Raw genomic sequence first — 72,089 nt, forward strand, 5'->3', positions numbered from 1 at the left:
TTGAATGAGTCTACAAAATGAAACAAGATATCCTAGTTTAATATTCCAGACATTTCTAAACTAATCATCAAGAAATTTACGAGGAGGATATTTATCTACATGTACAATCACAAAAAAAATTGTTGTATCTTTAAGCATATTCTTTTCCATGTTAATTTCATTACACATTAACACATTGGGGGAAATGGAGATCGATTCCAGTGCACAGTTAGGGCCCTTACCTTCTCCACGGGGCCTACCATTACAACTACTCACAAACCTTGCACCTTCAGCGACAGGGAGAGAGGAATGATTAACTACATCTTTGAATGATTTCATCTTTAATGCATCTATTTCTTTTCCTCAATTAGGTTTTTTGGTGCCTCTAGATGAGCTTTTCATAGGGTCACATTAACTACTCGCACAAAGATGAGAGAGACCAATGACGGAGAAGGACATGGGGAAATAAAACCTGCATGAGAAATGAGTAAAGACATGCAACAAGAAACCATGTAAGCACTTACCTATATGGAGGAGGACCAGCGTACTCCCCCACGTTAGCGACTATGGCCCTGCAACCCCTGATGCCAAGCCCTAGTTGCAGGCAGAGTTGCAGAGTGACATTTCCTTCATATTCTCCAGCTTCATATACATATTGTTTTATTTTAAATACTAATATTTATTTGGTACTATAATATTTTATTTATTTTGTTATCTTTATATGGAACTAAATAAAATACCATTTTGATTTATGTAAAATAAAAAAAATTCTTTTTAAATTGATTATAAATAGAATTAGAAGAATAATATAACTGTAAATATTTTTTTGTTATCTTTTTTTGATTTTTCAATTGTTTTATTTTATAAAGCATATTTTTGATTAAAAAGAAAAATAAGAAATGTTATATAACAAGATATCATTAGTATTTTTATTATTATTATTTTAATGTTAGAAGATTTTTTTTTTTGGTTGGAAGAAATTTCTACAACAACACATTCACAAATTTAAAGTTGGAAAATTTTTCTGAAAAAGTAATGTATTCACAAATGTTAAAGGAAATTCTTAAGAAAAAGAAATTAAAATTTAATGTCAAAAGAAATTTCTACAAAGAGATATAATGACAAATTTATTCATGCACTTCATTTTTTTTGTTTTCCCGAGTTAATATTTTAAGTAACATTTAATATTTACCCAAGTAAATCTAACCTATTCTCTCCTGGTTTCTAAATGTATTTGTATTAAATAATCCTACTCAAAATACCCAAAATAAAATTTACATGCATTCAGATCTAACTCAACATGTAATGGATTCAAATAATCCCCTCAAAAATACCAAAGAAAACTACATGCACTCAAATAAAATTTACTTGCATTCAAATTTTATTGACACAAACAAACTGATTTATTTTAACAGTTTTAACCAAATGATAATATTGGCATTTGAAAATATACAAAAGAAAGAACCTAGATTTCCAAAAGACATCAAATCCTTATCTTTTGAACCATGCTTGTAGTACCCCTGCCCTAATCTGATTTTTAAAAAATTGGTTTGACCTTGGTTGACTTTTTAAGTGGCTTTCTTGAATGATTTATTTACCATGTGATGTTATAGTCAAGTATTATGCTTAATGTGTGCACCTGTAAATGTTGATTTCACATTGATTCTTATGTAAGATTATTTGTTTTTCTTATTTGTGTTATTAACCCCATGCTATCACTTTCATTAAATATATATGTATGCATGTAGGGTTCATGGTTGTGGGAAATTGTAGGTACAATACCCCATAGGTATGAGGTTTGTCTCCACCTAGATTCATAGGTTTGAATGTACCTTATTAATTCATTGGATTAGGTAGTCATAAGACCATATGTTTTACCCTAGTCATGCTAAAGTGAGCATCATCAGTCGTTTGTTAGTTTCCCCTTTGGTTGGGTATGTGGGTCGTGTATTTGTTTGGCTTTCTTAGGTTGCGTGTTGTGCATGTGGTAAAAAATGATTATTAAATCCTAAGTATTGAATTAGATGAATTATGGTTTTACAAATTCATAAATTAAAGGGACTAAATTAAATAGGACCACTTTGTGTGATTAATCAATAATTAGATTTCTAAATTCATATTTGTAGGAAGTTTGGTTAAATGATTATTTTTAAATAATGAATTAGTTAAGTTTATGCATTTTGAAAGGAAGGTTAATTAGAAATTGGAAAATAGAAATATATTACCCTCTTTGGCATTTTTAATAGAAAGGTTAGTTTTAATTTATTTGAGAGAATCAATTTTGGAAGGAAAACAAGTTTTACATATTAAATTGTTTTAAAATAATTTTTAACCTAAAAAAATGGATTTTTGGTCAAACATTTTCCTTTTAACCTAGGTTTTGGAAAATATTTGGGGAGAGTTATTTTTGGATGGAAAACTTTGGGGATTCTTGGTTGGAAGAAATTCTTGAGCTTGCAGGTTGGGCTCTTCATCAAATCACCTCTATGATTGCTCATGGAGGTAGGATTCTGGTTAATTTTCTTTGTTTTAAAGAAATTTACTGATTTGTTTTGGAAGAAATTTGTATGTGGTTTGGTTTGATAATATTTTAGATTTATGGAATGGAAAGAGTTTAGTTAAATTTAAGAATTAAAACCCTCTTTGCTTCCTTTTTCCCACTTCCAGATCAGACTCTTACTTGCTCAAATTGATTTCAAAATCAAAATTTGGGAGTTGGTTGTTCAAGATAAACTTTTGTTAAAATTCCAAATAAATGCATTCAAATTTAGGTTTTAAACTTAGAACTATGTTTGTGCTTGGTTAAATGGAAGTGGAGAATGCTTAAAATTTTGCCACTTTGAGTTTTGGGGCATACTAGTGTTTTCTTTTTTTTTAAAAATATATATGTAAATCATTATTTTTTTCTGGAAAATGTTCCCAAAAAGAGTTCTCAAAAAAATATCTGAGAATACTCAGAGATTGTGTATTTGTTTTATTTTATAAAATAAAAATAAAAAATTTAATATTAAATTTGGGTTGTCGGGGGCTGTTTGGGAACCATGGCCCTCAACCCCAGCTTAGGGATACTCATGGCTTCCCCATACCATGGGGAGAGGCCATGGTTGTGAGGCCATGTCATGGCCTCCACTCAGCTATGGCTAGGTGGAGACCACGACATGGTCTCCCCAGCCCTTCCCTTGGGGAAAGGGAGGCCCATGTGGGTGTCCACGTGGCTCTACCCTATTATAATTGCTTTTTTGATTTAACAAAAAAATAAATAAATTTAAAAATGATAAAAAATAAAGTTTTAATATTATTTAATTTAAAAAGTTTTTAGATGGTATTTTTTAATATTAAATTATGAATTAATGTAAATAATAAATATATATTAATTGATATTTGATTATTGATTTATTAATTAATGTATATATAAAGATATATATACTAATTAATATTTTAGTTTGTATATTTTTTTTAATATATGCAAGGAAATATTATTTTAATTGGGAAAATGATTATCTATTTTAGTTTCTTTTTAAATGTATATTTCCATATTTTGGAAAGTATATATTTGTTTTGCAAAAGATGAGAATAGTTTATTTATTTTGAAAAAGAATGGAAACGATGATCTTATTTTGAAAAATAAATATCAAATTTTAGTTAATTAATATATATATTTAATTATATCTTTGTATATAGACCATATAAATATAATTATATTAATGTGATTTTGGTTTGAAAATTCATTGTGAAGTATTTATATTATTTTATGATGTAAATTGAATTATAGTTAAATTAGTAAACCATGGGTAACATGTATCTTAACAAGGTAGACAAATTGTAATCAATCTAGATCTATTAGAAAACTGGATCAATTGTATTTTTTAGCATTTTGGAAAAATGATTGTCATTACAGATTTATGTCAATGCATGTTTAATTTTCTATATTCACATTTGACTAAAAATGGCAAGCCCTTGATTGTGAGTGTTGGATATTATCATATGGTTATTTTGTATCTAGTTATGTCCTTGATCTTGAGCATTGATTATTTTCAAGTGATTGTTTTGTATCTGGTCATGTCCTTATTGCAAGTGTTGGATGTTGTTATGTGGTTGACTATAACTGGTCATGCCTCTAATCAGATAATCATGATTTTGTGCACCTTGTGTGAGGACTCATTTGGCCAAGTGGGTATTTGTATCGTATTGAACTTTGTATGCTTGTCTTGGTTTATACCTCGGTTTTAGGAGTTTCGTTTGATTGTGGTTTAGTGTCATATGGGAGAGTGGCTTTCGAGTGGGGGCTACACCCAAGTGGTAGCAAGGTAACCCATCAAAAGTGTGTCTAAATAAGTGATAACCTAATAGCATATTAGAGAGTTTAGTAAATGAAAATACTAAGTAAGATAGTTGTGCCTTACACATGGGATGAGTGCTAGTATAGGCTCAAAATGCAGTGAGAAGGCCTGAAATGGCAAACTAACAACCTTGTCTTCATGAAAGGATGTGTTGGGTCCACATGAGACTTCGATGGGCTAGAGGTTTGGGAAAGGTTTCCAGGGTAACCCAGTAGATGGGGATGGAATCTATGGAGGCCTACCATTGGAACCATACCAAGCTATGTGATGACACTCATCCCTTATGTTCACTAGTGTCCAGTTTGTGTTGTCTTTGCTAGGAGTACTATTGTGGAGTCATATCTGGTTGTTTATGTCCTTGTGAGTACCTAATATTCATTTTAGACCATGGGTTTCTTATGAAGGGTTGTGAGGACTTAGTTTCATGAGTGCTCAAGTTGTTCTTTTGTAATTGCTTCTTATCATATTTTAGATGGATGCTTTTCCTTCTTCTGGGATCATTTGTGTATCATTTGACCAGTGTGGTCATATGTATTATTTGTTATGTATGCCTTTTTGGCACCTTTTTGGCAGGTTGTAATGGATGTGAACCTTATGTATTCTTCACCCTATTATTTATTAGAGGGGTCTTGCAGTTTACCAGACTCAGAGATGTAGCCCATTAGAGGTGAACTCCAATATCAATTTGGTGTTATGCGGTGTTTGTGTTCATTTGGTTCCATTTTATTTGCATGTATGGATGAAATTATTCTTAAAATGTTTAACGTGGATTAGATGATATTAATTTTAAATGTATGCATGAAGTTATTAAATGTTGTAATATGGATCATGAAGCATGTAGGTTAGCATAATTCAAAGTATTCATTAGCTTTTGATGCAATTAAAGTTTGTATAGAAATTAGATGAAATTAATCATGTTATCTATATTTTTAACCTACCAAATGAATTTATCCTTTGTTTAAGTATTATCATGTCATTAAGTTAATCAACTTCATTGGATTAATTAGTATGAGTTGAGTTAAGTGTTGAACCAAGTAATCACGTTGGGAAACTCTTTATGTGTTAGTTTAGTCTTCCATTGTGTAATATGACCTTAACGTTAACTCAATGTATCATTGTTTCTATTTTAACTTAAAAAATATATATTTGCACTATATTCTTGTGTTTTAGCTTTATCTCTTTGGGGTTTCTTGGTGGCGCATTATATTTTCTATCAGAGCCAAAGTTGCAAAGACTAGGATCTCTGGTGCCGCTTGCGCCCTTAGTTGGTGTGAGGTGTATAGACCTTATGTTGTATGTTTGTCCTCCTATTGTATGCTTGTGATTGAGGCATAGGATCTTGAAGATCTTAAGGTCTTGTGCTCTATTCTTTTTTCATATTCTTTCAAGCAAATCCTAATTGTGTGTAACATGTGTGTTCACACCTTCCTTTCACCTTCTTGATACTGGTGCTTTTGAGTGATTATATGTGATTTGTTTTCTTATTAGATTTCTTGGTCTATGATTACTGATATTACAAAGAGAGTTGTATGTATCTCCCTTATTTATTGTTGTACTCTTTAGACTTGTAATGCCCCGCCAGGAAACCCCGAAGGGATAAGCCATAATTACGAGAATAGAGTGCATTTTTTTTTTTTTTTTAAGTTACAACACAAAAGATGCAACACGATAACAAAGATTCAGATTACATAGCGGAAGACTTCAACTAACTCCTAAAGAGTTTCCCAACGAGATTACTTAAATATCACAATTCACTTAACTCACACAATTAATCCAATAAGCTAATTACCTTAATAACGAGATAATGCATGATCAGGATAATTTCTTTCAAAGGACGGAAATATAAATCACAACAAAGATTCATCCATTAAGATCCATTCATCAACCTCATTCAAGATTTTCATTTAAAATTACCAACCATATACCTAACATTCTAATACACCAGGAATTTGTCATAACATAAAAGATCTTTCCAAGCATATTAAATTTCCTTAACAACAACTGAGTATAATTCATTACTCTAAGATACATTATTCCATATTCCAACTTATTGCATTTAAAGAGACGGATACATACATGCATTTACGATAAATCGCATCCCAACCAATTATGCATTCGAACAACATGGCATTCAAGATAGAACTGAGTATAAGCATTAACAGTTAATTCCATTTATCCACTTAACCATTTTACATAAGCTAAACATACATGATAAAACTGAATAAAGGGAACATAAGATAACGCATCACATAACACCATAATGATCTCGGAGTTCACCCCTAAAGGGCTACATCTCCGGGTCTGCTCAACTGCAAGACCCCCTCTAATAAATAATAAGGTTAAGAGTACAAGATGTTACACTATACAATCCAGCCATCAAGGTGATACATAAACAATATACAAACAACCACACCGGTCAATAAATACATAAACGATCCTTACAAGGAACAGGATCCAGCTGAACATAATCAAAGCTAATATCATAAGAGTCCATGAGAGCATCCATAAAACTGAACCATCACCACCCAAGGTTCTAACATGAAACCGATACTCACAAGGGCAACGACAAAGGACGACTCACAAAGGTACTCAAAACAGGACAAGACGACAACACACTAGCGAACGTAGGGACAAGTGTCATCACACAACCTGGTATGGATACCATGGCAAGTCTTCATAGGTCCCAACCCATACACTGGTAACCCTGGCAACCTAATCCAAACTTCCGGCCCATCCAAGCCTCATGTGGACCCACACATCCTCTCGTGAAGACAAGGAAGGTAGTTTGCCATTTCAGGCCTTCTCACGGCATGTCGAATCTATGATAGCACTCGTCTCATGTGTGAGGCACAATTATCTTATTTAGAGATTATTTTCTAATCTACTTAGGTTATCACTTATTAGACTCACTTTCGACGGGTTACCCAGCAGCCACTTTGGGCACGGCCCCCAATCGAAAGCCACTTTCCCATACGACACTAGACTAACTCAGACGAACTCAAACCAAGGAATACACATGGTCAGACGAACGGAGTTCAAGAAGAGAGATACAATCATCTGGTCAAACATGACTCAAGGGTAATCACTTACTGACGGTACTCTAAACTAGAGACCTGACAACTAAGGTTAACCACGAGTCATTATTCGACTCACACCACGAGGATATGACCAACTATGACAACATCACAATTCAACAATCAACTCAGAAATCGAGGACTAAAACAGGAACACCAAAACATCCATACGACAGGGTCCTACTAAACAAGGCAAAACATGCCATTTCATAATTAAAGCGAATACAGTAATTAAACTCGCACGACAATAATCAGAAAGGACAATATTCCTCAAATTGATTTAAACGTTACAAGTCGATCAAGTTTTCTACATGATCTAAAAACAGGTTACAGTTATCTACCTCATCAAGGGATAGTTGTTCTTGGTTTTTTCTAACTCCTAAGGTCCGAAGCATCGAACAGGCAAATTAAGCCATAAAGAGTCTTAACCAACTCATATTAATCAAATACAGACAACCATTAAACAATTAAAATAAGATATTTAATTTCCATTCCAAAACGTCATTAACATACTGGTCTAAATTCATTCTCTACAGATTCATAATTTCAATTCCAGTTACATAATAAGGATTACGAAAATAAAAATGCAGAAAGAGAATCTAAATGGAGATAGTCATTCCCAATGCATAATATTCTATTCCGCTTTTAAACAATACTAACTCACTTAGCCAACTTCCTTAATCAGCTAGGAGGTAAGATCTAGATTCGTTAATCCAAGATCAATAGGAAAATAGACAACAATGTTCCATTGCGAAAATTCACATTTGAAGAACTCAATTTAGAAAGAAGGCGTAAATCACCAAATGAAGTTGAAACCAATTACCCTATAACTCCATTATAAAGTTAATCGCTGCCAACTAACATTTGTCAAGTTTAATGCCTCCTTAACCACAATTAAGAACTAACTAATCACTAACATTACAATAATATTCAATATATTATAAACCCCCTTTTTTTTTTGAACTAAAAACACTTTCATTAAAACGCACTTAAAACCACGTTAAAAACAAACTACGTATTTTTTTTTTAAAAACTACGTTGAAAGTTAGAAATGCATTTAAATAACACCATGCTCTTTAATTAAAAGGAAATGCTTTTTTTTTTTTTTAAATGGCGAGCGAGCTGGGAAGGGCCGTGCCCTAACCCTAGCTCAGCGCCTGCTCAACCCGGCCAGACGGCGGCGCCCTGCGGTGCCCGCAGGTCCGCGGCGCCCTGCGGCCACCGCAGTGTGCCGCGGCCTGGTCTCAATGCCAGCAAAGGGGGACGGGGGAGGCATAAGGTAGCGTGTGGGGAATGGAAGGGGGGGGGAGGAGGAGGAGTGGGGGAGCTCCGCTCCCCGCCTCCAACCCCAAAACACAGTTAAAACAATAAAAACGCACAGTCCGAGGGAGGGTTTGAACAAAAAGCCCAGCCCGATAAATTAATGCGAAACGCCCAGCTCGGCGTGAAACAACAAAAAAAAAAAACGTTTAAAATTTTAGATCAGAACACACAGTTCGGCCCTTTTTATATTATTTTGCTAATTAAAAACACACAGTCCGGTTACATTCCCAGAATGAAGTTTAATAAAAAAAACAAATTTGATAAAAACGCCCAGTCCGAAAACTAAAACAAACGCCCATCACCCAATTTGATAAGCAAATCTGATTCAATAGAAATTCGGTTTAAAAGGGACTGGTTCGGTTCAAGTTCTTGGTGATTTTCCTCCTTCCCAATAACAAAGGGATTCAAACCCCCAAATAGCAATGATGAGAACATATCTCACAATAAAATCTCCAGCCAAATTCAAATGGACATCCAAATTGATTTTCAATAACCAGTTCAGAATCCTACCTCGATTCGCAATCCTGGTATGGCTGAGGGAGAGCCCACCTGCCAGATCCAACAGCCGTTTCTTCCTCCCCAATCCTCCAATTTTGTCTCCAAAATCTTTTCCAACCAAAATTCCTCCAAAAATCTCCATTTTTCCATTTTTCCCCAAATTTGGGTTATATGGAAGAGTTGACCCAAGAGTTTCATTTTTGGAATAAAAATTTTATTTACAAAATAATTCTCCAAATTTAATACTTTTTCAACTATAACAACAATTTAGCTTGCTCTTTAATTCAAAAATCGATTTCTTCAATCAATTAAATTTAACCTTTCGAAATTCAGAAGCCACAGAATACAATTAATCCATTGCGATAAAATACAAAGCTTTCCTTTTTCAACAGCATATATAAATGCATTAATATTCAAAAACAGACATTAAAATCGAATCTACTCCCAAATTAAAACAGGCAATTCATTAACAACGAAAATCGCATAACGAATTCTCAATCAATTTTATCCATTAATCTTCAATGCACAAACGCATATTTAATCAAGAAATTACTAAGGACTAATTCATCAATTAACCAAACACACCAGGCACGCAAACCGAGAAGGTCAACCAAACAGATGACTCGCAAACCCAAGCAAGAAGGGATTACCGACGACGACTGGCGATGCTGTCTAGAGCATGACGAAGGTCAACTAGGGTCTCACGACCACCTAATCCGACTCTAGGGATTAACAAGGGTATGCTCATACCTGTAAAACTAGGTGACGACAAACCTCACACTCATGCGACTTCGTACCTGAAATCTCCTGCAACCAACGATCATACATGCATACATATATAATAACTTAATGAATGCGTTAGCTCGATGAATACCACGAAATAAGAACACTAACAACTAGCATACAACTAGTGAGAAACCACATCAATAGCTATGCGTTAATTCAAACATCTGACTATAACATAATATTATGATAAACTAATCAAGATCAAACCAAGGTTAGAAATCGATTACGATAGGGGTACTACAAGACTAACCAATTGGTTTGGTCAGTGCTTGTCTTCAATCTAAAAGTATGAAATGTACTTGTATTGTGATTATGATCTATCTTAGTGTTGTGAACTTTAAGGACTTGTATGGTATATGTTGAGTGCCTATGATGTAGTGAATTGAATGTATATCATCCTTCCTCCTCTTTCTCTATAGAATTAAAATATTTGTTATATGTGTATTTATCACTTGTGTAAGTTTTTTAATTGCAAGAGAAAAGTAGTGATTTCCTTAACCCTTGTGTGAGCCTAATGATTCTTCTATGCATCTTGATAATAAGAGGGCTATGGGTTTAAAGAATCATGACGGTTATTGGGAGGAAATTGTATGTTTTCATAATGGAATTCACCATGTGTTTTGTAGGAGTAACATAATGTAATTTCTATCTTTCGTAATGTGTGATTTTGTACGAACAACTGATATGTGAAACTACCTTGTTTGTAATAAGTTGTGTGAAAGGGAACATGTTATAGTGGCTAGGAGTGTTTTGATGTGTTCCATGAAAGATTTCATTATGTTTCATAATACCGACTCAATTGACAATCTATTTGAACAATGCTATATTGAACTTGCTTTTGTACATATATAACTGACTTAGTATGAATAGAAAGTGAAAATGAAAAGAATGTTTGATGTGCATGTATAATTATGTATTATTTAGTTGATAGCTCCTGTTTCACCTTCTTATCGTACCTTTCTTTTTGATGAAAGGTTACAAATTATGATATATGTCGTATTAATTAAGAGTAGTAAGTGTTCTCAAGAGGTCTTGCATTAAAGAAAAGATTCTTTGCCTTGATCTCCCTTTTTTTTGGAAAATTAGGACATTCAGTTGCAACCATAGTATTTGGAAGTGTCATGTTAGGCCTATTGGCATTCTTCTAAAATGGTAGTGAAATGAAAACCATACAATTAAGATGATAGGCATATAGTGATAAATTTAAACATGTCACATGATCTTGTTGATTTTGTGCATATGTATGATATGGGTTGACTATCAAACTCTCTTCCCCTTATCCCTACCTAGTTATAAGATTGTTAGAAATGCTACTAAACAATGCTTTGATTTGAATAGAATGTATATAAAGCATATGAAATTGTATTTTTTACATTTTGGCTTCATATTGAAAGATGGAAATCTTATGCTTTGGAAAGAAAATTTGCATGGTTAGTAATGTGAATTTGAATACTTAGTTGAATTAGTGAGAGATATATGATTGACGTTACTTCCTTGTGTAATTTTGAATTGTAAAGAATTTCAGTACTTGTATCTTGAATAATTTTTATCTACTTATTCATGTGGGAAGCATAATTAAGACCTTCCTTGAGTAGATGATAGTGTTACTTAAAAGTACTCCCCATAAATGTGAATAAACCATACTGATAATTTCATTGTGTATTGTGAGAAACCAGTGCTTTCTATATGTGCCTGTGGGATGGTGACGTAATCAACCATGGAGGGTATGCTTACTTATGAGTATGGGGAAACCTCACTAGTTATGTGATATTGCTTATTTGTTACCCTACTAAGTGCCAACCCACACATTGTTGGTAATTTAGTATGTAAAGGGGCAGTATTAGGAGTCACCATTCCTTGAATAGTATTGTTTTGTGTACAAGTAATGGAAGCGCAAAGCAACTTTATCTTCTCTATTTTGAGGAGAAATAAAGCTATATAATGAAACTATATTAAAGGTGTACTCAATACTTTCCCTTTTGATGAATCAATTTTTAAGGTTAATGTGTCCCAGCATATTCCCCTCTTTTATTTGAGCATATTGATGACATTTCTTGAGAATAGTGATGGTGTATCTGGGAGGATATTTTGTCTTGTCTTCATGAAAGGTATGTTATTTCCATATGAGCTACCAGTTAGCAGGTGTTGGTAGACATATGGGTGGACCCTAGCCATGTATACCTCTATCTTATGATGAGTATCTTGAGAGGTACATCGCTATGCAGGGTGTAACCTACACATGCCTTATTCAATAAGGTACACTACCATGCAGAATATGTCCATTGCGTGCCTTCTCCACTTGGAGTATTGCCAAGTCATGCTGAGACACGATGTGGGATGTAGTATGCGTTACCATGTGGCCTATGAGCTTGTTTAGGGTAGAGCCATGCCATGTGATGACATGATGCAGGGTGATGTCAAGGTGCACACTACCATGCCATGTGGATGTGTGAGTAGGTCACACCACATGATGAGCTACTGCGATAGCTAGATTATTGTTCTCTCCTTCCTTGTTTGTGGCAAGATTCTAGTCACATAGTGATATTATGTGCAATTATGATATTCTTATTTATTTCTTATGTGGACAAGAAATTTATTCTATTTTGACTTTGAAGGTTTAGCCACAATCTTGTGATCTTTTTCTTACTTGATTTGATGTTGCAATTCTAGACTTTTCTTTCCTTACTATTGTAATTGATGATTCATTATCTTTATTCATCTATATTTTGGTGGCTAAACTGGTTTATCCTTATTGTTTTCATATGCTCCTCTTGTGTTGAAATGTGAATTCCTCTCCAAGGATGTATGAGATGGTCTTGGTTGAGTGTATCTGAGCAAGTAGATGTAAAGAAGGCATCACAGCTATGTGTGTGCCCTAGCACCATCAATCCCTTGAGTGAGACATTGGATATTTATGATCATGTTATTTTGTTCTAAGATCAGGCATAGACATGTTGATCATGCATATTATCTATGACCGAGCATTAGACATGCTCACATGTGGCCTTATGAGTTGTACATTCCAGTTATGTAGATGATTATTTATGTGTTAAAAATGGAGTTAAATATGTTATTTTGTCACTATGTTATGGGACATAGTCATTAGAAAGGTTTTTTTTATATGTCTGGAAAGTGTAAGCAATTGTGTTATATATGTTTCTCTTATTTCATGAAATTTAACTTGGTTGTAGAATTTGAAATTTGAATCTATTTCTGTGTGATAAAATTTTATGAAGAGGATGGAATGGTAGAAGAAAATGATCATGATGGCATGTTTTCTTGTCATATTCGGTAGATGAGTGTTATAATTTTTGTTTACCTCAATTAATGCATTAATTTGGTGTGATGAAAGGAAACAAATTGTTGTTTCACTGCTATAATTATAGATAGTTCCTAGAATGTTATAAAATGTATGAATTTGGATGTATTTTACCAATGGATAATGGCATTCATTAAGAATTTAACAGTAATGTTTCATTTATCTATGAAAAGACTCATGTGCAATTTGATATTTGTTAAATAAGTTTCAGGGCTAATGAGTACTGCATGTTTTCCTTCTATTCTTATGACTTCCAGGAGTAAGTCAGGACCTAGGGGGAGGGTGTAGTACCCCTACCCTAATCAAATTTTTAAAAAATTGGTTTGACCTTGGTTGACTTTTTAACTGGCTTTCTTGAATGATTGATTTGCCATGTGATGTTATAGTCATTTGTTATGCTTAACGTGTGTACCTATAAATGTTGATTTTGCATTGATTATTATGAAAGATTAGTTGTTCTTCTTATTCATGTTATTAATGTCGGGCTAACACTTTCATTCAATATATATGTATGCATGTGTGGTTCATGGTTGTGGGATATTGCAGGTACAGTACCACATAGGTATGAGGTTCGTCTCCACCTAGATTCATAGGTTTGAGTATACCTTATTGGTCCAAATGAATTGAATTAGGTAGTCATAAGACCCTATGTTTTACCCTAGTCATGCTTAAGTGAGCATTGTTAGTCATCCATCAGTTTCCCCTTTGGTTGGGTATGCGGGTCATGTATTTGTTTGGCTTTCTTGGATTGTGTGTTGTGTGTGCTAAAAATTGCTTATTAAATCCTATGTATTTAATTAGATTAATTATGTTTTTCTGCACTCCTAAATTAAAGGGACTAAATTAAATAGGACCACTTTATGTGCTTAATTAATAATCACATTGCTAAATTCATATTTGTACTAAGTTTGGTTAAATGGTTATTTTTAAATAATACATTAATTAAGTTTATGCATTTTGAAAGGAAGGTTAATTAGAAATTGGAGAATAGAAATATATTACCCTCTTTTGCTTTTTGAAATAGAAATGTTAGTTTTAATTTATTTGAAAAAATCAATTTTGGAAGAAAAATAATTTTTACATATTAAATTGTTTGAAAATAATTTTATTTTCTCAAAAATAATTTTTAACCTAAAAAATGGATTTTTGGTCAAACATTTTCCTTTTAACCTAGGTTTTGGAAAATACTTGGGGAGAGTTATTTTTGGATCTAAAACTTTGGGGATTCTTGGTTGGAACAAATTCTTGAGCTTGCAGGTCAGGCTCTTCATAATATCACTTCCAGGATTGCTCATGGAGGTAGGATTCTGGTCAATTTTCTTTGTTTTAAAGAAATTTACTGATTTGTTTTGGAAGAAATTTGTATGTGGTTTGGTTTGATAATCTTTTAGATTTATGGAATGGCAAGAGTTTAGTTAAATTTAAGAATTAAAACCTTCTTTGCTTCCTTTTTCCCACTTCCAGATTAGACTCTTGCTTTCTCAAATTGATGTCAAAATCAAAATTTGGGGGTTGGTTGTTCACGATAAAATTTTGTCAAATTCCAAATAAATGAATTCAAATTTAGGTTTTAAACTGAGAACTATGTTTTTGCTTGGTTTAAGGGAAGTGGAGAATGCTTAAAATTTTGTCATACTGATGTTTTGGGGCATACTGGTGTTTTCTTTTCTTTTTTTTAAATATATATGTAAATCATTATTTTATTTCATGAAAATATTCCTAGAAATTGTTCTCAAAAAATATCTAAGAATTCTTAGAGATTGGGTATTTGTTTTATTTTATAAAATAAAAATAGAAATAAAACAAAAAAAATTATATTAAATTTGGGCTCTCGGGGACTGTTTGGGAACCATGGCTATCGACCCATGGTTGAGAAGAGATGTGGGTTCCCCATATCATGGGGAGAGGCCATGGCTATGGAGCGATGCCCTGGCCTCCACTCAGTCATGGCTAGGTGGAGACCACAACGTGGTCTCCCCAACCCTTCCCTTAAGGAAAGGGAGGCCCACGTGGGTGTCCACGTGGGTCTACCCTATTATAATTGCTTTTTTGTTTTAACAAAAAAATATATTTAAAAAAAATAAAAAATAAAGTCTCAATATTATTTAATTTAAAAGGTTTTTAGAAGGTATTTTTTTATTATTAAATTATTAATTAATTTATATTAATAAATATATATTAATCGACATTTAATTATTGATTTATTAATTAATCTATATATATAAGGATATATATACTAATTAATATTTTAGTTTATATATTTTTTTAAATATATGCAAGGAAATATTATTTTAATTGGGAAAATGATTATCTATTTTAGTTTCTTTTTAAATTTATATTTTCATATTTTGGAAAGTATATATTTGTTTTGCAAAAGATGAGAATAGTTTATTTATTTCAAAAAAAATAGAAACGATGATTTTATTTTGAAAATAAATCTAAAATTATATTTAATTAATATATATATTTAATTATATCTTTGTATGTAGATCATATAAATATAATTATATTAATGTGATTTTGGTTTGAAAATTAATTGTGAAGTATTTATACTATTTTATGATGTAAATTGAATTATAGTTGAATTAGTAAACCATTGGCGATATGTATCTTAACAAGATAGACAAATTGTAATCAATCTAGATCTATTAGAAAACTAGATCGACTCTATTTTTAACTGTTATGGAAAAATGATTGTCATTACAGATTTATGTCAATGCATGTTTAATTTTCTATATCCATATTTGATTAAAAAATGGTAAGCCCTTGATTGGGAGTGTTGGATATTGTCATATGGTTATTTTGTATATGTTTAAGTCCTTGATCTCGAGTATTGACTATTTTCATGTGACTATTTTGTATCTACTCATGTCCTTATTGCTAGTGTTGGATGTTGTTATGTCATTGACTATAACTAGTCATGTCTCTAGTCAGAGAATCAAAAGTCGGTGCACCTAGTGTGAGGGCTCATTTGGCCAAGTGGGTATTCCTACCCTATTGAACTCTGTATGTTTGTCTTGGTATATACCTTGGTTTTAGGAGTTTCATTTGATTGTGGTTTAGTGACATATGGGAGAGTGGCTTTTGAGTGGGGGGTCGTGCCCAGAGTGGTAGTAGGGTAACCCATTGAAAGTGTGTCTAAATAAGTGATAACCTAATAGCATATTAGAGAGTTTAGTAAATGAAAATGCTAAGTAAGATAAGGTAGCCTGAAATGGAAAACCAATAACCTTGTCTTCATGAAGAGATGTGTTGGGTCCACATGAGACTTAGATGGGCTAGAGGTTTGACAAATGTTTCTTGGGTAACCCAATAGATGGGTCTGGACCTATGTACACCTCCCAGGGGAACCATACCAAGTTATGTGATGACACTCATCTCTTTTGTTCACTAGTGTGAAATTTGTGTTGTCTTTGCTAGGAGTACCATTGTGGAGTCATATATGATCATTTATGTCCTTGTGAGTACCTGATATTCATATTAGACTATGGGATTCTTATGATCAGTTGTGAGGACTTACTTTCACGGGTGCTCCAATTGTTCTTTTGTAATTGCTTCTTATCATGTTTCAGATGGATTCTTTTCCTTCTTCTGGGATCATTCATCTATCATTTGACTGGTGTAGTCATATGTATTATTTGTTATGTACACCTTTTTGGCAGGTTTTAATGGATGTGAACCTTATGTATTATTCACCCTATTATTTATTAGAGGGGTCTTGCAGTTGAGTAGACCTAGAGATGTATCCCATTAGGGGTGAATAGTGATATCAATTTGGTGTTATGTGGTGTTTGTGTTCATCTGGTTACTTTTTATTTTGCATGTATGGATGGCATTATGGTTAAAATGTATAACGTGGATTAGATGATATTAATCTTAAACGTATGCATGAAGTTATTAAAATGCTATAATATGGATCATGAAGCATGTAGGTTAGCATAATTGAAAGTATTCATTAGCTTTTAATTCAATTAAAGTAAGATTAAAGTAATATCGATCATGAAGTATGTATGGAAATTAGATGCATGACATATGTTTTAAGGTAAGATTGGATGTAATGTATGGTTAAATTCTAATGGATGAACTTAATCATGTTATCTATATTTTCAACCTACTGAACAAATTTATCCTTTGTTTAAGTATTATCATTTCCTTAAGTTAATCAACTTAATTGGATTAATTAGCATGAGTTGAGTTAAGTGTTGAACCAAGTAATCACATTGGGAAACTCTTTAGGTGTTAGTTATGTCTTCCATTATGTAATCTGATCTTAATGTTTACTCAATGTATTAGTATTTCTATTTTAACTTTAAAAATATATATTTTCATTCTATTATTGTGTTTTAGCTTTATCCCTTTAGGGTTTCCTAGTGGGGCATTACAATGCTCCTACTTCCAACTCTCTTTCATCAAATTTATTCTTGCAACAATTCTGATCACAATCTCCCCCCCCCCCCCCTCAAAAGTATCACCTATATTCTTTATAAATTTCATCAAAGAATCTACTTCCAATATTCAACCCATATTCCATGCTCACAAAAATTCCTCTAAACTATACCTATTCATAAAAATGAAACTCAATAACATCTCTCAAAAAGGATTTTGTAAAAAATACCCAACATCCTCCTAGTTTATAGATTTTATATATGTAAATAGATTTTACCATATGTAAAAATAATTTTCAAAATAGGGAGATTTTTCAATTAATATTTGTAAGAGAATATGCAAGAAATAAAATTGTAAGTCCCTTGTTATCAATTTATTTATTTCTTCCATTTTATCAAGAATTATTTTGTAACTCTCTTATAATAAAAATGCCACAAATAGAGATATTCTTATCATAGAATTAATTCGTATCTCCCATGTCATAGGATATGCTAAAATAAAATTCATTTCTTCCAAAATAAAAAATAATTATATTCTCCACTTGTCATAAAATATACTAATAATAAATTTCCTCTTCTAGCATGCCATGTGTCATGGCCTTGCTCTTTTCTCCTACGCCATGTTCTTAAGTAAAAATATATGCATTAAAATAAGCATAAGTATTTATCTATTATTTTAAATTTTAAATTTAATTACTTGCATCTAGTTAATATTATAATGAAAGTATTATCATTGGAAATTGGTCGGTTGGAACTAATGCTATGGTCATTGGACTTTGAAGTGGTGGTGCTAGTGGATCTTTTAGGATCCTTTTAGTTTATGTTGTTGTCTTGGTGGGCCTAAGGCCTACTCTTTGTATTTCTATGATTTTTGAATAAACTTTACCCTTTTTTTTGAAAACAATTAGTTTGTCTATTCAAAGATGATGCAATTACTTTCATGCAGAAATTAGGCAACTGGACAATTAGATAAAAAAAAGTTTAAAACCAGAATATAAAGTTTTTAGATAGTCATTACATTTTTGACAGTCCTATTTCTAATCACATTGCTTTATTAAGTCTTTTAAAAGAATTTTTTTTTGAGTTGCAGGAAATGAATAAACCACATTCAAATTGAGTTTTTTTTTCTTATAGTTTTTCTATTAAAGTCATATTTTTTTTCTATTTCTTTTAATTTATTAGTGGATATTTCATAAATAGAACTCTTCAAGCCAATAATTCATCAACTAAGTTTCTTTACTAGAACCACATAAATATTAATTATCAATTTTAATATTTTCATAACTAATTAAATTATTAAATTTACTAATTTATTAAAAAATCAATTTAATTAATACTAACTATTTGCATGTTCAACTGTATACGGTATGTTTTAATTAAATTCTCAACTTAGAAAAAATCAACTCATTTCTTTCTTTCATCTAAATACTTCTATATATATCAAATAATATTAAATACTTGAATTATAAATATTTCTATTTAATAATGTTAATAATTAAATATTAATAATAAAGCTATATTTAATATAGAAAAATAATATTAATAACTAAATATTAATAATAAAGCTATATTTAATATAGAAAATAATTAAATAGAAATATTTATAATTCGAGTATTTAATATTATTTGATATATATGGCAGTATTTAGATGAACGAAAAAAAAATGGTTGATTTTTTTTATGTTGAGAATTTAATTAAAATAGATTGTTTAAAATTGAACATGTAAATAACCAGTATTAATTGAATTGACTTTTTAATAAATAACTAAATTTAACAATTTAATTAGTAATGAAAATATTATATATGATAATTAATATTTATGTGGTTCTAGTAAAGAAACTTAGTTGATGAATTATTGGTTCGAAGAGTTCTATTTATGAAATACCCACTGATAAATTAAAAGAAATAGAAAGTAAATCTCATTTTAAGAGAAAATCTATAAGATAAAAAAAAATCAATTTGAATTAGAAACTTTATATATTGGTTTTTAAACATTTTTTTTATCTAATTGTTCAGTTGCTTGATTTTTGCATGAAAGTAATTACACCATCTTTGAACGGACAAATTAATTTTTTTCAAAAAAGGGGTAATATTTATTCAGAAACCACAGAAATACAAAGAATAGGCCTTAGGCCCACCAAGACAACAACAAAAAATAAAAGGATCCTAAAAGAACCACTAGCACCACCACTACAAAGTTAACTGACCATAGCATTAGACTCGACCGTCTGATTTCCAATGATAATACCATTCCATTATAATATTAACTTGATACAAGTAATTAATTTTAAAATTTAAAATAATAGATAAATACTTTTACTTATTTTAATGCATATATTTTTATTTAAGAACATGGTGTAGGAGAAAAGAGCAAGGCCAAGACACATGGCATGCTAGAAGAAAAAAATTTATTATTAGCATATTGTATGACAAGTGGAGAATATATAATATTTATTTATTTTGGAGGGAATAAATTTTATTTTAGAAAATACTATGACATGGGAGATACAATTTAATTATATAAAAATAATATCTCTATTCATATTGATAAAATGGAACAAATAAATAAACTTATATCAAGGGAGTTACAATTTTATATCTTGCATATTCTCTTACAAATATTATTTGAAGAATCTCCCTATTTTGAAAATTATTTTTATAGATGGTGAAAGTTATTTACATCCTCAAAATCTATGAATTAGGAGGATGTTGGGTGTATTTTATAGACTTCTTTTTGAGAGATATTATTGAGTTTCTTTTTTATGAATAGTTATAGTTTAGAAGAAGTTTTGTGAGCATAGAATATGCATTGAATATTCAAAGTAGGATCTTTGATGAAATTTATATAGAATATAGGTGCTACTTTTGAGGGGGGGGGAGATTCCTATCAAAATTAATGTAAAAATAAATCTATACAATGGGAGCTGGAAGTAGGAGGATGGTTCAATAGATAAGGATTTGATCTCTTTTGGAAATCCAGGTTCTTTCTTTTGTATATTTTCAAATGCCAGTATTATTATTTTGTTAAAAGTGTTAAAATAAATGTATGTGTTTGTTTGAATAAAATCTGAATACAAATTCTCTCTACGGGTGATTCCACCTCTGGACTCATCTCATGAACCTCCGGATGAGAGATCTAGTTCTTGGTTTTTGGACAACTAACAAAGTTCTTTTTTGTAGCTAGTGGAATGGTGTTTTGCAAGCTGGAAGGTTATCCGATTTCATTTTTGCTTAGTTGATTAGTTTTGGACCTGATAGGGAATTGTATCCCATTTATTTGCTTGGCAGTTCTTCATGTTCATCTTCTTGTGTTAGGGATACTCTGGTTTTTGGAACTATTCTATAAGGACTCTTATAAAAATTGTAGAAATAGGAGGGTGGGGGGGTATGGCTGGACAATATATATGTTGTAAGGGAAGTATCTACTTTGTATCTTTTTTAAAAGGCTACAACCGGAAGTTTTCTTGCGGGTTCTTTCCTACCGGTATGCCTTGTTTTGAACCCGATGTAAACTCTTTATTATTAATATATAAGTTTAGTGGATATTCCACTTTTATCAAAAAAAAAATATCTGAATACAAGTAAATTTTATTTGAATGCATGTAGTTTCCTTTGGCATTTTTGAGGGGATTATTTGAATCCATTACATGTTGAGTTAGATCTGAATGCATGTAAAATTTATTTTGTGTATTTTCAGTAGGATTATTTAATGCAAATACATTTAGAAACAAGGAGAGAATAGTTTAGATTTACTTGGGTAAATATTAAATGTTACTAGAAATATTAACTTGGGAAAAATGAAAAAGAATGAAGTGCTTGAATAACTCTATAAGTATATTTCTTTGTAGAAATTCCTTTCGACATTAAATTTCAATATGTTTATGTGTAATTGTTTCCTTTAACATTTATGAAGACAATTTTTTTTAGAAATTTCTTCCAAATTTAAATTTGTGAATGTGTTGCTGTAGAAATTTCTTCCAACAAAAAAAAAATCTTCTAACATTAAACTAATAATAAAAAAAATACTAATGATATCTTGTTATATAATATTTCTTATTTTTCTTTTTAATTAAAAATATGCTTTATAAAATAAACAAATACAAAAGTCAAGAAAAGATAACAAAAAGATATTTACACTTATATTATTCTTTCAATTCTATTTATTATGAATTTAAAAAGAATTTTTTTTTTATTGTAAATAAATAGAAATTGTAGTTTGTTTAGTTCCATATAAAGATAAGCAAATAAATGAAATATTATAGTACCAAATAAATATTAGTATTTCAAATGAAAAAATATGTATATAAATATATTTTAAGTTATACATAATTTTAAATATCAACATTTATTTTTATTTTGCAATAAAAGTGGATATTCCACTAAACTTTGTTTTTATTAAAATATTTTTTATTTTACACGGGATTCAAAGAAAACACCAAAGGAAAGAACCCTGGCAAGAAAACCTCTATTCACAACCCCTAAAAAAAACCCATAACATCTCACATATTAGTCTATACCAAAGTCCCCAACCCAAAATCCGCTAGCAAGGTACGGTCATAGCAAAATTCATCAGTGACATAGAGCCCAAATGACTGAGTTCATTAGTTACATATATGAATGAAGACCCCATAGCCAATACCAATCAAAGGAAACAAAAAGCATTTCAAGTACCAGATTCCATATTCCATCCTCCTTCCCGCAAAAAGAGAATATCAAAATCCAATGGAGAAAAACACCAATATATCATTAAACCAAATGCCAAGAGCTCAAGCTCTCCTCCAGAGGAATGCCTGGAAATGCATAAGGAACAACAACCTATAGTGAAGCTATAGGAAGAGGAGGAGCAGGCGTAACAAAACAAAAATTTATCAAAACATGTCATGCCTTTAGCACATCAAGAGCCCTATTCACAATCTGAGAAGGAACAAACACTACCAACCTTTCCAAAGCCTTCAAAGCATCATCTATGTTGTCACAAATTAAACCCATTCTAATTTTAAATAAAAGCTCCCTACACCACCCATTTATCCAATAAATATTGACAAGAAAGAAAACCACCAGAAGGGAAAGAACCCTATGATCAAATATGTAATTATCCAAAGCTGGCTCAATAATACCCAAATTATGAAATGAAGGAGCCAAGAATTTAGCTGCCAAAAGCCAGACCAATGCTTTATCTAATAACATAGTGATAAATCTAGACACAACTTCAAAGAAAGAGATATAATATTGAGAACACAACCAATGATACCCACCACACTACAAATTTCAAACTCCAATTCCGTAGAATGCAAAACAAAATTCTAGCAAGTTTTTCAGAACAATGGAGACTCAAAACAAATGTGATACCCAGATAATGGAGAAGACATGAATAGTAATTACCTCTCTTGCAGACCAAGACTTTAAAAACCCCATTGATGCAGATGAGAAGCAGAGAAAACAAAGACCAAATAAAACTACAACCGACAAAACTATAGACCCAGAGCACCATAGTTGAAAATAAATAGCCATTTCATAATAATCATGATAAAACCACCCTTACAGAGCACTAAATGACCAGCTCATGTAAAAACTAAAAAAACTTTTAAATGAAGGCACCCTAAACCATTATGTAAACATAAAATGGCGGCGGATAAAAACCAAATAGTGCCAAATATCCAATGCTATAGTGCCAGCAACATACCAAAGCCACTAATTAAAAGTACATCAAAAGTAACCCAGTATCATAGCAATAAAAAATAATCCCAAATACATATGAAAGGATCCTAGCACATTGAAAAATGCTAGCTCCCACCACTTACTTCAAACCAGAGAAATGTTACCAATCGTGCGAGCCATAAATGACAAGACAAGCACCATTAAATACTACACCAAGCCACCACCCCCAAATTATTGTAGATACCCATCCATACTGCCTATGTCGGGTGCAAATCATACCTCATAAATGATGGACAATGTCATTAATTAAAACATACACTGAACACCTCCACGTAGGCCAACAAACATGACTACATCTAGTGAAAGAGGAAGGCAAGAAAAAAACTACAAATTTTAAAATTCCAAGACCACCAAAGGAATTTCTTCAAAACTTACCTCCCATAGATTAGCATTACTATCAATGGCTAAATTAGCCAGGAAATCCACAACTTTAATCACTTCTCTATAACAGTGAGATATCAAAAAGGAATAAAAAATGTCTAATTTTTGTAAAATATGATCAAGAATATACGGTAATTGCCAACAATTTGACTTCTTCTTCATGACACATTGAATTATAACCATGGAATCACCTTCTATTACTAAATATTTGACTCCCATAGATATTGCCAAATCCAAACCAAAAGATAAAGCATGAAATTCTGCAAAATTGTTAGTCTGGAAAACCAATTGCATGACTCCGAGCTTGAATAAATCTTAAGTTATGATCAAAATTCAATTTAAAATGACCTTGCGAAGGAGGTTTACAACTAGCCAAATTTATTTTACATGTAGCATAATTATTTTTTTAAATTGATCCATGAGTAGGTAAAACTGACAACATCTTCCAAACCCTAGTTACCCTACTATCCCAATGCGAAAAAGAAGTAAGATTTTCCAGATTCTTGTAAATATAAGGCAATACAACTTCAAAAATAGAAGATTCAATTCTTAATAAAACATCATCCACAAGAGAGCTTGCTTTTTTGAAAATCCTGTTGTTTCGTTCTAACCAAATATTCCAAATCACAATAGATGGAGAAATAATCCAAAGACATGCATAAAAAGATGAAGCAAATGGGAGGGGCCAAGATCTGAAATGGGAGATGAGATCCTTACCAATAATAAAGGACAAATTTAGCTTTTCAAACAACCAATGCCAACACCCATAAGCAAAAGCACAATAAATAAACAAGTGTGAAAAAGATTCTAAGTTTTTGTTACAAAGCACACAAGGGAATACTGCAGTAATACCAAGCCTGTCCAATCTCATACCTGTAAGGAACCTATCATGAACTACCAACCAAGCAAAAGCCCCAGCTTTTGGAAGACAAGACACATGCCAGAATAACTTGTACGGCTAGGAAGAAAGATTTTTAGCAACCATTAGAGAGTTGTACCCATCTCTAACCGTATATTTACCAGAGATATTCCTTGTCCAAATAAGTTCATCCTCAGAATCAGAAAGGATTACTACTCTCTCTCCAAACATCTTCTTATATTCTAACTTCACATTTTGATCAACATCTAAAAACTCAATAGACTTCCATCTAGCTATCTTAAGATGTCCACTAGACACAATCTCAAAATAATCTGCCATAAAGACACCCCATAGGGAAGAACAAATAGAAATTAGAGGAGACCAATCCTTGATGTTCACCAGAGGGTTGTGTCTATTCCATACTTCATCCAAAAAACTAGCTTTCCTACCATTATAGACAACCCATGAAAGATGAGGCAAAATAACAGATCTACACTTACATAGAAAATTCCAAATAGCAAAACTAGAAGGAAAACTTAAAACTTTAAATATATACTCTCTTGGTCTATTATTTAAGTATTTAGCAAACATAAGAAGTACCCAAAAAGAACTAGGTTTCTCATACAACTTCCAAACCAACTTAGCACCTAAGGCAAAATTCTGATTTTCCAAGCTCCTAATACTTGTACCCCCCAGCTCCTTAGGCAAACATACCTTATTCTAAGCTACTAAAGGGAGTAAATATGTATGTGGTAGAAGCTTCGGCTACTGGGTGCATGGCTGGGTCAAGCCCAGCTACCCGCCACGCAACCCAAAAAATTGAATTTAATAACTTTTTTTTTTTATAATATTGTTTTTTAAACTAAAAACAGTGAACTAACTACTGGTAAATTTAATTTTTTTGCAAAAATCTTTGTGACAAAATAGAGAGCATAAAATCATTTTTTTAAAAATCTTTCTTTCATAAAACCAAATTCACTGAAGATCAAAGGTATTGACAAATCTCAATTAAAATTATGAGCAAAATATTAATGGTAATGAATAGAGAAAGAGGAAAATTTAATTCAATTTCTTCATTCACTTTTTTTTTAAAACACCGAGGAAGAATTATCTTTGGAAACACAAAGAGGGCAAATTTGGCAAAATTTTGCCAGCATAAGCCCCAAATTTGCACAAATCAAAACTTGAAAACAACTTAGAAAATGAATTCCATTCATACTACATGAATGGAAGAAATGATTACAAATTAAATCTTAAGCATCAAATAGAAAACATACAACCAAAATGGAGATTGGAGAAGCTTTCAAAACCAATTTAAAACTGAAATTTCATTGAATCCCATAGCAACTACTCCAAATCCCAAATCAACTTCCAACAATATTTCAAAATTTTAAAAAAAACACACAGGAAGAAGGAGAAGCATTCTAAATTTTTTCGTAAAACAAAAGAAGAGACTATTGAAACTGTAAAGCAATCTAGGAAGTAATTTGAGGAAGAGCTTCAACCTTGAAACCAAATTTCTCAGTCTCGATTCCTTTTTCCAAATGGATTTTCAAATTTGCCTTCCAAAAAAAATTCCTTTCCTTCCCGTGAACTCACAGGACATATATTAAAAAATATTTCAACCTAAACTTTTGGGTTGAAATTGTTTTCCCAACCAATCAGAATAAAGCTATTAAAAAAATAGAGAAATTTGATTTACCTTTTCCCCATGATTAATTATTTTTCAACAATAAACAAAACCAAAAGATAAATAGAAATGTAAGAAGGGAAAAGCTTTTTATTTATTTTTACATTTTCTATTTTCTATGAGACTTTAACTCAATATAGCATTTGCAATTTAAACAATAAAGAATATAATTTCATCTTTATCCAATATTTTAATACAACTTAACACAATATATTAAGAAAATTTAACCATTTAATTCTAGCAACTTCCTCTATTTAATTAAATCAATAACTCAAGGGCATATTAAACAACTAATTACGCCAATACCAAAAATAGCATCATTCCCTCAATTTAGCAACCATTTAAAAAAATTGAAAGCATGCAAAACAAGGTATGATCAAACGATGAGTCACAAAGAGAAAAAACTAAAGCACTATGACTCACATATCGGTCGAACGGGAAAGATGACCGACTGACAACACTCACATGAGTGTGACTATGGGTCAAGTTAGTGTCCAACCACTATCTCCTCCACTCCCATCAGACAAATAAGGTATGCTCAGACCTATGAAATCAAGTGGAGTTGATACCACATACCTACCCAATACTTGTACCTGTAATGTCCTACATCAACAAACCACACATGCATATAGACAAATATATAATCAGACATGACACACACACCGATGAAGGAGAATCATGATGTTCCCTATCTCACCTAAGTGAGTGAAGGAAAATCATCCCCTCGCATCCCATACACTTACAAACGTGCATCATATAAATAACACATCACAGATTTAAGGTAAAAGTGTGAGTCCATGATAGTAATCCATAAAAATAACATTAATCATAAGTACTGAAATACTGTATGAAAGCATAAACCACATATCCAGTTAAAGCATAAAATAACATCGCATAAAATCTACATAAAGTATAGTAGTAATGTATCCACTGAACAGTCAACTAAAGTCAAACATAAGTACAAAAAGAGTTTGATCGAGAAGGGGTACTACATTCTCCCCCGCAAACCTAGGCTTACTCCTGGAAGCCTAAAATAAATAAGAATAAAGCTCTCTCATCTTCACTGCATCCTACCATGTCATAGAGGTCTCATCATTTGGGTCCCATAGGGCCTTACCTGGTCGATGCTATAACCCCTAAGGGTCAAATCTCAATGTTGAAGAATGTGCACAAGCTCCATGGAAAGCTACCCATCCATGACCTATAAAGCGTTCCAATCAAGAACATCTATCACATTAGGATGATAAGGTTGAAGAACAAAAACATGAAAGACATTGTGGATGTGGGATAGACTCAGTGGCAATGCAAGATGGTATGCAACAGGTCCTATCCTCTCAAGGATCTCAAAAGGGCCAACAAAATGAGGCACCAACTTAGAACCCTTTCCATAATGGATTGGACTCTTCCACGGTGCACTCTCAAGAACACACAGTTGCCAACTGAAAACTGATGATCTACTCTATGAGCATCGGCATACTTCTTCTGCCTATCCTAAGCAGCAACCAAATGCCCACAAATCAGCTCAACCCACTACTCCATCTCTCAAAGCATGTCCTAAACTCACCCTATCCTCTAATTGATCCCAACGCAAAGGGGTATGACAAGGATGACCATACAGTGCCTGGAAGGGAGACATGCCTATAGAGATGTGATATCCATAGTTATAAGAAAACTCTATAGGGCAAAGATACTCCTCCCAATGTGATTGCTGATCCATAACATACATGTGGAGCATGTCCTCCAAGACTTGATTTAGATGCTCAGTCTGACCGTTGGTCTCTGGGTGATAAGATGAATTGAAGTTCAACTGGGTCCCCAAAGCTTCCTAAAGTGAGGTCCACAATGCTAAAGTAAAGATAGGATCTCTATCAGAAATGATCCACCTTGGAATCCCATGCAACCTCACCACATCTTCCAAGAAGACTCGTGCCACCATTTTTGTTATATAAGAAGATCAAATAGGAACAAAATGAGCACTTGTGGTCAATCTATCAACAATGACCATGATGGCATCATGATGATGTGAGGAAATAGGCAAACCCACTATGGAATTCATGGAAATGATATCCCATTTCCAATCCACTACCAAATTAGGCTATAAAATCCCTGTAGGGTGCTGATGCTCCACCTTCACCCCTTGACATTCTAAACACTTCGACATAAAATAATCAATATCACATTTCATACTAGCCCAATGGTATATCTGTCTAAGGTCTGTGTGCATCTTCTTGACACCAGGGTGTGTCAAATAAGGTGTATGATGGGCCTCAGTCATGATCAAAGTGTGAAGACCCTCCAAAGGAGATACATAGATCTGTCTAAGATGTTAAAGAAGACCATCTCCCTCAAGACTATATCCAGAATGTCTACCCTCTAATGGCCTTCCAGACTCCATCATGACTCTAACATCCTGATACTAGGTATCCTGAGGAAGAACTCCAAGAATTCTCTCTCTCAAGTCCACTCCAAGGGATAATTATGCAACCTCATACCACCTATGACTCAAAACATCTACCACTACATTCTCTTTCCCCTAAACATATTGAACCTCAAAATCATACTAGCAGAGGAATTCCATCCATCTTCCTCATCAAGCATTCAAGTTTGACTGTGTTAAAATATACTGCAAACTATGGTGATCACTATGCAACTCAAACTGATGCCCCAACAAAAAATGTTTCCATCTAACCAATGCATGCACTACAGCTACCAACTCCAAATCATGAACTGGATAGTTCAACTCATGGTCCTTGAGTTTTTGAGACTCATAGGAAACCACACGTCCATCCTGCATAAGCACTGCACCTATACCTTCTAAAGAGGCATCTGTGCATACCATAAAATCTCTGAATGGAGCAGGGACTACCAAAATTAGAGCACTAACAAGGAGCTCCTTCAAGGTAAGAAACGATGACTCACACTACTCTGACCAAAAAAACTTCTTCCCTTTCCTCTGAAGAGAAGTCATCAGGTGACCTATCCAAGAAAATTTTTGAACAAAGCAACGGTAATATCTGGCCAAACCCATAAAACTTCAAACCTCTGAAACATTGGTCGATGCTGGCTTAAGGATATCGATCTTTGAACTCCAACGATCCCCACTTTCCTGCCATGGTCATCTAAACACTCTACTATCTTTTGACATTAGTCTACATGAGCACTATGAGATGATAGCCAATCCATCCCCAACATAACTCCATAAGACCCCAAAGAAATGAATTGAAGGTCAACTAAAGTAACAAAGAGTCCTACGTGAAACTCACAACTAAGAATAAAGGCATCTACTAATACATGCACACTGGTAGCCAACTATACTTGCCACCTATCCATCTTCTTAGAACACATGAGCCCGCACCCCTCCATAATGGATGAAGAAATAAAAGAATCTAAAGCACCAAAGTCAAAAAGTACAAAGATAGGGATACCACACAACACACCTACAACGTCAATCACTGTACCCTGATGTTTAACCTGGTGGTCATCAACCGCTACAAATAATCTATGGGATCTACCTACATCCCCCTCTATTAGCTCTGATGTTGCTGGCCTCTAACTACCTATCTAGTGAGAATGCTGAGGGCACTAAGGAGCTATGTGACCAAACTATCCATAGGAGAAGCAAGCTCCCATACCAAGTCCTCTACCTCTAGTCAGCCCACTGGACTACTGGAAGCTTCCCCTACTAGGGGCCTAAGATGAACCCTGAGAGGACTGCCCTAGAAAAATTTGCCTACTCCTTAGCTAGTTCCAATTCTTCCTATGTTGAGAATTGTCACCCTGTTGGCCCTGAAATTGTTTCGATGTTGATGGCTTCTGTTGCTGCTATCCACCCTTAGCCGGTTCCTGAGGACCCCTAAAAGGTGCAGCAGTCTAGGATTGATTCCCTCTAACTCTGGGCCCACTGAAAGGCACACTCCTGATCTACACTCCAAACTAACCACCATGTGCATGACCAAGATTCCACTCCACCAGCCTGGCTTTTTCCACGGCTACCTGTATTGAAGCAGGCTCAAACACTCTCACTCCTCTACTGATGTGGTCATTTAGACCCCTCAAGAAATGTTGAACTAGCATCACCTCATCATTACCAATATCATAATACTATTTCAGCTGATAGAACCTATGCTCAAACTAATCTACTGAAATACCAAATTGGCACAAAGCATAGAACTCGTCTGCCCGAGATTGTCTCCATTGGGGTGAGAGAAATTGTGTCATGAATCTCTCTAGAAATATCTCCCATGATATGGTGTTAATGGTCACACTAATCATCTACTCCTCTAACTGCCACCAGATAGATGAAAAAATCTTAAGATGCATGATAGTGAATCTCGCCTTGGTGTTACTAGCATATGGATACATGGTGAACCACTGATCTAAATTAATAATCCAGGTCTCTACCTCAAGACCCATACCTTTACCATTAAATTAAAGAGGATGGGACCTTATCAAGTCCCTCATGTGACCCATGGTAGCTAGGTCCTAGTCAACTGGGACCTCTCTCTCTCTCCTCTAGAATCTGCTGATGCGACTCCCCAACCTGAGCATGGATGGGCTGATCAACCTGAGGTCTAGGGCCTAGTCTAGCTAGAACCTCTTGAAACATCTGTCGCAACTCTTCCCTTTCGGGAATCTACTCTCCTGAATGTTGTTCATCTTGATGAATAGACTGATCCTGATCCACACTCGCATGAGTGGGTGGTGGCAAAGGACTATGGTGACCTGAACTGTGACCTCATCCCCCACCTCTGCCTGTATTGTGGCCACCAACACGGCCACCTCCCTTGGATTTCCTAGCCATGACCTAACACTGGAAAATAGAAAAAGATTTAGATCTATGGCAAGGGTAATAATAAGGGAAACACAAACACTAATAGCTACACAAAAGGCCAAGCTGGATACCAAATGTAATGCCATGCCAGAAACCCCAAAGGAATAACCACACATATAGGAAACTAAGGGTGAAATAATTTTTTTTTTAAAGTATAAATCACATTAAGTGAATTAATTACTAAATTGCATAATAATAATACAAGCAGAAGACTTACACCAGAATTCCTAAAGGGTTACCAACGAAGAATTAAACTAAAAGTTAAATTCCACAATTACGATTAATCAAATTAGCCATCATTGCTCATGAACAAAACTAACCATATATAATAACAAATTATACCATTTAATGATTGAAAGAGTAACAATATAATTTTCTTGTAAATTAAATATTTACACAAATCATATAGAAAGCTGATAAATAACATCCAAAACTCAGGATTACATTGACCATAAAAATACATGGCTTCCAATAATACATTCAAAATTAACATATAATCAAATACAAGGTTACATAAATTCCTTGATACAATTGACCGCATAGGTCTCCAAGAACAATAAACTCCAACATGAGATAGAGCATCAATCACAAACCACAGCAACACCTGTGAAGCCAATCCTTGCATGAAGGTATGAACAAGAATGTATGATGGGAAGTGGCACTACCAACTAAACATGTGATCCCAAAATTGAATCACCCCATCATGCTAGGAGATAGAAGAGGACCCTCAAACAAACACAAACACGACAAGGAATGACAATACAATATGACTCCACAATACTCCATGTGACTCGACCTCACAATACACTAGTGACCCTAAAGAGAGAGTGTCATCGCATGGCTTATGATGGTTACCCTAGGTAGGCCTCCATAGGTCCTGACCCCTAACCTAGGTTATCTGGGTAACCTTTCCTGAACCCTCGGCTCCATCTAAGTCTCATGTGGACCCTACCAACCCTTCATGAAGAAAAGGTGGTCGTTTTTCCATTCCAGGCCTTCCCACTACATCTTGAGCCTATACGAGCACTCAACCATGCCTGGGGTACAATATCTTAATTAATATGAAAACTACCCACCCCCTAATCAATTATTAGGTTATCACTTATTAACTGAATTTCAAATGGTTATCTTGCCAACCACTTTGGGTGCACCCCCTACTTGAAAGCCACACTCTCATAGGACACTAATAAACATGGTCACTCTACAAGAACCCTATGGCAAAATAGACAACCATAACACCACTATCTAAAAAAAAAAATTAATTTGTTTTTTCAAAGATGATGTAATTACTTTCATGTGAAAATCAAGCAACTGGACAATCAGATTAAAAAAATGTTTAGAAACCAAAATATAAAGTTTCTAAATAGTCATTACATTTTTGAAGGTCCTATTTCTAATCATATCGCTTTATTAAGTCTTTTAAAATAAAAATTTTAGATTTGTAGGAAATGAATAAACCATATTCAAATTGAATTATTTTTATCTTATATCTTTTCTCTTAAAATTAGATTTACTTTCTGTTTCTTTTAATTTATCAGTGGATATTTCATAAATAGAACTCTTCAAACCAATAATTTATCGACTAGGTTTTTTGTACTGGAACCACATAAATATTAATTATCATATTTAATATTTGTTTTTCAATAAAAGTGGAGAACCACTAATTTTATTAATAATTATAATTTTTATACAACCTGGTTCAAAGAGAACCAGTAGGAAAGAACCATGCAAAGAAAACCTTTGGTCTAGCTCACAAAATCCCAATGGGAAAATAGTACAGCTAGTTATAATTGAAGATGTGAAGAAATAACCAACCAGCCCTATAATATCCCCAATGAAACCATAAGGGCCAACAAAGCCATTTAAAAAAAAATCCCAGCCCCTCACAATATGTGAAGCCAATACAACGACTATAAGAAGGTGAGTTTGAAACATCATGAGTGCAGAAACCAAGTACTAGAACTCTCCTTAGGAGGGGACAAAGGCTGATAAGTCCCTTCATTATGAACCTCTGGAACCACAACCTGAAGAGGCACAACTTCACTTGGGAAAGACATTACCTTCAATGAATCAAGAAGGAAGTAAATACCTAAAAACACATTAATAGTTGTGGCCAAGATATCTAGAGACATGATCTAAAAAAGCTATAAGAGAAAACGTAGTGTCATAAAAAATATAAGAAATCAAAGCACCTCTTATAACTGAAAGTAACTCACAATGTTTGTCACTAGATAATAAATCGAAATGAGGTATAAAACCCCCATAAGGAAAAGCACCAAGCTCAAAAAGATAAAGAGATAGAGCATTATCCATATTAGAAATAGAATAAATAGAGGGATGAACATATGCTTCCCATAACACCCGAACCAAAGAAGTATCCAAGAGCATGTCCATGCAGACAGTAAACAAATGAGAAGCAACTTCAGCAAGAAAAGTATTTGCATTCTCCACTAACCATCATCTGCCCACCACCTTGTGAAAAGCAAAAGAGAATTCCAAACAATGAACTTTAAACAGTCAACAACGTTTCTCATCATCAAAAACGTGAGGATCCTAAAAATCAAACAACTTAATAGGCAATAAAACTCTATAGCCAGTAGCTTCCATCACCAAAAAATGAAGTGAGAAAATAAAATATTCAACAGAAGGAGAAAGCTTATAAAGAAGAAATAAGTCATCATTAATTAAGAAGGCCATCCTTTGAACTAAAAAAGATATCAGATCAAAGATCAGCATGAGCTAATTCATAGCAAACCATACCAAAAAGTTTCCACAGGTTGCCACCTTTTAGAATAACAAAAAAAATTCCTCATTAAATCACATGCATAAGTTGCACATAATGTCTCATAATAAAAGAACGATATTCATACAAACCGAATCCTCATAGCCATATTAATAAGCATACTCAAAATGCCACCTCAAATTGCAAGCAATAAATAACAAAATTAATCATATATGCAAACCGCCACTACAAGTACGAAGTATAATCATTTAAAGATCACAAAAAAAGAGAAACTGTGTAAACAACCAATCTCAATCAATTAGTGCAACACAAAGAAAAATGCAATCAAGAGCAGTATGATGACCCAAGCTGCCACAAAGTGCTAAATTAAAAAGCAAAAATGCAGAAACCAAATGATAATGTAACATGGGCAAGAAGGCCCCTTACACCCTCATAAAATGTTGCTTAAACAATCAAGATCAGCACGATAACCCAAAAGCTAGGCAACGACCAACACCATGGCTAAGATAACAACCAAGCATATAGAAATAATGTTGTGATATAAACAAGACCTAGAAGGCCCCATATAGCATCGCACTGAGCTACATATATACAGGAAATCCCAAACAAGATGTGAGGTCAAGGTGAAGAAATAGAGTTTACAACCAAAACAAAAAAAATTAAAACTTTAAAGGATGAGGGGGTAGGCAACTCTCTTCAATATCAGCCAAAGATTGAATATTTTCATTTAAGGCCTTATTTTCCAAGAAATCTGCAACAATATTAGCTTCTCTATAACAATGAGAAATAGAGAACGAATTAAAAAACTTGAGCTGCAATAGAATCTTGTCCAACCAATATTTTAAATGCCAAGAGTTAGAAGAGTGATTTGTGATCGCATAAAAGACAACTAATGAGTCACCTTCTACTACCACATCTGAAACATGTAATGAAAGAAGAAAATCAAGCCCAATAGATAGAGCATGCAACTCTCCCACATTATTTGTCCCATCAGGAATACACTGACACTGAGCTTTGATGATTCTAGACTTATCATCAGAAACCACCACCCCAATGGTAGACTTCCCTGGATTATCTTGATAAGCCCCATCAGAATTTAATTTATATTTGGAAAGAGAAGGAGGCAACAAGAATACTTCTTTTCTATTAATTAGGGGAGACCTTTTCTTAGAAATGGCCCCTTATATAGGAAAGAAATGCAATGTAGACCAATGCCTGATGACCCAACTAACCCATAAAGTAAAAATGCATTTAGAACTAAGGCCCTTATAAATAAAGGCCAAAGAAGATTCTGAGATGGTTTTCTTGATACAAAAGAGCACATCTGATAATGAGGAAGAGATTTTCTTGAAAATTATATTATTCCTTTCCATCCAAATTTTCCAAATCAGAATAAAAGGGGAAATTATCCATACACAAGAATAAAAAGAAGATGAACATAATAGTGGCTAGCTCAAAAATTAAGACCAAAGATCCCCACATAAAGCTGAAGAGTAGTTTAATTTCTTGAGAAGCCAATACCAACATTAAGAAGCAAAATGACAAAGAAGAAAAAGATGATCAACTAACTCTAGAGACCCCCCACACATGACACATGGGAAAACAATAGTGATACCAAGCCTATCCAGCTGCATGCCTGTGTGAATTCTATCCTGAATAGCTAGCCAAGCAAAAGCTCTTTCCTTTTGAAGATAGGCAACATGCCAAAATAACCAATAGGGAAAAACTTCTCCCTTGTCATCAGTAGATAAATAATTATATCCATCCTTAATTGAATACTCCCCAGATTTAGAATGATCCCAAATAAGCTCATTGTCAGCCTTAGAGTAAAGCAATTGATGCTTACTCAATTCCTCAACAAAAGCAAATTTGAGCTCTTTATCAACCGGATGAGATTCAACTAATTTCCATCTAGTAACACGAACAAGCCCTGAGGAATGCACAAAAAAATAATCATCCACAAATAAACCCCAAGAAGAATTGAGAAGAGACATAAGAGGCAACCAATCTCTCAGACTAGTCAGAACCAAGAAACCATTCCAAACTTCCTCTCAAAATCTAACTTATCAACCTTTATGAACAATCCAAGATAAACCAAGAAGAATAAAAAACCTACATTCATCCATGACTTTCCAGATTACAGAACCCTTAGGGAGTGAGGAGGCAACAAAAATTGCTTCCCTAGGATAATTTATTAAGTATTTTGGAAATAAAATAGATGCCCATTTAGAGGAGGGCTACTTATATAACTTCCAAACTAACTTAGCACCTAAAGCCAAATTTTGTTTACTTCGGTCCCTAATCCCTGCACCACCCTTGTTGTTCTGAAAACAAACCTTATCCCAAGCTAACAAAGGGATTAGAGCCCTATTATTAACATTATCATTCCACAAAAAAGATCTTAGAATTGACTACAAGTCAGACACTGATTTCTTGGGGGCCTTTAAAATAGACAGTAAGTAAATAGGAACCGCATTTAAATAGCCTTAATAAGCACAATCTTTCCTAAAAAGGTAGAGTAATCCCTAATGATCCTATTAATAACCTTTTCTTCCCCCATCATGGCCTAACCAAACAATAATGTATCATCAACAAATAAACAATGAGAATGATTAGCAGCCATATGTGGGATGCTAATACCGTTCCAAAGACTGCTCTTCCTAGCACCCAAAATAGCTCTACTAAGATATTCTACTAGAATAATAAACAAGAAAGGAGATAAAGCGTTCCCTTGCCTAAGACCTCTGGAAGAAGCAAAAAAACCACACGGGGAACCATTCAAAATAACCAAAAATCCAGCAGTAGGAAAATATGTATAGATCCATTTCACCCACTTCACCCCAAACCCAATTTTTTTAAGAACAAAAGAGAGAGCCTACCAACTAACCCTATAATATGCCTTCATCATATCCAATTTAAGAATCATAGTAGGAATAGAAAGATGGGACATAGAATGCAGAATCTCATGAGCCACAATAGCACCTTCCATTGTTTCCCTACCTAGGAAAAAACCACCCTGCTCACCCAAAATAATCTTAGCAATAAGCTTGGCAAGCCATACATAAATTGCATTAGTGATAATCTTATATAAAGTATTACATAACACAATTGGGTGGAAATCAACAAAAGACTTAGGATTCTCTGACTCAAGAATGATGGCAATAACTATTGTATTTAACTCCTTCAAAATGGATCTGTTACACCTTGCCTCCTCTAAAATAAGACAAAGTTTTTCCCCAAGAAAAGACCAACACTTTTGAAAAAAGAGAGCAGTAAAACCATCGGGCCCAAAGGCCTTATCGGGTGTTATGAAAAAGACAACCTCCTTAACTTCCTAAATAGAAAAAGGAGCCATTAGAATGTTATTATCCTCACCAAATATAAGTTGAGGGATAGTAGAAGAAAAGCTATCATTGAAAACAAAAGATTCCTCAGTTAGCAAATATTCAAAGAAATGAACAACTTCAGAGGCAATATCTTTCTCCTTCGAAAGGAAAAAACCAATAGAATATTGAATACAAGAGATCCTATTCCGTTGTCATTTTAATTTAGTAGATGAATTAAAAAATTTAGTATTCCTATCTCCATCACTCAACCATAGATCCCTAGATTTCTATCACCAATAAATTTCTTCTCGAGAGAGAATTTCCTCAAGCTGAGAATTCAACAATTTAAGTTTATCAAAGGCAGTAGAGTCCATCCCAATTTTTATAACCACTAAATTTAAAACTTCAAGCTCTTCTTGAATCCTAGCCTTCTTAGAAAAAATGTTTTTAAAATGCAGTACATTCCATGTCTTAATCTTTTCTTTAACAAAGGAAAGTTTCTTGAGAAATCGAAACATTCTCATGCCAATGATAAAAGGGGACAAGTTCCACCAAGATTCTAAGAGCATTAAGAAAGATGGATCTCTAAACCACATAGGCTCAAATTTAAACAAATATTTCCCAAGAGCTCTATCATCCAAAATAGACAACATAATGGGAAAATGATCAAAACTAGAATTTGGCAAAACCATAGCAACAACATCCACATCTAAAGAAATCCAATTAGTAGAAATAAATAAATGATCAAGCCTTTTAGTGATCTATGAAAAATCTTTCCTCCTATTTGTCCAAGTGAAAGGACCATTCAAGGTTTTACAATCCATCAAACTATTCTTCAGAATGAATGCAGTAAAGTCAACCATAATATGCTTATTCGCTAGAATACCCCCAATTTTATCATCATCACAAGAAATGGCATTAAAATCTCCACCAAAAACCACAAACTGTTCTTGCAAAGGAGAGGAGGCAATAGATAGAGAGTCCTATAGAACACTCTTCCCGACTATAGACATTGGACCATAAACATTAAAAATCCAGAACTTGACATTTGAAACTTGACTCTTTACTAAGGCCAACATCCATAAAGTAGCAGAAAAAACCAGAGATAACTTTGTAGAAACATCATTCCAAAGAAAACCCAAACCTCCCTAAGCCCTTGCAGAAGGGGAAGCACAAAATTTCTACAACTTCCATCTTGAAAATAAAAAATCAGCAACCTGCATACTTAACTTAGCCTCCTGCAACATTAACACATCACACTTCATTAAGTCTAATATTGACTTAATGATGTGTCTTTTGTTACGAGCATTTAAGCCCCTAACATTCCAAGAAATTACCTTCATTTCTCTCGAGGGGAGACAATCTCTCCCCTCTTCTCAACTACAATATCAGAACCAACAATGCTTGCCTCAAATGAAACCTGAAGGCTACGTTTGGAGGCAATTGACCTAGTAAAAGGAGGGATAAATTTTATTTTTCTCTTTACTGAAAAAGAACCTGGAGTCAAAAGCATAGACTGGATACCGGCATCTATTTCTAGCTATGTATAAAATGCCTTTGGCTTCCTCCCTTGCTTAGCAGGCGAAGGAGTAGGAGAGGAAGGAGACAATGGAAATTGTAGCAACAGTTTATTAATTACAGGGTCAAAATCCATATTATTGGACACACATGAAGAATTCTCACAATCCTGAACTTTGTCTGATGAAATAATTTCAAAGAGATTACCGGTCGGGGGGATAACCAAAGAGAAATTTGACTTGACCAAATCCTAGTTGGTCACATCTAGCACCCTATCAATAACATCAGAATTTCAGAGTAATGTTATGTTTAGAAACCAGCTTTTGAACTTTGGAGATTAAACCCTCATCATGAAGAAATGAAGTGTAAAAACCATTAACCAAAGGAAGATCATCTTGCTAAGGAAGATTGGAGGAGTTTATAGCCAACTTACCCTCTAAGGGGGATCCTAAGGGATATCTTAAACCCACCATCCCTTCAACATTCTTCTCATCTACCGAAGGGAGAACTGCATCCCCATCAAGGACATAATTCAGAATAGAAACACCTTGAGGATTAGTTTCTTTTGACAAACACCTAGGATGAGAATTAATAGGAACACGAGCTTCATGCCCAACATTAGAATCAAAATTTTCAAGATTTGGATTAGCCAATTTTGTAGGTGGAACCACCTTATCTCCAAATGACAAACCCCTAAGGGAAGCAAATAAAGCAAAATCCATAACCATAGAAGACCTAACAAAGCAATCAGAGTCCCGAACAATGCTCTGATGCCAAATCCCATCAATAGATTTTAAATTACAATTACAAGGAACCATTGAGGATGAAGGAAGCAAAACACAAATATTAACCCTAAAAACCCCATCCTCAAAAATTGAATGCAAATGAATAAATTTCCCAAAAGACTCCCCAATTATTTGCAATATATCAGGGTCCAAAAATTCATAGGGAAGTGCAGGCAATGAGAACCAAGTGTGAATAGATTTCACAATATCTTATGAAGTAGAAAAAAAAGGTTTCCAATTTTCCACAAAAATTAAATTATGATCAAGCCAAAAGAACGGTTTTACTAGAACCTGTTTTAAAGCATCCATAGAATCAAAGATAACAATGAAGAAACTTGAAAAAAATACCTAAAAGTAAAGTGTGCTATACCAGAGAAAATGAATCTTATGATGAAGCTAGGAAAGCAAAATTTTCTCACCCCAAACTTGAATTAATACAACCAAAGAGTGCAAATCCCTAGTTTTTTTATCAAATGGCGCTTCAACCACAAAAATGCAAGGTATCGACAACCAAATCTTATCTTTCAAAGGTTCCTTACCCAAGGCCTTGGCCTTGTTCATAATGGGAAGCAAAGTAATATTTGGCTGTGAAATCCCTGCAGGATTCTGTATCGCTACCTTAGAAAAACTAGATTTGTCTGTAGGGTTACTTCTAGACCTCCCAATTCTTTGAGACTTAATAGGAACAACCTGAGAGGGCCTCAAATTAGATCGCATTACAAAAAAATTCTAAGGTCAAAAAAAGCCCTTAAAATAATTCGACTTCAACCATCCACAATTTCCTTGACGCCACTCATTCTTCTCCATAGCAAACACATCAACCCATTTCCCATTCTAGAAAACCCACTGCAGAATGTGATCAGTTTGCAAACTAAAAGGATCTGAAGGAGGAAGAGGGTCGCCAAGGGAATCCTCTCCCAAACTCACATTGCACTGCGAAACCCTAACTTGCAAAAATTTTCCCATTGCAACTCGCTAATAGATCCTTTTTTAAAAATTATATTAATTATTATGATACACTTAATTTTTTCTATATCATATTTAATATTTTCATAACTAATTAAATTATTAAATTTAGTAATTTATTAAAATGTCAATTAAATTAATACTAATTATTTGCATGTCCAATTTTAAACAATATGTTTTAATTAAATTCTCAACTTAGAAAAAATCAACCCTTTTCTTTCTTTCATCTAAATACTGCTATATATATCAAATAATATTAAATAATTGAATTATAAATATTTCTATTTAATTTTTTTTTGTATTAAATCTAGCTTTATTATTTATTTTTTTAAATTACAATAATTATAATTTTAATATATACATATATTGAATTGAAAATATTGGGCATGTGAAATAAAATAATATTAATTATTATTTATAATATCAATAAATGTTGATATTTTATGTATATTTTAGGAAATACAGCAAAAAAAGAAGCGAGAGAGTCGAGCGAATTTTTCATCGGGATTTCTCCATGGAAATATCTAGACCTTGATCAATAGAGGTGGTTCATTGATCGAGCCAAATATGCTTCTTTGGCTTGCAACCCGAAACATAGAGCTCCCCTACCTCAGGCTAATTCAAAATGGCAAGTGGTGAAACCCAAGAGGTTTCGCAAGGGAGCTGTGAATAACCCTCTGTTTGCTAGAATTGGTGAGCAAAGTAAAATGAACTGTCACCAGCAATGAGGCATTAAGCCAGTCATCTCCAATAGGTTTAACGATTTGCAGAACCTTGAGGAAGGTTTCATAAAATCAGCTCCCCAGGTCAAGCCTCACTCTGATGATGTTAGAGGTAGTGGAAATTAGGTTTACAGGAGGTCAGTTGGTACTCACACCAGACCTATGACTTCTGAGGATAAGGGCAAGAAATTTATGCCACCTCCCAAACCCTCGGGGGCTAAGTCATTCATAAATATGTGCCCTAATTTAGATATGGTGAATATTTTGGAGATTAATGATAATTTGGTTAAAAGGATTAAACAATCTTGCAAGGCTTTTGGTGTTTTTGCTAGATGGAATGGACTTGGAATCCCATCATAGGCTATTGTAGACTGGTTCAAGTCTTCCTTCAAATGGATAATAAGTATAGCTATCTTGACTGAGGGTTTTCTGTATATTGATGGTGGAAGTTTGAGGCATAAGGAGGATTTTTAAATAGGTAAATCTCCAACCTTCAAAGGTTTTGATTTTAATTTTTTAGAATGGCAACTGTATTTCAATCAAAATAAATTGAAATCTTTTAGGTTAGATAGACCGGTTATGATCCCCAACTTACAAGTAGAATTAATGGGCATAGAAATTATTAGGAAAATAGGTAATCACCTAGATAAATTTGTAGAGATTAGTGATAAAAATAGGAAATATTCAAACTGTGTAATGATAATTAACATGGATATTAGTATTAAATTTCTAAGGCCCATTGAAATTTGAACTAGGGAGTCATCTTTCCTTATCTACCCTAAATTTTATAAAGGGTTTCTAGATCTAGACCTAGCTCTCGATCTGATCTCAGAAATCCCCTCTTCTCAATGAAACCCTAGAATGATTCCTAAGGTAGATATTATTCACAACATGGAGCAAGGATTGTTTGTGATCAAGGAAATCACTTTGCCAAATAGGCAACCTGATGAAGTAGAAGAGGGGGAAATTATAGGAGACTAGAGTAGGAATGAAAGGATGAACCCCTACTCTCTTCATATCCTTAAGTATATGCCAATGGATAAGCCATGAAGGACTGCTAATCCAGAGATATCCCTTGTCAAGAAGGGAGAACTTATTCCTACTTCTAAGGATAGGAAGGGTGGGGAGAAGGAAGCCTTTCCTCTTACCCCTGATCTGGTTACTAGTTTGGATGTTCAAAGCAACTCTAATGGCTCCCCCTAACTAGGGGAAGACCCCATTACATCGGATAGGGTTGATCAAGAGGATGATCAGGCCTGCAAAGAGGAAGAGGTAAATTGAATTACAAACTATTTATGTGACTCAGTTATAGAGAAAATTATAGAAAACCTATTGGATGAAATAGTAGACAAGGATGAGCTTGACCTTTAGAAAAATTTACTTAGAAAAGAGATTTTGAGCTTTTCTCATCCCCTTGGGGTCTCAGATATGGAGAAATGTTTTTTAGATTTAGACAACAAGGAAAATGAAACCTTGGGAATTGAACTTTGGGCTGATGAAAAATCTACTCCAGATTGTGCCAAGCTCTACAAAAAGAGAGGCATGAAATCCTTATCGAAGCTAAGAGCTAATGATGGTACTGCGGAAGGTCAAGTTAAAATTACAGACACGTTTCATGCAGGGAAGGGGAAGTCCCTTCCCAATACATCATGAAAGTGGTTTCATGGAATGTTAGGGGTTTAAATTCCCCTAACAAACAAAGGATAGTCAAATGTTGCCTATCCTCTTACAGTCTAGAATTAGCTCGATTACAGGAGACCAAATTAGGAAATGAGGATTTAGCCTCCTTTGGCAAGTGATTAGGCTTTAAACTAATTATAGGGGCTCCAGCTAATGGGGCCTCTAGAAGACTTTCCATTATTTGGGACCCACACAATATCATCTTCTCACTTATTGAGTCATGTAGCAATTGGATGAGTGGGAGGGTAACTAGCTTGAAAAATGATCTAGATTTTGTCATTATTAATGTGTATGTGCCAATCCTTAATGAGGATAAAAAGAGAGGCTGGGAGGAAATTGAGAATTTCATAAGCTCCCTTAATCAGTTATGCATTTTAGGAGGCGACTTTAATGCAATTTTGCATCAACAAGAGAAGTGAGGAGGCTTAGGAAAAAAATATAGAGATTCTCTTGACTTTACAGATTGGGTCCATCGTTCTGGCATGATAGAGATCAATATGGTAAAGGACACCTTACCTAGAATAACAGAAGGTTATGTTTCAGTAACATTGTAGCGAAACTTGATAGATTGTTTGTATTGGGTAGTCTCATCAATTTCCCCTATACCTTTGAACCCTCTACTCTACCTTTCTTAGGATTAGATCAATTCACAATCCAACTTGGCATTCTGGGTGATGTAGGCTCAAAAAGATGCCCTTTCAAATTTGAGAATATGTGTCTTAAGAATGATAATATCCTTAAGCTCCTAAAGGACTGGTGGAATGCAACTAAGGTTTCTAGGTCTAGGATCTACAAGGTTGTCAATAAACTTAAGATTATTAAGCAAAAACTCATCCATTGGAATAAGGAGCACTTTGGAAATATTTTTGACAAAAAGGCCGAACTAGAAGTCGAGTTGGTAGTGGTTAATGAGAACATGATGAGACATGGGATGGATGAGGCCCTGTTTCTAAGAGAAAAGAAACTCCTCTTGGATCATGAATCTATTCTTGCTAAAGAAGAAGTCTTTTGGAAAAAAATCTAGAGAGACATGGTTGGAGGAGGGTGACAAGAATACCAAATTATTCCACAATAGTGTGAGGTTCAAAAGAGTCATTAACTATATCTCCAAGATTAAGTTGAGTGATGGCTCTAAGGTGGCTAACCCTAAAATCATAGCGAAGGAGGCTGTAGATTTCTTTTCTCTTATTCTCAGCTTTGACTGGAGCCCTCATGGATCCATCCAGGTTTAGTTTATTAAGTGTATCCAAAGCTTTTGAGTAAGGACCAAACCAATATTATGACTACTAAATTATCTTTAGTAGAAGTAGAAGTAGCTCTTATGCAGATGAGCTTAGATAGATCGCCTGGGCTGGATGGCTTTCCGACTAGTTTCTTCCAAAAATTCTGGTCCTTCTTAGGTGAGTAAATGATGACAGCTCTTGAAGGTATGAGGAACCCAGGTAATATCCTCAAAGAAATCAATTACACTTTTTTGGCCCTTATCCCCAAAAAAAGAAAAACCTAAGCATTTTGATGAGTTTTGACCTATAGCCCTATGCAACACTATCTATAAGCTTTTCTCTAAAACTATAGCTAATAGGCTTCAAAAAATCCTCCCCCTTTTGTTTAGTGAGGAACAAATAGGTTTTGTTGCAAGAAGGTCTATTTATAATGGGGTTATTATAGCTCAAGAGGCCATCCACTCTGTCCAAAAGAATAGAACTCCCAGTATGCTCTTAGAGATAGATATTAGGAAAGCATATGACAAGGTGAATTGGAGATTTTTATGTAGATTCTTAGAAGCTTTTGGATTCCCCTCTCCCTGGACTGACTTAATTTTTGAATGTATCTCTATGCCTAAATTCTCAATGTTGGTTAATGGTATCCCTGAAGGTTTTTTTAGCTCCTCTAAGGGTTTAAGGAAAGGAGATCCCTTATCCCCTTTTCTCTTCATCTTTATGGCATAATCCTTAGGGAGAGCGATCTGTAGTGCCTGGGAAAATAGTCAGATTGTAGGAATTAGAATTACCAGCAACCTTGACCCCACAATGCACCATCAATTTGTTGATGACACCATGTTATATGGGCTTAGTGGTTTAGGTGAGGCTCAAGCCTTTAAGAAGATCCCAGACTCTTACTCTAGTGCTTCAGGTCAGGAAATCAATCCATCTAAATTTGAAGTCTTTTTTTAAGACTAAATTAGGCTTACAAAATGACATCTGTGGAATTTTGAATTTCAATTTAGGAAGTCTCGCCTATAAGAATCTAGGTTTGCCTCTGGATAAGAGCTCTGGGTCATCAAATCTATGGGATGGAGTAGTAGATAAGATTAGAAGCAAGGTAGCAACCTAGAAGGGCAAGTGGCTATCCTATGCAGGTAGAGCTAATGAATACTAAGAGGGGGGGGGTGAATTAGTATGCCAAAAATCTTTGCACTTAAACACTTTGCAAGACTAACAGTAAACCGGTAAAATAGTTTGGCAGCCAAACCGGTTAACACACATGCAAACCAAATAGCTAATAATGCATTCACCCACAGAAGCACAAACACCATAACATAAGAGATTTTGATGTGGAAACCTAAATGGGAAAAAAAAACCATGGTGAAATGTAACTCACAAGTAACTATCTGCAGAATAGGAACTAGACTGGTTAAGGTCAGACCAATTAAGGTCTTACAATGTCCTTTACCAGAATAGATCCTATTAGGAATCTCAATCTCTGTTAGGAGATAAGTCCAATTAAAGACTACCTTTCTAGAGGTTTTTAGATCCATAGATGTGAACCACCTTGTTAGAGGATTTACAAAAGGCTTTTGGGCCTACTCGGTTAAGGGCTATAGACTTGTTAAAGATGTGAGTAATAAACAAGTGATTGATCTAGCTAATAGTATAGATTGCTTGATTAGATCCTTGATAGCTCATTCCTAATGCATTCTAGCATAACTTCAGTCTTCTACACATTCATATTCTCTTCAACTCCTCAGCCACCTTAAACCCTAGCAACAACATTAACTTTTCGCAACAATAACCTAAAATGCTAGACATGATGTCCTTATAAAGGAATTTGATTTCATGTCGGTCCAATAGGATTACAATACAATTCCCTAGGTTCAATGAATCTTGACATACTTGGTAACATGACACAAAAAGCACCGTTAAAGTGTCGGCACCGTCAAACAATCGGTGGATGGTAACTCATCACAAAATGCTGGTGGGTAACTCATCACAGAGTATTACCGATTCATACAAAATGTCGGTTCAAGCGAAATGCCAGTTGCCAGTTTGACAAAATGAAGACTAGGAAGTATATGTTCTACTGCTTTGATCCTTCGTACTGCTTGAGATCCTTGAACCACTTGGGGTTAACATGCCGCTTCAAACCGGTAAACACATTTTGCAAAACACCAATAGTCTAATGACTATAATACAGCATACCGATTGCAATATATTCCAGTTGAGCTTAGGCTCATACATATAAAGAAGATCTCAATGCAAGTGTGTGTCTATCAATGATAATCACATCATAAACATAAAAATTGCCAACAATCTCCCACTTTGGCATTGATGGCAACACTTAGGAAAATAAAATTTTGACATCTAAGTGTTTTACAACAAAATCATGCCATTAGAAAAATTGTTCCCCCTAAGCATATACACTATCCCTTTAACAATACAATGTATAACTATTTTCCACATAGAGATATCAGAGCATACATCAAAATTTTAAATACCAGATACTTCTCCCTCTTAGAATACTTCTCCCCCTTTGCCAACAATGACAAAGTACAACTAGAAAACCCCTTTTTCCATTTGGTATTAAAATAATTAAAGTTTATGACAATAAGGAATAAAACTTGTCAAAAATAGATTTAAAGTCCTACAAGAATTGTTTCATAGATAAAGACCAGGACTCAAGTAGGGAGGTGGCTACTTCTTTCTCTGTCTACATCTGGGAGACTGTTCTTCCATGGCGTCAATTGTGCTCATCTCCTGTGTCACTGTTAAGGCATCCAGATTTAGATAGCACTTCTAAAGAATTTGTAGACATGGGAGTAGAACCAGTTGTAGCTCCTACAAATCTTGAGACCGGGTGTTGATCTCATGCTCCATTTTTGTTGTCTAGATGTGAAACCAGTGAACAATTTTCCCATAGGCTGTAAAGGAGTCATAAGGCAACTTGAATGTGCTCATGTAGGACTACAAGTCAGATTGAAGCTTTTGCTTTTATGCAAGCACATCATCATAGAACAGATGGGGTTGGAAAATCTTGCTGAGTAGAAGATTCCCCTCATCCAGAGCATCCCTTATATCCTTTTGTGCTTTTTGGAGTTCAGTTTGGAGCCCATTTAACTTCTTCAATAGAATTTGCCTCTGCTACCTCTTCTAAGCTCTGCAATTGATCATCTACTACTATGCATAGGAGCTTTAGTTGTGCCAATGATGAGTCGGTACTGGGGAGTTTTGTACCAGGTAACAAACTGGTAAGAGTGTCCACCGTAGCTTGGATCACATCTTCCTCCTTCTTCATCCTTAACACCTCAAGGCATTCTTGAGCAACCTTGATGCTTTGCAGGTTTGTATCTAGGTAGGTGTCGGTTCTTTTTTCCTTTGGATCAAGTGGTGAGGAAATAAGGGTAGAGGCATATAATTCATTACCTCATAGCCCATAGGCTCCACTTCCTCCTGTCTGGGCTCAACAACCTCCATTATGCAATGATCCACTTTAATGGTGAAACAAATATCATCTTCATATTTCTTGATAATATCACCTGATATTCTCACCCTCTGACTCCTTTTGCATCTGAACTCATCAAAGTACTTGTTCAGAACTTCAGGGTAACTGGTTCCAACTACTTGAATGCTTTCCTTGATTTGCTTGGTTATCGGTTGGTTAGCAGACCACTGGACATCACCTACTCCTAGAAAATAGCCTTGAAGTAAAAGAATAGCCCAACTAGTAGTTGTCCAAACTTGAACCTCAATGTATTATCCTGTTTGATTGATTTCAGATTCAATAGGAGTTGCCTTTACATCCTGATGCATAGGTCAAATGATGCATCATCCTTGATCATCCAATAAGCGGCATTTACTGCTGTAGTAGATACAAAGTTAATTCTGCTGGCTGGGAACGTCTGGTATCCAATCACCATACATGCATATTTCACCAGATTGTCCTTGATAGAATTGACGGTCATACCTTGTGAGTCCCTCATTGAACCAGTGAGCTTCGACATTTTAGTTTTGCTTATCGTCCTTAGGGTTGGCACTTCCCCTATATTGCAGAAACTGGTGATGACATGAATTGCTTGTGGTGTTATATCATGTGTTCTTTCTAGGTACATCTTGTCACCATGAACTCTGCTCAGAATGATCCTAATTTGATCATCTATAAAATCCTCCAAGAAATAAACAACATTGTGGAGCTTCTTCTTCTCCAAGATACTATACTCCGGTTTGATCTTTTTATCTTGTCCACAGAACAAACCTAGCTATGAGTTAATTGCTAGAGACCCTAGGTCTTTTATTTTACAATCTATGTAATCTGAGATTCCCTCTTCTACTATCACACCAGCTGGAACTTGTGATAGGGCGTTATATCTAGACTTGCATTGAATAAAGCTTATTGAATCTATAGATGTACTAGAGCTAGTATGGGATGCAGAAGCCATGGTAGAAACTGAAAACTCAAAAAATACCTTTCGAAAAACATGAATTTAGGGCTTTCAGATTCTTCTCCACCTCGCACTCCGTTGGTTGCAAAATCATCGCTTTGCATTCTTCACTTAACCATTTGCAATTTGAATTTGAATCTCCTTCAAGGTTTCTTAAATTCTCAGAATCGCAGCACAAATCACTTTGTCATCGCTCTGCACTTGAAAACCTTCTTCGCTTCAAAAACTAATAGTGAAAAATGATTTGAAAAATCCTTTTAAACATATTCCTCACCTACCACAATTAATGTTCCACCATTAGGGCATAACCCTAATTTTCCTTTTACCATTTCCGGTCTTCTGGCTATTGACAAGTATTGCATACCGGTTAAGGTCTTTTACTAGTGTAAATTGGGGGTTCAAAACATTTCGTTGTTTTCTCCCACTAAGCTTTTCTAAAGCTTAGTTTGTCAGTTCCACGATTTCCACACTACGTGCAGAAACCGGTTCCTCTTGTAACATCGCTGCTTTCTTCTTCCAGGTTTTGTTCATGTCCACTTGAACAATGTCAACATCAATGTTTCCTTTTGGAGTGACCGGTATATCATCAGATATGTTCTTTCTTGATCTACAGAATTTGGCAATGTGACTTGGTTTGTTGCAGTGATAGCAAACCAATCTAGGTGCTCTCCAAGGTCCATTATTCATGTTGTCATTCTTCCTTCTGCATGTTGCAGTAGTGTGACCATGACCATGACAGACCATACAATTTTCTCTCCATCCAGTTGTCGCTTGATAGCCACTACTTCTTGGTTGATGATTGAAGGCACTAGACCGGTTGAGATTCTGGTTCATAGAAGGTTCAAGACCAACTCCTTGGGTCCTCTAAGGATATCTACCAATGTTTCTCATAACAGACTTGCATTCAGATGCTCTATTCCCATACTTGTTGCATGCATAACAGTTACCATTGAATCTATAAGATCTAGGCTTATCATTTAGGAAATAAGGAAAATTGTTGTAAGCCTTACTCCTACACACATTTGCAGTATGTTCTTCTTTAAGACATTTAAAGCAAACAGGTTTAAACTTTTTCTTACCTTTATCCTTTGATGTTAGTTGTTTCTTTGATGTTCCTGCATTTGTATCAGAGGTCTCACCTTCCTCATGACCAGAATAACCAAGTCCATTGGTATTCTTTGCCGGTTTGGTAGATTCAAGCTTTTGCGCTAGCTTGACAGTACTCTTGTTGAACTTAGCAAGTATTTCCTTTGACTTAGAGAGTTCTTTGGAAATAGCAGCATTTGTTTCCATTTTCATCCTTAGAGATGGCAATGTTTAGTTCTCCTTGCTGTCTTCCTTTTCCACTTTGCTTGCATGGAGTTGAGTAGTTAGGGCACTGATCTCTTGTTTCAGCTTGGAGATTTCATGATCCTTGTCTTTGACCAGATCTTCAGCTTTCCTCCGGTTCTCAAGTTCTTGGCACATTCGAATAGTTAGTCCTTCCAATTCTTTTCTCAAGTTGTAATTGGATTCATTGAAATTTTGTACTTCTTGAATCAAGGCTTCCATGTTTCATCAAAGGAACTATTTTCATATAGCTCCATCAGCTTTTCTGCATGTTCTCTCCTTTTTTCTTGAGATGCATTACATTTGACCATAAGTTCATCATAGGCTTTCTCAGAATGAGTGAGCCGATGAGTAAGTTCTCTCAATGTGTATTCCCCTATATCTCTTTCCAAGTTGTTAAACTTATAGAAAGGTTGACTCTAATACAAATTGATGAATACTAAGAGGGGGGGATGAATTAGTATGCCAAAAATCTTTGCACTTAAACACTTTGCAAGACTAACAGTAAACTGGTAAAATAGTTTGGCAGCCAAACCGGTTAACACACATGCAAACCAAATAGCTAATAATGCATTCACCCACAGAAGCACAAACACCATAACACAGGAGATTTTGACGTGGAAACCCAAATGGGAAAAATAACCATGGTGAGATGGAACTCACAAGTAACTATCTGCAGAATAGGAACTAGACTAGTTAAGGTCAGACCGGTTAAGGTCTTGCAATGTTCTTTACCAGAACAGATCCTGTTAGGAATCTCAATCTCTATTAGGAGATAAGTCCGATTAAAGACTACCTTGCTAGAGGATTTTAGATCCATAGATGTGAACCACCTTGTTAGAGGATTTACAAAAGGCTCTTGGGCCTACCGAGTTAAGGGATATAGACTTGTCAAAGATGTGAGTAATCAACAAGTGATTGATCTAGCTAATAGCATAGATTGCTTGATTAGATCCTTGATAGCTCATTCCTAATGCATTCCAACATTACTTTAGTCTTCTACACATTCATATTCTCTTCAAATCCTCAACCACCTTAAACCCTAGCAACAACATTAACTTTGTGCAACAACAACCTAAAACCCTAGACATGATGTCCTTATAAAGGAATCTAATTAAAAGTTGGTCCAATAGGATTACAATCCAATTCCCTAGGTTCAATGAACCAGGACATACTTGGTAACATGAAACAAAAAGAACTGTTAAAGTGTCGGTACCATCAAACAATCACTGGATCATAACTCATCGCAAAATTTCGATTGGTAACTCATCACAGAGTATTACTAGTTTATACAAAATGTTGGTTCAAGAAAAATGTCGGTTGCCAGTTTGACAAAATTAAGACTGGGAAGTATGTGTTCTACCACTTTGATCCTTTGTACGGCTTGAAATCCTTGAACAACTTTGGGTTAACATGCCGCTTCAGACCAGTAATCATATTCTGCAAAACACCAATAGTCTAACGACTATAATACAACATACTAGTTGCAACATATTCCGGTTGAGCTTAGGCTCATACATATAAAGAAGATCTCAATGCAAGTGTGTGTCCATCAATGACAATCACATCATAAACATAAAAAATGCCAACAAGAGCCACTCTGGTCAAATTGGTTTTGGCTTCTATGCCCATCTATCAGCTATCATGTATTAACCTGCCCCAGTCCAAAAAGGAAATTCTAAATAGACATCTAAGATCTTTCTTTTGGCAAGGGGTGGAGGAGAAGAAGAGGATCTCCCTTATGGCCTAGGATAAGATCTGTAGGCCTAAGTCAGTAGGGGGTATTGGGATTAAGAATATTAAGGATCAGAGTAGAGCGTTGGGGGCTAAATTAATATAGAGAATTTTTAGATCTCCTCATCTCAAGTGGGCTCAAATCCTTTACCATAAATATCTCCAAGGTAGGGACCATATGAGCCTCTTCAGGGACTCCTCCCCTTTGAAAGGCTCGCGTATTTGGAAATTTATGTTGGAGTGTAGGAAAATTATCTTAGACAAATTGTCATGGAATCTAGGCAAGGGTGATAAAGCCCTTTTCTGGACTGACTCCTAGGGAGGTTTCTCAGTCCTTCAGTAGAAAGCTAATCTAGAAACATCCAGAGTAGTGCTAGAATCCATTCAGGGTAGGTATGTTAAGGATTACATTACACCTACTAAGGGAGACCTATCCAAGGGATGGTCTTGGAGATCCCTTGATGAGGTAGATATCCCTACAAGAGAGAAATTGCTACAAGGGATGGTCACTTTCAACTTAGGGCCAGATATTATTTTCTGGGATGGGCCAAAATCTAGAGAATACACCTCAAAAGATGGCAATAATCTCCTCCTGAGTTAGCATATCTCCTCTCCCACTTCTGTCCCTGTAGTCTTGTGTTCGGATAAGATGTCTTTACCAAAGGCAGGATTGATTTCTCTCCACAACAAGATTTTAATAGCAGATAGATTCAAAAAGATGGGCTATGAAGGCCCTAGAAGATGTCCTTTATGTGAAGAGGCTAAAGAAGATAAAGATCACATCCTTCTCAATTGTTATTATGTCTAAAATTGTTGGCTATGGTTGTGCAACAAATTAGGGTGGTACTCAACCTCTCACAATGCCATCCTTAAGATGTTTCAGGCATGGCCTACCCTTTTCAAGAGCTCCCTATATGGTGGGCTATGGAAATTGGTCCCTTGTTTGGTTATTTGGAAACTCTAGAAGGAATGTAATAGGAGACTCTTCAAGGAGAAGAAGATGGAGTGGACCCTACTGGTGAGTAAAATAGAAGCCTCAATTGTAGAGACTCTAAATAGCAGAACTTCTAAATTTCCTAGTATTCTCTCAGAGATAACCTACTGGGATGAGAAGATCAAGGGACGGTGGTTTGGTTTGAAGATCCCTCCCTTTCTTGGAGTTAGCAATTCTAACAAACACGAGTTGAGAAAGGCCTGCAAGTGGAGGGCCCCAAAAAGGGGTTGGGTCAAGCTTAACTTTGATGGAGCCTCTCATGGGAACCTAGGACTTACAGGTATTGGATGTTCTCTGCATGATGAGGGTGGTAGGGAACTGGCTAAGCTAGCCAAACCTATAGGGTTTGAATCCAATAACAAAGCTGAAATATTAGCCATACTTGAAGGTCTCCTTCTATGTCATAATAGGGGTATTCACATACTCGCCATTGAAGGAGATGGCCATTATTATCAATGGCCTTAGAAAAGGTTCTCTATCTGATTGGAATTTGAATGCGCTCTTGTCTAGAGCTCTTTGTCTCCTTAGAAATTTCAAAAAATGACCTTCAACCATATCTATAGAGAAGGTAACTCTAGGACAGATGAATTAGCTAATACATGAGGTGATGGGAAGTTCATTAGTTAGGAGGGAGACATCCTCCTCTATTTTAGTTGATGGGTTGGTTATCTTAGGCTTCTCATCTTGTTTATCTTGGCTTAGGGTTCCCTCGGGGCATTTTTCTTGATTGTTGCCTCCCCCTTCTTTTGAAGAAGGTTAGTCTCTTCAGGGTTTAGGGGCTTATCCTAAATCAAAGTTGGTAGGATGTGTTCGTAGCATCACTCTAAGATTGGATAAGTGAGCTTCTCTCAATCTCTCAGATTATATTTATGGATCTCTAGACTTTTTCATGGAATGCTAAATTTTCATATATTTTCTTCTTAAGATCTCCTCTTAGAGCCTTATAAGATTTTATGTCTATTGGTATACATATGTATATTTATACAGACATGCATATATATATATATATATATATGCATGGATGTATATGTATTAATATTCATTTAGATATATTGTACACCAATAGGAATAAGAGATTATGGTGCTTTAAGAGTTAGAATTGTTTATTATTTTTTTTTTATATTTTATGTGTAATTCTATAGTAATGATTTTGATCATATTTATCTCTATCTTTTCACCATATTTTAGAGGCATCCGATATTTTTTTGGGATATATTTTGTCAGCAACATCCCTCGATTGGAGCCAACTTGGTAGCATACTTGAGGTGTTGATGTGACTTCCCTTACCGTAACAGCTAGCAATTGCTAAGTATCCCACTCATTTAGAGGTGGGGGTATTTATTACCTTGATCCTCGAGATTGTTTCAATTGCATCTTGGCCCTTCACTCTCTGACATCCTTGAGTGTCTATCATCCCTCTTAGGCAATGATGAGTTGTTTTTCATCAAGCCTTTTAATTCTAGAACGATTTAAGTAACGACTTGTTTGAGCTCTTGGTTATCTGAAATTATTGAAGCTCTTATGGATACTCCGCTAAGACTATTAGTGCTCAAGCAACAAATGGTTTTTCTACGAAAAATTAAGGAGGAGAGATTGAAAGGCATACTAGTCTTTCTGAATCCCTTGGTCATTAGGGTGATCATGAAAATCCTCGGGGATGATTATATTTTGAATGAAGACCACACCAGAGCCTATTCACACATTGCCATAATGTTCTTGGCAGTGGCCATACATTATGAGAATGATAGGAAAGAGGTAATGAAACTTTGTAAAAAGGTCTTCAAGAAGGAACTGTTAGGAGAATTGGATCATGTGGTAGTCAATATTGATGAGGAGCTCACTGCTTCAAAGCCTCATGACTATGACATTCTTATCTAGATGAACAACTGGGTGCCTAGATACCCAATTCTGTCAATTGAGGATCTGACAACCTTTGAAGCCTATAACCCAATTAGGCAAAGGAATCTCTTCTTTCTCATGTGGCTTTTGCAGGTTAGTAAACCAATGTGCAATAGGTGGTTGGCTAACTATCTAGAAGCAGAGAATATTGAAGTGGTTTTGGATGATCTTGTGATCCCCCCTTCCCTTGTTTCAACCCGTGTTAATTCACCAGCCAGCTCTGGAGAAAAGGCTTGACAAGAGCGGGTAAGAAGATGTTAGGCTGGTTAGATGGGTCCATTGTGGTTTTCTACTTCCCACGTCTTTGTGACTCTCAAGTTTTTATAGTTTTTCTTTAGACTTAGCTCAGACCTAACTTTTTTCAGACCTATGGCTGCTTAGTTGGATTTTATACTCTAACTTTAGTAATGTTTCTATCTCTTAAGTTGGTTTATCCCTTCGTAGCTCGGACTTAGATTTTTTTGAATGTGTTTATCGATCTAGTTTATTATGCTTATCATCTTTTCTTTTTGGTAGTATTTATGAATCTTGTCGTTCCAAGAAATTAATGGTGCTCTATTTGAAAAGATATATATATATATATATATATATATATTATATTTATATATTCATATATATATATATACTCACATATACATATATATGTGTATATATAAGCTAATATATATATAACACAATGTATATAGACATTTGTTTGGTTTTGTTTATGTAGTGATCAGATTTTTATTTCTTTTGGATGATAATGGTTGATACAATAAGGAGGTTGTCTCTGTGTTGAATATGCTAGCTTCTTTGTTTAATCTAGTTCAGGGTTATTGCCTCCTTTCTCCTCTCTTGCACATGATGTTTGTCTATGTTTTAAAGGTGGAAGCCATCTTGATTTCTCTCTATGGTGTTTCAATTAGTAGAAAGTAGGAAAGATATGATCTTACTTTGGAAAGACTTGGTATTATTGTTCTTTTCTGAATGGCTCCCCATCTCCCTATCCATTGCTATGAAATTGCAATACTATTATTTAGGCAGGATTCTAGTTTCAAAAATTCTTATTATTACTTATAGCTCTGAGGATGATGTTGATTAATGGTAAAGGCTTGGCACCATTAGTTGTGAAGTATTTTTTGGGGCTAACATCTCTTGGAGAAATTTGATGTAGAACAAGTCTAAAGGTTTTTCTACAAGTTTAGTCACGATTAGCTTAGCAGGGCTTTCCCTTTGAGGGATCTGGAGCTTTATTAATCATTTAGGGAGTTTCTTGAGATTGTTATCTTATTTATTCTTCATAGTATTTTTTCCTGATATTGATCTTGGTCGTAAGATCTTGTGCAGATCAGGGGATTAATTTGTAAGCTTCTTTCAAGAGACTAGGTTGAGGTAATAAAGGGTTGATACAACCATCTTTTTAGAAATTAGCAAATTTTTCAGAACTTCAAAATTCTAGATCAAAATCTCTCTCTCATTTACTTCAACCTTGATGGGATTTCCCCAATGTAGTACCCCTATCCTAATCAATTTCTAATCTCAGTTTGACCTTGGTTAGTTTATCATAATATAATGTTATAGTCAGATGTTTTGATTTAGTGCATACCTGTTAATGTGGTTTTCATGCCAGATTGTATGCAAGTTTATTAGTCCTCCTATTTCATGTTATTAATCTCGGGCTAACACTTTCATAAAGTATATATATGTATGCATGTATGACTCTTGGTTACAGGAGATTTCGGGTTGCGAGGTTCATCTCCACGTGGATTAGCAAGTTTGAGTGTACCTGTTTGGTCCTTAGAATTTGGATTAGGTGGTTGTAAGACCCTCATTTGACCATAGTCATGCTCAAGTGAGCATCTTCAGTCCTCATTGGTATTCCCTTTGGTTGGATATGCAGGTCATCTGTTTGTGTGGCTCTCTTGGGTTGCGTGTTTTGTGTGTGGTTAAATTAAGTAATTAATCCTTAATCCTTAATTTGATTAAATGTGTGTTTTCACATTAGTATTTTGGGGACTAAACTAAATAGGTTCCATTTTTATGTGATTAATCATTAATTGAATTGCTTAATTCAGGTTGGTAGCAAGTGTTAGGCCCAATATGGAAAGCTAATGTATTGAGAGGGGAGCGGTGAATCGGTACTCCAAAACTTTTCTTGAATAATAACTTTACTATTATGCATAAACAGAATAGTGTAGTAACATAAAATAAAGTTAAAACAAATAGATAACAATCATACATGATTCACTCCATAACACATATATTTTGGTTAGGCAGAAACTCTTGGTTAGAGAGAAAAACTACAGTGGGGATACCACCCACAACTTCACTACTGCAATAATAAAGAGTTCTCGGTTAGAGCTACATTTTAGCTATTTCTGATAGCTCACCCTGTTAGGAGTAATAAGATCTATTAGATCTACCTTGCTAAAGGATTTTACAACATTTATTCTAAATGCTGCACTTGGTTAGAGGCTTTACAATTTATAGACTTGATTAGAGTCTTTTACCCTGTTAAAGGTTTCTCTTTCAACTTCACAATATTATAATAAAGTCATTACAAATATCTGCAACTTTACATCTGAAATGTTATAGCAGATTCTATGTGCTCAAAATAGATTACCTTGCTTATAGCATACCTCGGTAACCCATATAGTAACTCTGTAAACCCTTCTATTTACTCTATTCTTTGACTGTTCTCTGAAAACCTTCTCGGTGACCTTTGTGTCTCTATAACAGTCTTCTTACACACATGCATACACCCTTAACTAATGCTGTATAAATAGATCTCTTAAGATGGTGATCCAATTCATTGCTTTGATCTTACAAACAAGATTCCTCAAATGAATAACTATACAAAATATTTCATTGGTTAGAATGATCTCAAAATCATACACAATCTTCTGGTGCAATCTCCAATGTAATAAAGGTTAGATGTGCCTCGATCTTGTAACATGTTTTCATATGCATGTCCAAGTTTAATGTATCTGGTACCACATTTCACTCAGCGTATATCAACTCAGTGAGTCATCTTTTCTGCTCGATAGTCATAAAAAGATACTCGGTAGATAGCTCGGTGTATACTGCATTCTGTGACTGCTTTCCTCTGTAACCGACTAGACTGTGCATACCAACTTCTCTGTGTGTACTGACTGCATGATTCGGTAGTGTTAACTGACTAGAGTATATAGTATGACTTTAAATATAAAAACTAATGGCAATTTGATAAGTAGTAACAATCTCCCCTTTTGACATTAGTTGAGATGTTTGACAAAAACTACTTTCAAAGTCATAATTCAAAAATCTATATACTTTGCAAAATGACTATACTTGACAGTAAATACAATAGTCAATAAAATAGTATATTCATATATACTCCCCTTATCATTATACTGTACATAACTCTGATTTTTGCATGCTCGGTTCTGTGCTTGTGTGCTCTGCTTACTGTCCTTGGATACTCTGCATACTCTACTCGGTATACTCTCCCTGTATACAATACTCTAAATACTGTATCAAAACTATATCACAAAAACTGTATCACTCCCCAAATATAGTATCACTCAATATATTGTATTACTCCCCCTTTTTGACAAACATCAAAAAAACTTAATTTCCATCCAGGGGTGGTAACTGATCAAAAATAGATTTATACTTCTTCTGGGCATTGGTGAGTGCGATAGAGAGTGCATCTTTTATACTTTCCATTAAAGAATTTTGTGCTTGAATATCAGCCAATAGTGATATTAAGCCATCAAGAGTGCTTCCCTCTTGTGTAGTAGATAGGCGTGTGGCTTGGTTAATCTGTTCTTGAATGGATGAAAGATGGGGAAGGAATAATGTCTGGAGTGTCATTGTATCGATCCGGATCTTATGTTCTTCATTTCCGAGTTCCAGTTGTTGAGCCATGAGCTGTTGAAGCTTGGTATAAAAATTCTGAACTGAATTGGGCTCAGGAGTCAACTTATTTGAGAGATCAGTGATCTCTTTCTCAATTGCATCAGTTTTATTCTTGATATCTTTAATGAATATAGAAAATGTACAAAGTTTCTAAAATAAATAAAGAATATGCTTGAGTTGAGGGGACAACTCAGCAATGAATTTGACAAGTTTGACTTTCCCAATAGCTAAAGCTTTTCGTACCTCTTCTATCATTTTTGTAGTAAGCTCCTTGTCTTTGAGCTTGCTCAAGTACTTAGATGCATCAACTCCAGATGTTTCTATTTAATTTAGGAGTTCATCTAGTTGAATGTGGATGGCTACATCGGTTGACACTATAGCTATAGGTAGCATATCGGATAGCAGTGTCTTCACCTTCTGAAGTACTTTATTCTTCTTTTGTATGGCCATCTATTTTTCTTATTTGGCCTTTGCTTTGCATAGTTCACCAAAATCAATGAGTGCTTACCCCTTTAATTTCGATATATCCACATTGGGCAACACTATTGGTTTAGATAAATCAACTTTGAAACTATGCTTTTTCACCTTCTTCTCTTTACCTTTGGTCGATTGGACCAAGACAATAGCTTGAGAGGTTTGGTGACCCTCGGTAGGTTGCTCAGTAGAGGCAACACTTTGGTCAGTTCCTGTAGCTGCTATGGTGTCTTTTGGTGTCTCGGTACTGGGTGTCTTAGCTGCTACATTTTCGGTGCTCGAAGGTGCTTGAGAGGTCTATTCGTGAGTAGTATCTTTTCCTATTGCAGACTTGTGACCTTTGGTGCCTTGTGTTGTATCCTGAGGAGATTCGATAGAGACAAGTTGAGTGATCGGTGGATAAGGCTGAACTTGTTCTAAAATGGATTCACTAGATACAAGTTTTGCATATGTAGTGCCTTCTATCATCTCCTACTCCTGTTCCTCTATATCCATGACATCTTCATCAATTTGAATAGTGTCAGCGGGGTCTTGCTCGGTAGCATCAGGACTGTGCTCGGTGACATCAGGATCTTGCTCGGTGACATCAATGATTTCAACTTTAGATTGTTCACTGACATCTTTGATTTTGAAGATTTCCTGCCATTTTACTTTTGTCTCATTTTCTACATCAATATATAGCCCATTCATCAGTTTTAAGGCTCTTTGTTTGACAAGAAATTTTGAATTGTAGGTTGTCAAATGTTCCTTTATTTATTCTATAGACATATTAGGAAATAGATGGACTAGACTTCTTTCTCTGATTTATTTTTCTGAGTCCATTGCATACTTCCACTTGTTATCAATATGCAAGTAAAGTTCATTTGGAAGTGACTTTACTAGTTCCAATGGAGCTAGCCGAAACTTTAGAAGTGTGCAAATGACAACTTCTTCAGTTTGTCTCTTCTCATCATTATTTCTTGTTTCATACTTGACATATCTAAAAGAACCAAATCCACCATATTCTTTTAGATTGGCACAGAAGTTTTCAACACTATGTATATTTACCTTCTTGCTTTTGACAATTTGGAATTTGTTGGCATCCTCAGATTCTGTATCACTAGACTCTTTTGCCAGAATGAGTCTCTGAGTAGATTTCTTGTATGTCTTGGTTACCTTGGGAGCAGTAACACTCTTTTGTTTCTTACTCGGTGATGCAGCTGCTGCTCTTGTATTAGGTCTCTTTGTTGGAGGAGTCGGTAGGGCCTTTGAAATGTCCTATTTCTTTCTTTTCAATACTTTACCCTTAGGTAGTTCGGTGCTCAATGTTATTGCTGCCTCTTGAGCTTCTGATTCCTCTTCGGTGATGGCAAGAGTACCTTTGACAGGTGTGGAGGAAGAATCTTCTCCGAATTTCTCCGTTAAAACCTTTATCATCTTTGTTGCTTTCCTTGTAGCTTTGGGTACTACAATGCTCATTTTTACTTTTCCCTTCACCTCTTCATAGGTTCCATACCTCAGTTTGGTAGCATGCCTTGGTAATGAAAGATAGGCATCAATTTTTTGTTGTGTGATATCAAAGTCAATCTCGTAACCCATAGGTGGAATAGATTGAGTTCTTGGTTCCACAGCATTCACATAACAGTAATCAGTATCTACCACAAATCATATATCATCTTTATATTTCTCCACTAGCGAGGGTGGAATCCGGTACCTGTTGTGCATCTTCTCTTGAAATTTGCTGAAATAATCATCCATTATGTCATTGAAATTATCACCTAGTATCTTGATAAAGTCGTTAATCTAATGGGTGATTGGTTGGTGTAGCTCCCAAACTACTTTACTGACTGATGGAAAGAATTTTTCAAAGTAGAAAAACATACATAAAAGAAGTGAACCAAACTTTAGTGTATTTTCCAAGTTGTTCTTCTTCGGCTTCCTTATTGTGTTCAGGTTCTCAAACAGGTTCTTCAGTAACACTTCACATAAATCAATTTTCATTCCCTTTTTCATAATTTTATAAGCTTTGTCAACTGCGGCACAGGGTACACTATTTTCCCTTGCTGATTGGAAGAAACAATAACCAATTACTCTAATGGAAAACTTAAGTTCTGCATCAGTGACATTGTTCAGTTTCAGTCCTCTGTAATCAGATTCAACTCCAGTTAAACTAATTAATTCCTTTTGTGATATCATCTTTTGTGCTCGTGCATGATCATAGATAGGATAACCGGTGATCACATGAATGATTTCCTTTGTGATTTTGAATGGTTTCTCTTCTAGCCTCATGAAATCGTCATGAACTCTGCTCAAAAAAACTTGACCCATTGGGGCTTGAACACACAAGGGTAGGTTAGGGCTTCAGTCAATCTTTTGATCTTGATGTGTTCATACTTGCTATTCAATTTACCATCTATGCACAATTCATCATAGGTACCTCTTATCTCAACATGACCAAGTTCTTCAACACAACATTTGGTGAAGAATCTAACATCTTCAACTAATAAGACTCGATCCGAGATGAGTGAAAAGATGGTTTTGTCATCCGAATCGGAGGCGACTTTAGGAGTCAAAGTGTATTTTAGTGAGGGCTTCTCTACATTCTTGACAACTATGGGATCTTGGATCTTGGGCGCCATTGTTTATTTTAGGTAAAACTTTAGCAAACTATCCTAAGGGTTTGATGGTTTACAAACGACAGACACTTCACACTCAGCAGATAATAACAATTTGATAAGATTGGTAAACTAGCTTAACAATGCAATGAGATTTGATGTAAATACCTTGAAATTCGCTCTAAATGAGGTTTGATCACCTTGATTTGCTCTGCTCTGCTCTTTCAAAAACTTGGTAAGTGTCAATGACCGCGAAAATTCTTTTAAGTACACAAAATACCTTATCGGGCTCTGTGTGGGTTAGGTCAAAACATTAAATGCACTCAGTTCACCTTTAACCGATTTACTCTCTTTTTTTTGTTTTAACTGAGTAACCAAATTTCCTTCATTTACCGACTTGGCAGGCTTCCTGTATTCACCGACTTGACATGTTTCCTATAAAGTACTTTTGATAGAATTTCAAACTCACTAATGCATCTTAACTATGCAGATTTTGAAGAATTTTGTACATAATAGAATAGGAACTGTTATGATTTTAACCTTCAGAGAATGCAGTCCCTTCATACCTTTGCTGATTAATTTGGAATAGGTGCACCTAACTCGGTAGGTAAGGTGCTTTCTTCATTTGACACAATTTTCTTCTTTTACCAAATCATCTTTAATTTTTCTTTTAATTCTTCAGTGTCTCCTCTAGGTTGATCTCTGCAATCTCCAGCTAAATGTTCAACTTTGTGACAATGAAAACATGCCATACCAAGATTTCTCCATGATATTTGGTTGTTCATTCCAAACCTTATAAAACAGTTTGTACTAATATGTCCATATCATCCACAATATTCACACCATATCCTTGTATTGTAATCCCATGGTACTACTACATATTGTCAGTAAGGATCTGTGTGAGTTCAGTAACCTCTAGTGTTTGCTCGGTGTGCGGACCACATGTAGTTCTTTTGCTTAAGCAAGCACTTCTCAGTACTATATCCATATCCATTGCAGTTTCTACAAAACCCTTTGAATTTTGCCTTCTGATAGTTGTTAATAGACTTTTTCCTACATTGATTAGATGTGTGACCATATTTATTGCAATTGTAACGATAATCATTGGACTTTGTGATATTCGGTTGCTTACCTTTTCTGATTTGGCATATGCTGGCAGTGTGACCTTGATTTCCATAGTAGTAGCAAATAGGATTCTTTCTTTTTATGTTATTCCTTTTTCTAGCTTTATTTGATGTTTCTCCTCTCTCGATAGTATGAATTCCTTTCTCGGTAGAGTCATTTCCTTCGTAACCAAGTCCTGCATCTCTATTGGGTCTTCTTGTATTCAGTTGCTCATCTAGCATCTTTGATGCTTCATAACTCTTCTTCAGTGTTTCTTTGGATTTCTTCTCTGTTTCAAGTTCATCGGTCAACCTTGATACTTCAAGTTTCAATGCTTGATTTTCATCATTCTTCATAATTGCTTCATGATGTGCATAACCTAGTTGATCTGTCATATTTTGTTGAATCCCAGTCAACCTTATGATTTCATCATTTTTATAAGATACTAAGACTTCAAGTTGTTGTTTCTCTCTTTGTAGATCTCTTTCTTTATCCTCAACTATCCTTAATGCATCTAGATTTTCAGTCATTTGTGTGCTGAAATGTTCATGTTCTCTTTTCATTGCTTTTAGTTGATCAACCAGTGCTTTGTTCTTTTCTTTCAATACTCCAATCATTTCTTTAGTTCCTTCAGATATACTATTCTCAGATGATGTCTCAATTTGTTCTACTAACTCTTGAGAATCCTACAAGTCATCAGATAATCTTCTTCTTACTTTCAGAGATTTTCACATTTGCCTTTGCATGTCTGCAATCACTTGATTAGCATGATCCAGCTCTTCTTGCAGATATACAATCCTCCGAGATTGTTTGTAGCCTTCCATTGATAAGATCTTTCTCTTAAGGTAGTTAAACCCTTTTCCAAGATTGAAGCTCGGATACCAATTGTTAGGCCCAATATGGAAAGCTAATGTACTAAGAGGGGAGGGGTGAATCAATACTCCAGAACTTTTCTTGAATAATAACTTTACTGTTATGCATAAACAAAATAGTGCAGTAACATAAAATAAAGTTAAAACAAATAGATAACAATCATACATGATTCACTCCATAACACATATATTTTGGTTACGCAGAAACTCTTGGTTAGAGAGAAAAACTGCGGTGGGGATGGTACCCATAACTTCACTACTGCAATAATTAAGAGTGCTTGGTTAGAACTACATTTTAGCTATTTCTGATAGCTTACCCTATTAGGAGTAACAAGATCTATTAGATCTACCTTGCTAAGGGATTTTAAAACATTTATTCTGAATGCTGCACCTGGTTAGAGGCTTTACAATTTATAGAGTTGATTAGAGTCTTTTACCCTGTTAAAGGTTTCTCTTTCAACTTCACAATATTACAATAAAATCATTACAAATATCTGCAACTTTACATTTGAAATGTTATAGCAGATTCTATGTGCTCAGAATAAATTACCTTGCTTATAGCATACCTTGATAACCCATATAGTAACTCTATAAACCCTTCTATTTACTTTGTTCTTCGACTGTTCTCTAAAAACCTTCTCGGTGACCTCTGTGTCTCTGTAGCAGTCTTCTTACACACATGCATACACCCTTAACTAATGTTGTATAAATAGATCTCCTAAGATAGTGATCCAATTAATTTCTTAGATCTTACAAACAACAATCCTTGAATGAATAACTGTACAAAATATTTCATTGGTTAGATTGGTCTCAAAATCATACACAATCTTCTGGTGCAATTTCCAATGTAATAATGGTAGATGTGCCTCGATCTTGTAACACATTTTCATATGCATGTCTAGGTTCAATGTATCTGGTAACACATTTCACTTGATGTATATCAAATCGATGTGTCATCTTTGCTGCTTGGCGTATACTGCATGATTCGGTAGTGTTAACCGACTAGAGTATATAGTATGACTTTAAATATAAAAACTAATGGAAATTTGATAAGTAGTAACACCAAGTACAATTAAATGATTAATTTTAATGTTAAATTTATTATGTTTATGTTGTTGGAAAAGAAAGATTTAAGTTTAATCGAAGTAGGATTAATTTAATTTTGTTGGCATTTTGGAAATAGAAAGGTTAATTTAAGTTATTTAAGAAAATCAATTTTAAATTGAAAAGAAAGTTAATATATTGATATAGTTGGAAAGAATGAATTTAAAGATTTATTTTTAAATAAAATATTTTAAATCCAAAATAAAAATTTTGGTCAAACCTTTCCCATTTAACCTAGATTTTTGGAAAAATATGGGAGGTGGATTTTTTTTGGAAAATATTTTTGGATGGAAATTTGGGGATTTTGGGAGGAGAAGTAAATTCTTGAGCCTGCAGGTTGGACTCCTCACTAAATCTTTCCTAGGATTTCTATATGAGGTAAGATTCTGGTTTAGATCTTTGGTTTCTATGTTTATTAGAGTTTGTTTGTTTTCTTTGAAAAAAAAATCTGGTTGTGTTGTTGAAAATCTCATTTATTTGGGGAAAATGAAAGAAGTTGTAGATTAATTTGTGAAATTAAATTCTCCTTACTCCCTTCCCAATCTCCAGATGTAATTTTAGTTGTTCTAATAAACTTTGTTAAAATCTCCATTGAATGTTCTCTGGTTTAAGTTTTAATTTGGAAAAACTAGTTGTTTTAGTCAAGTTTGGTAGAAGGGTTTGGATAAATGGATGTTAATCCTTCTTATTTTGCCAATGGTGTTTGTTTTAAAATAATTTTTTTTCCTTCCCAGATCTAGGTATTCTGTTAATGTAAATTTTAAGAAAACCAAAGTGTTCTGAAAAAAAATAAATTAATTTTTTATTCTCTACTGAGACTATGTTTTTTGACTGGGAGGTATTTCTTTAAACAGTGGAGAATATATATATATATATATATATATATATATTAATCCACGTGGCGAGAATAAACCCCCACCACGGGGAGGTAGTATGCTCACAAGAGTGACAAAGATATTCAGAGGTCACCGAGAAGGTTTTTCAAAAAATAGTTTAAGGGATAGAGTATACAGAAGAGGTCACCGAGTTGATTTATCAATTACTGAGGTATGTTATGAGAAAGGTCATTTCATATTGAGCACATAGAGGCTGCTATAACATTTCAAATGTAAATTTACAGATATTTGTAAAGATTTTTTATTGAATTATTTGAGTTGTAATAGAAACCTTTAACAGGGTAAAAGACTCTAACAAAGTCTATGAATTGTAAAGCCTTTAACTGGGTAGAACATTTTGTAAAAGTGTTTGTAAAATCTTTTAGCAAGGTAGATCTAAGGATCTTGATACTCCTAACAGGGTAAGCTATCAAAAATAGCTAAACCTGTAGCTCTAACCGAGCAACCTTTATTATTGCAGTAGTGAAGTTGTTGGTGCCATCCCCACCACAGTTTTTCTCTCTAACAAAGAGTTTTTGCATAACCAAAATATTTGAGTTATGGAGTGAAATGTGTATGAATGTTATTTCTATGATTATGTTTTAGCATTATATATTATGAGATCAACTATACACAGTTTATGTTTATCAGTAAGATTGTTTTTGAAGAAAAGTTTTGAAGTACTGATTCACCCCTCCCCTCTCAGTACATTAGCTTTCCTAGTTGGACCTAACAATTGGTATCAGAGCACTACTCTTGGAAAAGGGTTTTACTGCCTAAAGAGAAAGATGCTATCAATGGAAGGCTATAAACAATCACATGGAATTGTGAATCTTCAAGAAGAATTGGATCATGCTAATCAAGTGATTGTAGACATGCAGAGACAAATGCAAAAATCACTTAAAGTCAAAAGAAGATTGTCTGATGATTTACAGGACTCGAAAGAGTTGGTGGAACAAATTGAGACATCATTTGAGAACAACATATCAGAAGAGTCTAAAGAAATAATTGTAGAATTGAAAGAAAAGAACAAAGGACTAAATGATCAGCTAAAAGTAATGAAAAGGGAACATGAGTACTTCAACACATAGATGACTGAAAATCTTGATGCATTGAGAACAACTGAGGATAACATAAGAGATTTAGAAAGAGAAAAACAACAACTAGAAGCATTGGTGTCTGAAAAGAATGATGAAATCACAAGGATGACTGGAATCCAACATAATCTATCTGATCAATTGGGTTATGCACATCATGAAGCAAATCTAAAAGAAAATGAGAATCAAGCATTGAAACTTGAATTATCAAGATTGACCGATGAACTTGAAGCAGAAAAGAAGTCAAAAGAAACACTGAAGAATAGTTATGAAGTGTTAAGAATGTTGGATGATCAACAAAACATAAGATCACCAAATAAATCTCCTGGACTTGGTAACAAAAGAAACAACTCTATAGACAAAGGAATCAACACCACTGAGAAAGGAGAATCATCAAAGAAGGCTGGAAATAAATGTTAGTTCTAATACTTAATGTAAAGTACGGATGCCAATAGCTAACAAGATGAGAGGGGGGGGTGAATCATACAAACTTAAACTTCCATAAAATCAACAGATTCAACCTCGGTAACTACTTCAACAACTTAACCAAAAACTGTTAAACATCCAAACTTATGAACACAAAATCATAATAACACTCATAACACTAGATTTAACATGGAAACCCAAATAGGGAAAAACCACTATGGGATTTCAGACCCATTAAGAAATATACTCTTCTAGAGTATGCTCGGTTAAAAGAAAATCCTATTAAAGATTACAAACACATTGTTAGATGTGACCCAGTTAAGGGATTTCCCTCAGATCTGTTAGGATCTTCACTTTGTTAGAAGTGACCTTGTTAAAGGATTTCAAACACTCACTTAGAATGTTACCTTGCTAGAGGGTTTACATATAAGACTGTTAAGTACACTCGGTTAAGAGATTTTCTCTCACTTACAAAATAACAGTAATAAAATCGATCTGCAACTTCACATCTAAAATGCTAAAGTAGATTCTCATTTGCTCAAAACAATCTAGTCATAGGACTTATCTTGTCCCTCTGTTAGGCTCTCTACTCTGTTATTCAAATAGGTCTTCAAGCTTCTGTGCTCGGTAATCACTATGTAACATCCTTGTGCATACACTTTCCCGCATACCTTGTTTATTAGCAATTCCTTATTTATAAACAATTGCTAACCGCTAAATCTCCTTGATTACATTTCCCATGATCAATCTTAGCCATTGGATCTTCAAACTTGACTAGGTTCAATGTATCCTTTCGATCTGAAAATGTTTTACCTTACCTCAGGACTTCCATTCCTATCTTGGAACTTGCATAAGGTTATTGTGGTTCAATCTACTTTGTAGATCTTCCTGCTGATTTTCCTTTACAATAGATCCTTAACAAACTTCATACATGGCATACCAATCATTTATACATCTCTAGCTAATCATTGTCCTTCATTAAATAATGCTTTTATCCATCCCATGTGCACTGTCATAACTCGGTTGCAACTCGGTAAATACTAAACTTTACTCGGTAGACATTTCACCTTCATTAACCGATATCGATAACCTTAGGGTTTACTGACTAGGTTCCCTAGGGTTTACCGACTAGGTTCATTGCTTGGTTGCATAGTATAGTATTAACCTTACAATCAACAACATATGTAGGATATCAAAACAATCTAAACATCATGATCTCATCATTGTCTAACTCGGTAATAGTTGCCCATTGAATAACTTATTCCTCCCTTTATTCATCACATTCTTTCTGTGTCTTTTACTGACATCATAATTCTCCTCTAATCAATCTTCTCAAGATATGGCAACATCATATTGAATCAGATAATCAATTTCTTGACATCAATGACAAAATAATTTTATAAAGATAGTTATCATCCTTCTTCAGTTATATCAATAATCTTCAACAACCTTCTCAATATCCTTATTGAATATCGACAATTTGTCTTATTGTAATGCCAACAATCTCCCCCTTTGGCATTGATGGCAAAACCAACAATTAAATGGTAATACCAATAAGATATTAAAATTGACTCAAATTCATATTGCTATTAGACTTCTCCTGTTATCCTTGATCTGTTGTCTTTTGAAGTCTTCTCCATTTTTCATTAGGCTTTAGAGCTATTGACTTGCATTTAGTCTTCTCCATTTTTGCAATCTACTCCCCTTATCATTAGTCTTCTGTAATTTCCATCATTCAGGGCTTTATCATGCAGTCAACCATTTAGTCTTCTCCCCCTTTGACAACAATGCCAAAAAGTAAAAGAACTAAATCATGATTTCTTCCTCTGTGAAGTGATTTGCCTTGTTGTGTAACATCTCAGTCTCAGTCAGATCAACTTGTCTCTATTCATTTTTTCCTGCACACCTTTAGGTGACCTCCTAATGTGTGTAAATCAACATCAATCCACACATAATATTCTATAGATTCATCGAATTGATGCTTTCACCGAGCTTAGTTAGTGAGTAGAAGATAGGGGTAGGACCCTTAACTTGCTTCTGATATACTTAAAAGTGTCCCTTGGCAGTGGCTTTGTGAAGATGTCTACTAATTGCTCCTTTGAACTGATATATTCTAGCATAACTTTCTTCTCTTGAACTTCTTCTCTGAGATAATAATACTTTATAGATATATGCTTTTTCTTAGAGTGCATCACTGGATTCTTTGAAATGTTAATGGCACTAGTATTATCACAGAATATAGTTATTGGCTCGGTAACTTTCTCATTTATACCTTCCAACAATTGTTTGATTCATGCTATATTGGTACAATTCAATGCTACAACAACATATTTAGCTTCTGCTATAGATTGAGAAATACATCCTTGTTTCTTGCTAAGCCAACTTACTAGTCTTTCTCCCAAAAAGAAAGCTCCACCACTTGTGCTTTTCATGTCATCTATGTTGCCTGCCCAATCAGCATCAGTATAAACTTTTAAATCAAAATTATTTCTTTTTTCATATACTAAGCCATAATCCTCAATGCCTCTCAGATATCTGAAAATTCTCTTGTTCGTTGTCATATGAGTTTCCATGGGATCTGCAGAGAATCTTGCTACAATACCTGCTACATGTGCTATATCCAGTCTACTATGCACAACATATTGCAATTTTCCAATCATAGATCGGTAAAGTGTCTCATCAACAGATGCAGATTCATCATTTTTTGATAATTTACAGTTAGTAGTCATAGGAGTACTTACTGGTTTAGAATCCTCCATTCCAAATTTCTTCAAGATTTCCTTTATGTACTTGGATTGAGTAATAAAAATCTCATCTTTCATTTGCAATATTTGTAAACCTATAAATTACTTTATCTCACCGATTAGTGACATCTCAAATTCTTTGCACATTTCATTTCCAAAGTTCTTACATAAGGAATCATTTCCACAAAATATAATGTCATCAACAAATATGGTTGAGATCAGTATTCCATTGTCCTCATCTTTCTTCATGTACATATTGTTGTTTTCACTTGTCCTTATAAAACCAATCTTGATTAAATAAGAGTGCAATCTTTCATACCATGCTCTAGGTGCTTGTTTCAGACCATATAAGGCTTTGTTTAGTTTGCATACCTGATATTTACTCTTGTCTTAAACAAATCCTTCAGGTTGTTCAATGAAAACTTGTTCTTCTAGTATACTATTCAAAAATGCAGATTTAACATCCATTTGATATACCTTGAAATTTTTGAAAGCAGCATATGCCAACAATGTTCTTACTCCCTCAAGTCTACCCACAGGTACAAAAGTCTCACCATAATCTATTCCTTGTTTTTGAGCATAACCTTTGTAAACTAGTCTTGCTTTGTTGCGAATGACCTCCCCTTTTTCATTTAGCTTGTTTCTGAAAATCCACTTAGTACCGATTACATTTTTGTCCTTTGGTCTTTGGATTAGTGTCCATGTGTCATTCTTCTTGATTTGAACAATTTCTTCTATCATAGCATTTACCCAATCTTCACTATTAAATGCCTCTTTCACTATTCTCGGTTAAAATTCAGAAATTAGACATGTGTTCTATCTCAGTTTGTTTCTTGTCATCACTGGATCATCTTTATCTCCTATAATCTGACTTGATGCATGATATCATTTGACATATTTGGCTAATATAGGCTTGGTAGGTTCTGTATGATCTTCTTCATCACTCAGTAACTGGAAATTATTTTCATTTTCTTCAGCAGCTTTCTCGGTAGGATTTCTCGGTTGAACATAAACAAAATCTTCATAATATTCTGGTTCTTTGGAATTTCCTTCATCACTTCTTTCTACAAATTCATCAATTTTCATATTTGCACTTTCCACTATTTTGTTAGATGATTTGATTAGACATTTAAATGCTTTACTTCTAGAAGAATAACCAAGAAATGTTCCTTCTTCACTTTTCTGATCAAACTTTCCATTTTTGTCATCTTTGTGAACATAGCATCTACTTCCAAAGATTTTAAAGTAACTTACATTAGGTTTCTTGTCATACCAGATCTCATATGGTGTCTTCATAGTTCCTATCTTTAGTTGAACTTGGTTCATCGTCGATATTCCCTTTGGTTGGGTATGCAGGTCGTCTGTCTGTGTGGCTTTCTTGGGTTGCGTGTTGTGTGTGTGGTTAAATCGAGTAATTAATCCTTAATCCTTAATTTGATTAAATGTGTGTTTTTTACATTAGTATTTTGGGGACTAAATTAAATAGGCTCCATTTTTATGTGATTAATCATTAATTGAATTTCTCAATTCAAGTTGGTAGCAAGTATAATTAAATGATTAATTTTAATGTTAAATTTATTATGTTTATGTTTTTGCAAAAGAAAGATTTAAATTTAATTGAAATAGGATTAATTTAATCTTGTTGGCATTTTCGAAATAGAAAAGTTAATTTTAGTTATTTAAGAAAATCAATTTTAAATTGAAAAGCAGGTTAATACATTGATATAGTTGGAAAGAATGAATTTGAAGATTTTTTTTTAAATAAAATATTTAAAATCCAAAATAAAAATTTTGGTCAAACCTTTCCCATTTAACCAAGATTTTTGGAAAAATATGGGAGGTGGGTTTTTTTGGCAAATATTTTTGGAAAGCATTTTTGGATGGAAATTTGGAGATTTTGGGAGGAGAAAAAATTTCTTGAGCCTGCAGGCTGGCTGGACTCCTCACTAAATCTTTTATAGGATTGCCATATGAGGTAAGATTCTAGTTTAGATCTTTGGTTTCTTTTTTTATCAAAGTTTGTTTGTTTTCTTTGAAAAAAAAATCTGGTTGTGTTGTTGAAAATCTCATTTATTTGGGGAAAATGAAAGAAGTTGTAGATTAATTTCTGAAATTAAATTCTCGTTACTCCCTTCCCAATCTCCAGATGGAATTTTAGTTGTTCTCAATAAAGTTTTTTAAAATCTCCATTGAATGTTCTCTTATTTAAGTTTTAATTTGGAGAAATTAGTTGTTTTAGTCAAGTTTGGTAGAAGGGTTTGGATAAATGGATGTTAATCCTTCTTATTTTGCCAATTGTAGTACCCCTATCGTAATCGATCTCTAACCTTGGTTTAATCTTGATTAGTTTATCGTGATATTATGATTATAATCAGATGTTGATT

The sequence above is a fragment of the Cryptomeria japonica genome, chromosome 9 (genome assembly GCF_030272615.1).
Source record: "Cryptomeria japonica chromosome 9, Sugi_1.0, whole genome shotgun sequence".
Taxonomy (NCBI): Eukaryota; Viridiplantae; Streptophyta; class Pinopsida; order Cupressales; family Cupressaceae; genus Cryptomeria; species Cryptomeria japonica.